At 44.8% G+C, this 72089-nt stretch overlaps 1 long non-coding RNA gene across 1 annotated transcript; it reads left to right on the top strand.

The window, feature by feature from the left end:
* Positions 1-17995: 17995 nt before the first annotated feature.
* LOC146854967 (uncharacterized) lies at positions 17996-48876 on the top strand. Its single transcript, XR_014981259.1, has 4 exons — positions 17996-18263; positions 19185-19249; positions 21127-21251; positions 48083-48876. It is a non-coding gene; the product is annotated as an uncharacterized LOC146854967 (long non-coding RNA).
* Positions 48877-72089: the final 23213 nt, after the last annotated feature.

Here is a 72089-nt window from a genome sequence, read left to right on the forward strand (position 1 = left end):
ACTCCTTCACCTTTTGGCGCATCTGGGGCCAGTAAAAGTGACTAACTAGCCTTTGCCAAGTTTTGCTTTGCCCCAGATGTCCAGCTAGGGGAATGTGATGAGCCAAAGTTAGGAGGAACTCCCTGTACTTCTGTGGCACTACCATCCTGGTGGTTCCAGGAGTGGGGTCTCTTGCCTCAGCATACAGTAATCCCTCTTCCCAATAAGCTCTGTGGGTACAACTGACATCTCCCTTTGCTTCTGAAACAGCTTGCTGCCTCAGGCTTTCAAGAGTGGGACAGTCTTGCTCACCCTGGCACAGCTCTTCCCTAGAGGGTCCCCCTGGGCCCAAGAGTTCAACCTGGTAATGGTCAAGCTCCATGGGCTCAGTTCCCTCAGGGGTATCCAAGTCCTCTCCCTGTGGAGAGGGGTCCTGAGTGGTCTGCTGTACAGACGCTGGTTACCCAGTCTTCTTACCTTTTCTCTTGGTTGGTTGGGCCATTATTTCAGGCTCCAGACCTACTTGTTCGCCCTTCCTCTTGCTCTGTGCTCTGGTTTGCACACACACCAATTCAGGGATGCCCAGCATGGCTGCATGGGCCTTTAGCTCAACCTCAGCCCAGGCTGAGGTTTCCAGATCATTTCCTAGCAGACATGCAGCTGGCAACTTTGGAGAGACCACTGCCTGTTTCAGGCCAGTAACCCCCCCACCCCCCCCAAGCCTAATGTCACCATGGCCATGGGGTGACTAGTGGTGACACTGTCAGCATTGGTGACTGGGTAGGTTTTCCCAATCAAATATTGCTCAGGGGAAACCAGTGTGTCTCTCACAATAGTGACACTGGCACCTGTATCTCTCAGAGCTTCTACCCTAGTTCCATTCACCCAGGGGTATTGCAAATATTTCTTTAAGCTGGGTGGCCACACAGCTACAGTGGCAAACTCAACTTCCTCCAGTGAGACTAGACTTGCCTCAGTGTATCCCATGATTTGCTCAGGAAACACTTCTGATCCCAACTGTAAACTTGCTGCCCCAGGAGTAGCTGTACTGGGTGCCTTAGCGGCTTTGTTGTGGGGACAAGATTTATCTACAGTTAGGTGTCCTGACCTCTTATAGTTATTACACCAGGCCTTTAAGGGATCAAAGTTCTTCCCCCTATAGTGTTGAGGCACATAGCGAGTAGTTTGGGACCCACCCCCCTAAACAGGTTTTTGGGGCCCCTTGGAAGACTCAGACGTTATCTTGGGAATTCTCACCACCTTTACCCTGGGGAGGTTTTGCGACCACCTTCTTCTGGTCACCCCCAGTGGATGTCCTTGTCACCCTAGTCTTGACCCAGTGGTCTGCCTTCTTTCCCAATTGTTGGGGAGAAATTAGACATAGGTCTACCAAATGCTGATGCAACTTTTCATTTGTGCAATTACATAAGATTTGTTCCTTCATGAACAAATTGTACAATCCAGTAAAATCATGCACACCTTGTCCAGCTAACCAACCATCCAGTGTCTTTACTGAGAACTCTACGAAGTCAATCCAGGACTGGGTCTGGGTTTTGTGAGCCCCCTGAATCTAATTCTATACTCCTCAGTAGTGAATCCAAATCCCTCAATCAGAGTCTTCCTCATGAGGTCTTAGGACCCTGCATCTGGCCCAGAGAGGGTCAGAAGCCTGTCACTGCAGTTACCAGAGAACAGTTCCCACAGGAGTGCCCCCCGAAGCAGTTTCTTTACTCATCTTATTTCACATGCCCTCTCAAAGGCTGTGAACCATTTGGTGATGTCATCACCTTCCTCAAATTTAGGTACAGTCCCTTTGGGGATTTTAGGATCAGAGGTTTTAAACCTCCCTATCCTTGTTTTTATTATTGCTGCCACCGTTGATGGGTGCTAAACCCATATCTCTCCTTTCTTTCTCTAGAGCCAGGAGCCTGGACTCTAGAGCCAACCTTTTGGTCAGATTTGCTAAAAAGCTGTCCTCTTCACTGGTGGGTCCCCCAGTGAACTCTCTGGTACCTGGTTCACCTGTGTGATCTCTAGGTTCCCAGATGCTGATTCATGGATTCAAGGGTATGGGGGCCCTTTCCTCCCTAGGGATTACTGGAGGGGGGTTATTATCCTCTTCCTCCTCCTCCCTGTCCCATCTGACTAGTCACCATGTTCAGATGGGTGGTCCTTAGCATACTCAGCCAAGAGCTCCTGGAGCCCTAGTTTGGTTGGATGCAGGCCCATTGGTACATTTTTACATTTGCATTGGGACCTCAATTCCTTGAAAGACAAGTTTAAGTAAGGTGTGAGGTCGAGCTCCTCCACCAGGTCCTGCATGGTATTAATTTCACTAATAGCTGGGTTTCTTTGAGTCATTCTAACCTGACAGTTCTATAGTGACTTTTATTTTTCTAAAATTCTAATGGGACTTAAGCAAGGCCCTGACAAGACTTTTAGAATTTTGGAAAAGACCAATCAGAATTTTAAAGGCAATTTTAAGAGTTTTGTTGTGTGATCAGATGGTAACCAAGTAGTCCAACAAATGCAAGTTTGTATCCCACCGCTGATCCACCAATGTAGGAAAGTGGCTCTGTATATACTGTTCCTATTTTTGTACAGAGTCCACAGCCCCCACTCCAGCACAGGCTAGGCATGGCACACAGCGATGTGTGCCATGTCGACTCTCTGTTTTGTTCTATACCCAGAAACTCAGCCTGCAAGGGCAGTGTGGTTGTGTCAGGGCACAGGGCCTCTAAGGGTGGCACAATAAGTGCTGCAGCCCTTAGGGGCCTTCCCTGGTCACAAGGCCCTGGGTACCTAGGGTACCATTTACCAGGGGCTGACATGTGGCCAGGGTTTGCCAATTGGGTTTTAGGTTTCAGCATAGTTTTAAGGGAAGGAACATAGGCCTTGGGCACCTGATTGGCAGGACCCAGGGCACACTCAGTCAAAGTACATTCAGCAATTCAGCAAAAAGTGGGGACATACCATGCAAGAAAGATGGCACTTTCTCACACCTGACAACTGCTTCAAACTCATAAACGTATTTGTTTGCCATTCCTCTAACAAATGAAGAAGCTTATTGACATCCCACAAACAATTGTACATAGGTAGGCTTTCCTGTTTTCAGTTTCTATTTTTGGTAAATTCTGGTGGTGTTTTTTCAGTGTTTTCCAGTGATTTCAATAACTCAAAAAAACAGTGCTATTCAGTGGTTACTAATTTTCGCGCCATAAAAAACAACTGAAACTGTGTTTTACCGGTGTTTATGGGACGCTTTGCTTTTATTATTGTTTGCTTTCTTAATTGGTGCATGGAATATAGACAGTCTATGTACAGTGTATATGAGGTTTTACAAGTCGAATTTATTGTAGTACACCATACAATGTTTCTTCAGTGAATCTTTGGTCATTCGCGCTCTCTCTTTCCTACCCATGTACACTTTTATTTGGGAAAAGGCCCTCTCGACATTGGCACTTGAGACTGGCAACGCCAAAACAGACAGTACCCAATTTGCCAACTCTGGCCACTGACGTAGCTTTCCATGCCAATACTGGTGCACCTCAAGGTTGACATTGTCTGGGCCAGGTTCTGAAACATATGAGTTGAACTGGGTGCATATGCTCTCAGAGGTGTTAAAGCGGTCAAAAATGAAGCTGTACTTCTCAAAGTCTGGCGAAAATTCCCCTTTACGGAAGGGATCTAACACTTGCGCAGAGTACCAAAGTGCGCAGCACAATCCGTTTGCAGTGTTTGTGGCCCTTGTTTTCCCCATCGATTGCCTGACACGTGCGCCTAATACGGAGACACTGCATGAATCCGGGACCTGTCAGGGCTTTGTGTGCCTGTCCCCGGCCTGCGAGAGAGTGGCTCTGGCGCGCAGGTGAGTGGGTCTGCTTGGATTGCGTTGGCACTAACTGGCAGATGCAGGCTGGGCAGTGTGAGGCCGCACTCTGACTGCAGAGGGCACCCCTCGCGATCAGCTCCAGGGAGAAGGGGCTACAGCTGAAACACACCACTACCCCTGCAGAGCCCATCTGAGCACACGCGCCGACCCCGACGCCCCCTTACCTGTGCCGACGCGAGCATCCTTGGCACTCGTTAACAAATTACGGTCTCCGAGTTCAGTAGATTAACGTGAGGCGGACGCAGCGGGATTACTCGTGCACCCCAGGCGGGCAACTAGAGCCAAATTTCGGGGGGAAGGGAGTGAAAAAGATTTCGGGGGGGGGGGGCTAAGTCTTCCAGCCATAGGCAGAGTGGCTGTAAGAAGGGGTGAAAACACAACAAAAGCCTCATTAACGAGTAAATGGTCTTTTAAAGACCTGTGAAGTACTCGGGTCCGGCTGCAATTAGACGGACGCCAGCCCGCGAGGCTGCCTCAGCCGGGCTGACACACATGACGGGGGGGCTGAAGCCCGGTGAGCCCAATGGGTGTTGCGCGCCTGGTGCACCCCCACGGTTTGGTGCATGAGGGGTCTGATGGGTACCTCAGGTGGCATTCACGGGTGGGGTGTGAGCCGCTAGAAGCGCCATGTTTTGGCTCATCTGTCACTTCCAGCGGCTTGTCTGGGAAGTGCTTTAAACTCCAAAAAGAGCAGAAGAAAGTGAAACTCCCAAATACACATTGCAGCGCCCTCGGTGAGGGGCGAGAGGCAGATAGTCTTAAGCGTGTTTTCAGCCTAACCGAGCCTTATTTTTCATGTGAAGGTCTGTTTGTCACCGGTGTCTAGCTACAGACCTGCTTGTTTCGCCCAGACGGGTGCACGGTTGCCGTGTGAATTTGTCCAAGGCGTGCAGTGTGCCACTTAAGCTCGTGAGTCATACATAGCTCTCGTGCTTGAGGGAATGTACTCAGCCCGGCTGATGTGCCCAGTACAGACGAGCCATCTTGTGGAAGAAGGATGTTCTGTACTGGGGCTCACCACTGGTGTTCTGTGGTGGTGCATGCGATGTGCACTACACGCGTGTGCTCAAAGCTGTGGGTTCACACATTACAGGATCCATGTCTGCAAAAACAGACTGAAATAATACATATTCAAAAGCATTTGCCAAAATGTCCTATGCACGAATTGCCGTAAAAAAAAAACTTCTGTCCTATTTTCAGTTCACCATTCCAGTCGCTGATGCTAAGAAGATGCTCTGCACAGGCCTGAATTCAGCCACACCCACGGCCCGTGCATTGTAGGCTGGGTTAATGCACAAACGCTTCTCCGGTGCTGTATATGGATCTGGGGTGCACGCACTTGATAGGAAGGATCGGTGCATTTAGACCGGTCCGCAGGGGTATTCTATAGCTGTGAGTATGTGCTCATGTGTAGTTGTTTGCCGGCCCTCCTTGTGTACATAACATGCAACATCCCAACACTACAAGTCTTAAAACAACTACACGTTTCATGTGTTGGTATTTTACAAAGATGTCACCAGTGAAGCAGTGCCGGTAACGCGCCCCCAGAATAACACCTCTGCGCGCCAGTTGTTTTAAATGAGGCGTGCGCTGGGGGGGATGGTGGGGAGCTTATGCGCTCGAAGCAATATACGCCTATTGTGTAATTAAAACACACTTTGTAATAATGTTCGGTTCGTTATGTGCCGGCGATTCCAGCAGAGGCATTTATTAAACTGCTGCTCCATCAAGTGGCCAAGTGGTGCAATAGCAAGGAAAATCAGTGACACTCGGTTTAAACCGAGTCAGCTGATTTTCACCCGGTAGGAGAGAGTCGGTTTTAACCGAATTCCGGACAGCCTATACATAGGTCACGGCGGTCTGCGCAACTTAACTCCTTTCATAACCCTACAAATTAGAGGTTCCCATTCTATGGAGCAACCTCCTACTAAATCATGACCTGCAGCAATTGCAGACCTATAACAATTAATAGTTCTGTAACTCAAGCATTTCTGAAACAGAGAAGATAACAAATTTGACAACTCTATGGCAGATGCCTCCACAGGATCCAGAATCCTTTCCATGCACCAACAAACCCATTTCTTCCATGCTCCAACATACCTCTTCCTAGTTCCTGGTGCCCAAGACTCCCGGAGCAATTCCTGAGCTGGCTCTGAAAGTCCTCTAAACTGCACTCCTCTCCTGAAATATTCCAAACAAGAAGGCTCAATGCCCCTTCTAAAACCAAAGGATGAGAACCCCCTTCTGCTCCTAGACGCATGTCCTCTGACTCCGGAATTAAGAATGGCTCCTCTATCGCCATTTCCAACAGGCCTGGAAACCAAGCCTGTCCTGCCCAAAAAGGCGTCACAAGAACCAGCTGACAACTCTGTCTCCTCACCATCAATAACACCCTCGGTATCATCGCAAATGGTGGAAAAGCATATCCCCGAACTTCCGTCCAATCCTGCTGAAACGCACCCACCTCTTCCGCCAATGGATTCGGTCTCCAACTGTAATATCGTTCTAACTGGAACGTCTACCTCGCCGCAAACCAATCCACCTCCAGTGGACCCCAAACTTGAAATATCCTCTGAACATTTTGAATTTATTTATTTATTTACAGAATTTTATGTGGCGTGAACTTGACCTGAATCGGGTATCAGAGCGCTTTACATACCACCAGTTGCATTACATGAGGACACATTCATTTTTATTAGGCACAGGGAGATTAAGTGACTTGCCCAAAATCACAGGATGTTCAGCGTCATTGCTGAGACTCAAACCCACTTCCTCAGGTTCGAGGTCAGCCGCCCTAGCCGTGAGGCCAACTCCTCTCCCCATTCAGTTTCCAATTGCTGAAGTCCCTGAAATACCTCAAAGTCCAGTCTGTCATAACATTGTCCTGTCCTGGAAAGTATTCTGCTTGCAACCCTATCTTCTGCTCTAGACAAAAAGACCAAATCTTCTTCGCTGAGTCAGATTCCTCGACCTGTTTCCACCCAATCTGTTTGTGTAATGAACCGCCGAAACATTGTCCATTTTCAATACAACATTCCAAAACTCTTCAAAGCATAAAGCCCTGCTCTCCTCTCTAAACCATTTATGTGTTCCGATTTCTCTTCCAAGGACCATTTTCCACCTGTCTCTTGATCCTGCAAACATGCACCCTATCCAAACATGCTTGTGTCTGTCTCTGATACAAAATCCGGAAAAATTCCAGAAATTGGCCTGCCATTCCAGGCCTAAAGGTTCTCCAACCACCAAACCAGCTCCTTCCGTGCTTCTTCTGAAAGAAAAACTTGATTTCCATGCCAAAAACATTTCCTCAACGCCTCTGCTTTCACTCTTTGCAAAGCCCTGTAATAAAGCGGCCCAGGAAAAACCACTTGAATCGAACTTGAAAACAAGCCATCACCTTTGCTAAACCCCTTAGAGTTACTCTTTCTTTCATCAACAGCCCTCTCATTTCTGACCTTATCTTGACCACTTTCTTTTCTGGTAAACTTAAAGTCTTCTCTACTGTGTTCAGCACAAAACCCAAAACACTCTAATCTTCGACTGGGTTTCAAAACCGACTTCTCTTTGTTGATCAAGAAACCCAACTCTCCCAAAAGATCCACTGTCAAACTTAACGGTTTCTCCAACTCCTCTTGACTCTGAGACGTTATCAAAAAATTGTCTAACTACATTGTCATACGTATTCCTCTCTTCCTGAGAAACTTGGCCACTGGTCTCTACACCTTTGTAAAGCACCTTTTTCCAATACCTTCTCTATTGCTCCCTTCTGAAACATCTCCAAAACCTCTTTTCCTATTACCTCTTGCAATTCTTGTTGAAAAACCAACTGACTTGGGGGCATATTATCAAGCACGGCGTTAAAATTATCGCCGCTTTAGCGGCAGAAAACTGCCGCTAAATCGGCGATAATGGGCTTGATAATATGCCGCAGAGAATTCAAATAGAAGCCCATGTTGACACCAGAACATGGGCTTCTATGGGAATTCTTAAGGGCATATTATCAAGCCCATTATCGCCGCTTTAGCGGTAGTTTTCTGCCGCTAAAGCGGCGATAATTTTAACGCCGTTTCTTGATAATATGCCCCTAAATTCCTTCAACTGCTTTGGCTCCTCCATGAACTCTATAACATAACCTTTTACTGTTTGAATAACCCATCTGTACTTGGTTAAATTCTCTCAGTTCCTCACAAACCACTTCAGCCTTCCCCCTACCCCGCTTGGGATAGAACCAAAAAACAGTCCTCGTACTCACCTTGTGTGTGCTGAGCTCTTCCCCTTGCGTTGGGCATCCTGCCTGCCCTTCCTCTTTGTGGGTAAAACCCAGTTACTGACTGAAATCCCCTGAATGCAGCTCATCGCTGTGAATGGGAATGTGCCCTCGAGTATGATTGGCCAGGGAAACGGGCTCTCACCCCGGCCAGGTCAAAAACATCTCTTCTAAAAACTCTCCTCAAGTATGACTGAGCCTTTGTCTAGACTGGTGAAAGTAGAAACATACTTTCCTACACCTTTTACCAGTCCTTCCCCGAACAAATACCCCTTAGGGTCCTCTGCTCCTTTTTCGCAAAGTCCCCCAGCTTTAGACTTAACCTCATTAGGATAGCTTTGCTTCTTTCCACAGATAAAGATGCATTTGTGTTTCCTAAGAAGCAAATCGCCCTCTGCGAACATCCTCTCAGTAAATCATTATCCACCTGAACACCTTTAATTTTGGCCTTCTCTGCCATGTCCATAATTCTGGCCAATGGACCCAGCACATCCAGCAAACGATCTTGGCACTGTTTTAGTGCCCTCTCAAAACCTTTTCTGGGGTCACGCCCCATCTCAAACAAAAAACTAATTAGATCTGCATCACACGTGCTTAACCATCCACTACTGGACGTGAGCACTCCGCCCTCATGACTGCTCTGGCCTCCTTATCCAATGGCCTTATCCATAGTTTCAAAAAGTAAGCCACATGAGGCATTGGCCATCAATCTGAGCTCCTAGGGTGCCTCATCATTTCAGGACTGTACATGTCCTCCCCTTGTGGATTATTTATGATCCCTTTTTCCTTCCTCTCCTTTTCAACTTTATCTGTGTCTATATCCCAACCATAGTTGTAATAATAATCCAAAACGAATTCATCTGCCTCATTCTCAAATTCTTGTTCTGAAATTTCTTCTGGATTTTTTTCACCAACTTTTTGTGCTGCTAAGGGCACCTTCTTTTGTGCCGCGATGGACACCTTTCTCATTTGTGGCGCTAGGCTCACCTACATTTTTTGCCAAAAATCTGACTCCCACTTCAATATTCTTAGCCTTTCTTGGTCTCTTCCCATGACCCTCTTCTTCTTCCATAGACCTATACTCCTCCTCAGAACCTTCTACTGCTCTTCTTTTCCTTCTCATAACGCTTTGTAAAACCTCCTTCATAGAGCTCCTCATCTCTTCTTGCACTATCTTCCTCAGATTGGCATCGCCCAAACCTGAGCACTGTGTACCCTCATTTACCTCCATATTATCTTCTTCAATTTACCAATCACAAAACACCTTATTATATATAATTATTTTTTAAACATAAACTATTAACTAAATTCTCTTTGACTCTTTTTTTAAATTCCAAATACCTATACCTAATAAACTAAACTAACTCCTTCCTATTCTTATGGTTAAATTAAATCAAATTCCTTTGCTTCAACCAAAAAAATCCTTCTTTATTTTACTTTTTCTGTCAAATAACCTCTTTTTCACAATGGCGTCATCTACCGCAACACTGTTTGACAGAAAAAACAGCTGATGACAGTTGGCGAGTAAACGATCGAGCGCACTGCACTTTAACGGCCTGGCGCACCTTCAGGCCTTCAGAGTACTGTATGTTCGCTTCCCAAACAAAAATGGCCCCCGTACATCGTCACACACGCATGTGGGACGACGTAAGACTCTCTACAGGCACCTACAGGGTAAGAACTGTACCTAGAATGCCCGTGGGAAGCAAAAACTCTAATTGTATAACAACTACTAAACAGAATTTCATAAATAAAATACTATTTTTAAAGCATCATTAAATCTAAAATACAAAGTTATATCAATGCTATGATTACTTACCTGTAATCCCCATTACTCTTAGTCCTACTCGTCCTCGACCCAGTCATCACTAATTAGGTATTCCACATGACAGGAAACAAAACAGGAAACGCTTTTAGGCTCCACCCACCCTCCCGTCAGGGGCTATAAGAACCTAGCCAACCAAAAGCACATCCTGACATACCAAGCAACAAAGGCCTGACCAGGGAGGGCAGGCGGAAGTATGACTGGGTCGAGGACGAGTAGGACTAAGAGTAATGGGGATTACCGGTAAGTAATCATAGCATTACCTCTAGGTCCCTCGTCCTCGACCCAGTCATCACTAATGAGGCATACCAAAGCACCCCCAGAAGCAGGCCTTTGGCAAACCACACAGAGAACAGAGACCGAACACAAAGAGGCGTGCAGCAAAAGAAAAACGTTATTGAAACACACAGAATCAGGGAGGTGGAACAACCCCCACAGCACGCAACACACCACGACCAAAATTGGTCCGGTCAGACCGAGCACAATTCAGTCGATAGTGCCGCACAAAAGTAGAATCAGACGCCCACGTCCCAGCCCGACAGATTTCATCAAGGGAAACCCCATCAAAAGCAGCCCAGGAAGCAGAAACACCCCTAGTGGAACGGCCCTGAACACCAGAAGGGCAAGGCAAACCAGAGCCAGGGAAATAACAGACTTGATCCAGCGACCCAGAGTAAGACGAGACGCAGCCTTACCCCGACCAGCCGAACCAAAAGTTACAAAGAGGGAGTCCGAAGAGCGGAACCCCTCAGACCGGGCAACATAAATGGACAAAGCATGCCGTACATCCAGAGAGTGAAGCAACAGCTCAGCAGGCGAGGAAGGAGAAGGACAGAAAGAAGGAAGAATCAACTCCTGAGTGCAATGAAAACGAGAACGAACCTTGGGAACAAACCCAGGATCCAAACAGGGGATCACCGCGTCATCCAAGAAATGTAAAAAGGGAGGAGAACGCAAGGCAGTGAGCTCACCCAACCGCCGAGCAGAAGTCACAGCAACCAAAAACGCCACCTTAAAAGAGAGGAACTTAAGGTCCACCGACTCCAAGGGCTCAAAAGGAGCAGACTGCAGAGCACCCAAGACCAAAGAAAGATCCCAAGGAGGAACCAGAGAGCGTGAAGAAGGAGAGGACAGAGAGAAACTCCGGAACAAACGGGAAACCAACAAACCATCCGAAGAAGGAAGAGAATCGGGATCCCGGAAAGCCCGAAGAGCAGCCCACTGCCCCCTCAGAGTAGACAAGGCATACTTCTTCCGAAACCCAACCAAGAAAAACTGCAGAATGGTAGCGATAGGACAAGAGACAGGAGAGATACCAAGCTCCGAACACCAGGAGGAGAAAGAAGCCCAATGCTTAGAGTAGGAGGACAAGGTGGAACCCCTAAGGGACCCCTGCATCGCAATGATGAGGTGATCAGGCAAACCATGGGTTCCAAATGACAACCTTTCAACCTCCAGACCGCCAAGGTGAGAGGGACCAGGAGGGAGGGGGAGGGGGACCTCAGGGGAGACGGATAGCGGGAAGAATCCAAGGAGGGCCTACCGCCAGGCGCAACAACAATGGGAACCAGGACCTCCGCGGCCAGTGAGGCAAGACCGCTACCACCCGGGCACCCACCCGCTGGACCTTCAGCAAGAAGGCAGGAATCAGGGGGAAGGGGGGGGGGGGGGGGAAGGCGTACAGCAACCAAGGGGGCCACTGAAGAGACAACGCCTCCACCCCCAAGCACCCAACTCCGGGGTCCGAGAACAAAACAGGGGGAGTTGAGCATCTGCCCTGGAGGCAAACAAGTCCAGCAGGGGAGTCCCGAACCTCCGACAGACCACCCGGAACACCCTGGGGGAGAGACACAGGGAAAGAGAAGACGGAAATCTGCGACTCAAGGCGTCCGCCACCACATTGTCCACCCCCCGGATATGCTGAGTAGAGAGGGCCAGAATATGACACTCCGCCCAACCCGCAATTGCACAGGCCACCAAATTCAATGAAGGATTGCGAGTACTTCCCTGGTGGTTGATGTAAGCCACAGTCACGGAGTTGTCCGACCTCACCAGGACATTGCACCCCAGCAGATGGGCCCGGAAGAAACGAAGAGCCCTGGTCACAGCAGACAGTTCCCTCCAATTGGACGAGCGGCGGGACTCCACCCGGAGCCAACGAGCCTGAACAGACCACTGCCCCAGCGTGGGCCCCCAACCAGACGCACTGGCATCTGTCGTCAACACCAAAGGAGGCAGTAGGTGAATCCACATCCCCTTGGAGAGATTGTCGGAATCCAGCCACCACTGGAGAGCGGACACCACCCCCAGAGACACTGGCACAGAAAGAGCATAGTCCCGAACTGGAAACGGCACCCAACTCTGAATATGCCACAGCCGAGGTCGAAGATGAACCCTGGCCCAGGGCACCGTGAAGACAGTAGCAGCCATATAACCCTGAACCTCGAGCCACTGAAGAAGGGGAGCCGCAGCCTGGGACAACAATCTCCGCAAGAGGCACTGAAGGCGCCGAATCCGTGAATCCGGCAGGAACACCTTGCCCAGGACGGAATCGAAGATGGCCCCTATGAAAGTCCGTTGAGTAGCAGGAAGGAGCTGCCACTTTGGAAAGTTCACCAGAAACCCATGTTGTTCTAGCGTAAGGATGGTCAAGGACAGGTGCTGAGACATGACCGCCGGGGAAGGGGCCTGGAGCAGCCAATCGTCCAGGTAGGGGAACACCGACACCCCCCAGAGGTGAAGAAGGGCCACCAATGGAGCAACCACCTTGGTGAACAGTTGGAGAGCGGACCGGAGACCAAACGGAAGGACACAGAACTGCCAATGATGACCCTCCAGGCAGAAACGCAGGAACATCTGATCCTCCCGAGCCACCGACACATGAAGGCAGGCGTCCTGGAGATCCAGAGTAGCAAACACCCAGCCGGCCTGACTCAGAGGAGCCACTCGCTGCAAAGATTCCATCTTGAATGGGATCTTCCTCACAAAAAGGTTCAGACTCCAGAGATTGATGTCAATCCCAAACCCTCCTGTGACTTTCGGAACCAGGAAAACAATCGAATAGGTCCCTAGACCCCACTCCAACCGGGGAACGGGGACAATCGCCTTCTTCAAAAACAGAGCCCGAACACCGTCCACCAAGGACTGACGACGGGACCGGCACAAGGGAGTTGGAGTCCGCACCACACCCGAGGGAGGAGGACGGGACCGGAACTCGATCCGATACCCCCGGTCCAGGACATCCAGCACCCACTGATCGGAGGTCGACAGACGCCAAGTTGGAACAAACAACCTCAACCTCCCACCAACCGCGGGCGCCACTCCAGCGGGACCCACGAACGGAGAGGCATAGTCAGGAACGCTGTGGCCCAGGTCCAGCATCACGGGGAGGTTTCTTCTGGAACTTCCGAGGGAAACCGCGACCAGCACCCCTAGAACCTTTAAAGGAGGACTGCTGAAACCTGGAAGGCTGGCGAAAAGTCTTGGCCTGAGAAAAGGAAAAATCCTTACGGGAAGGCTGCCTCCAGAAGGAAAAAGAATGTTTCCGCTCCTTGAACACCGTATGCAGCCTATCTTCAAGTGCGTCCCCAAAGAGACGAGGGCCAGTAAAGGGCAAACGCAAAGCCATGGACCTCTGGGCGGCATCAGTATTCCAACCCTTCAACAACAGATTCCTACGAGCAGCGATAGAAGAACCACAGGACAGCGCAGAAGCACGCACAGAATCGAAAGCAATATCCGAAAGGAATTCAGCTTGACGCCCCATTGATTCCAGCAAACCTGGACAGCAGCCACCCTCCTGCATAGTTGAAAACAAAGTATTAAAGTCAGTCAAGAGAGATTGAGCGACATAAGCACCATAGATACCAGAACGGATGGCAAGGTGAGAACCAGCATAGGATTTGCGCAAAGCAGAGTCAATCTTCTTATCCACTCCATCACGAAGAATGTTATCATCAGCCATGGATGGACGACCAACCAAACTAGCGACAATGGAGTCCACATGCACAGACTCAGGAAAAGACTCCTTCATGTCCTGCAAGTGGTAAAGCTTTGACATGAAGCGTGGCAACATAATATGATCCGGGTCCTTCCACTCATTCAAGAGGACATCCATCACAAAGGGATGAATAGGAAGCGAAGTAGCAACAGGCTTCCGAAATTGCGGCAGAACAGCATCCGAGGAAGTACTGGTCACAGCGTCATCCGGAAACCCCATGTTCTCATGTACATGAGAAAGCAAGTCCGGCAACAGTTCCCTGGATATATATTTGCCCTTCAGATCCACCGCACCCAAGGAAGCGTCACCAGAGGATTCAAAAGAGGAAATGTCAGAATAGAGGGCCACACCCCCACCAGAACGACACCCAGCAGATTTCTTGGAGGACTTCAGGTCAGACAAAGTCTTACAAATCAGACGCTTCTATCTGTCCTCAACCAACTTGGGGCGCTTCCCCGCAGGGGCAGTATCCCCACTGTCCGGAAGAGAAGAGGAAGAGGACACAGGAGACACATGTCTGCGCTTTCTATGATGCTTCCCCATGAAGAATCAGCAGTGAGCAAAGGATCAGCAAAAATAACCAGCAAGTCCAACACGGAGCAGAGTAGCAGAGAAATGACAACCCACCTCCTTTTGAAAGAAAAAGAACGGTGAAAAACCCCGCCCCCAATCACCCAGCAGATCCCGAAAGCGAGGCAAAAGAGGGCGTGGCCAGGACAGTCCACAGAAAACAAGGCAGCGCGCGGCCGCCGAAGGCAGCGCACAGAAGCAACCGGAGCCCACCCGGGCGCTGCGACTACCGCCAGAAGAAAGAAGGAGCACTCGGTCCCCAACCCGAGTGCTGCAAGGCTGAAATGAATCGAGCGCCCGGACCCAACCCCGGGCGTTCCAGAAACCGGAAAGCGAGGACATGAGCCACGGAGTGCCCGGACCCCAAGCCGGGCGCTCCAAGCCCCGCCTTCCTGAAGTACCGATCGCTCCCACGAGAGCGCACACGGGGCGCCCGGACCCCAAACCGGGCGCTCCCGAAGGACAAAAACCGGCCAAAGTACCAGCGGAGCACTCGGAGTAACCCGAGTGCTCCCAAGAACAGCAGGGAGCGCCCGGACCCCAAACCGGGCGCTCCTGAACAAAAAAAAACGCCAAAGACAATCGGAGCATTCGGAGTAACCCGAGTACTCCCAAGAACAGCAGGGAGCGCCCGGTCCTCAACCCGGGCGCTCCAACCACCTCAGGCAGCACCACAAGGAAGAGCCCGGAGCAGCCAAACAGCGAGCCATACCATCCTGCCGCACAGAGCAAGAGGCAAAGCACAGAACACGGAGGACTCACGCACGTCAGGAGCAGCAGGAACCCAGGAAGCCAGCACAGCCCAGCAGGACCAGCAACCGGGACTCTGAAGAGTCCAGGAAGCCCAGCAGCCCGACTCAAGGAAGTCCCATGAAGGTCCAGCAGCGCCCCCAAAGCCCAGCAGAGGAGGACACCACAGGACAACACCATCACGAAGCAGGTAAGTGCCCAGCACCTACCCCAACGTCCCCGTCAGGTCCACTGAAAGGAAACAAAACAGGATGTGCTTTTGGTTGGCTAGGTTCTTATAGCCCCTGACGGGAGGGTGGGTGGAGCCTAAAAGCGTTTCCTGTTTTGTTTCCTGTCATGTGGAATACCTCATTAGTGATGACTGGGTCGAAGACGAGGGACGTAAAGGTAATGAAGTGATACTTATCTGTCAAGGAGCAGCAAATAAAAGAGAAAGATGTCTGCTGTGACAGAGGTTTATGTGTTATGTGTTATTTGGACATTCTACGTTCTGGAATGTTATGTGTTGATGATGTATTACTTTGAAGTGCTGCAGGGAGCTGGCAATAAAATAATGCTAGCCTCCGGTCTTGTCATGAAATGTGCGTGGCATATGAGTTGCTTTGTGAAATGTAGGAATGGTACAGAAGAGAAGTTAGATGGTTTTGAAATAAGATTGGTTAGATGATCAGCTTCTGAATGAGAGAATTGCTCTCAGGGTGATAGAGTGTAAGGAGAAGATTGGTACTAATCAATTGAGTGAACATTCTGATGGTGCAGTGTCTAATTTCAATCAACTGGGTGAGCAATCCAGATGTATAGAGTCAAATGTCAATGAGGACCCAACTTCTTTGGAAGAACCTTGCTGTAGCAAATATATAAGCGAGATTAGACGCCCAGGTTATTTATAAGAGTACACCACTTGAACTTGTGATTCTTCAAGAATTGTAATCTTTTTTGGTAAAAGTAGTTCTCTGCATGAGTACATATGTTATTAATATTTTTTATGATTATAATCTATTGTTGCATGCCCTATTTAAATATTTAATTGCAAGAAACGGAGATGTGCTATGATGATGCTTAATGTTAAGAATGTGTTCCGTCATAGAATGTTAATATCATTCATGTGTTGGGTAGTACAGAATGCTAATGATGACAGTTGTAACCGCCTGTCATCCCACACAGTTGTGCTGGCCTCTGTATTAAGAATACTTACAATAAAGAAGATTAAACAAGTATTTATGTGTACAGAATGACATAACAGTTTACTCACTTGTGAATGCAACAGATGGACTAGTCAACATTTAGTTTCCAATCTTTAAAATCTGCAAAGAGGGAATGAAAAAAACAAAGTGGCCACCGTCTTCCTTTTCCCTTGAGATTTAGTCAAACAATACCTCCAAACGCCATGGAGTCATATATGGGCTGCTATGTGGTTGGTCCTGTGATCAGTGCTTAATTTGTTTGCTAAATACCGTGATGCCCTCAGGCAGGGCTTTAAGTGGGATAAAATAACTTGGCGTCTCTCAAAGGGGCATGGTCAATGTAATTAAGGATGTGGCTTAAAATCTGTTCTTAGCATAGTGTCCTGTCTGACAGGTATTTTGCTGCTTATATCATTGTATCCACATATATAATACAAGTAACATTGTACCTATAACAAGCCAGGACTATTGACTTTGTCAATGGTTGTTAGTTGCACGAGCAACAACTATGGCTTCGATGTGGATAATATGAAAATCCTACAGTTCTGAAAGGATGAGACTGTGAAACAAATGTAACGAGTCTTTTTGAAGTTACCTCAAAAGCAATAAAGGGTGGTACTGCTGCCGGGTTAAGATTTTTTCATCCTGAGGGCGAGGGCAAAAATGGAGAGCCAGATAGGAACCCGTCTCAACACTTGCTTATTAGCGCAGGACCGGCTGGACCCGGCCCACTTAAAGCCCTGGACTAGGGAGAACCCCACGCGTTATACGTTTTGCTTCTGTTCTGTAAGATAGTTCAAAACAGAAACTGATGTTATAGGTATTAATACCGAAGCAATTGCAGCCTGTTGAGCTAATAGAACACGTACGAGTCTACAGAATTAAATGAGAAAATGTGCAAACATTTAAGGGTTTGGTCAAAAAGACACCTTTAAATGAATACACGCTTTGTACCGGACTGTCCTTTAAACTGCACTATAAAAAGAAGAGGAAAGTCAACAGTAATTATGAGCTACGTGACATTGTTACTAACGAGCGTGTGAAGAAGCTGGTGAAACGGGTCGGAGACAGCGTTTGAGCTTTTAATGTGAAATGTGGGTTAAATATGAAGCGAAAACAACCCATAATCTGACAAACATATATAAATAAACGGCCGTCTATTGGGGGGGGGGGGGGGGAGGAGACTAAGAAAAGTTTCTCACTGAATCCAAAATGGACGGCACTCGTCGTACAGTACGAGGGGAACGGCCAGTTAATCTGCCATAGACGAATTGCTTTGCAGTTACCCAGGTCTGAAAGTCTGCCTGTGTAGAGCCGCGCGCTCTGCTTCGCCTTCTTTTTTTTTTTTTTTTGCTGCGTCACCATTCTACTGCCGCCATCTTGGGAGCCGGAAAAGTTCAAGTTCAAGAGCGGCTTTTCCACACAGAGAGAGGAGGAGGGGTGGAGCAATTAAGGAAGTTCAGATATTTTACGTTTCACCCGTCGTTCCGCACCTTCACTCTTCTGTAATCTCGCCAGCCACCGTCGAAATTCGATTTTAGTAAACTAGTTCAATTGAGTATGAGCGCGCGCTCGCTTTTAAGAACTACTTTAAAAATAAACCCCCTTTTGTTATACTCAGTTCCATAGTGTTTCCTTCCCCTTCTGTGCGCGCTCAAGACCGGACCGGCGGTAACTTTTTTCAACTATCAAATTACGGCTTTAAAAGTAAAATAAGTGAGGAAGGAGCAACGCCACCGCATTTCGGAAGAGAAACCCAGTTAATCCCCGAAATGGAAATTAGCATCAAATGTTAGGTTTGTTGAATGTATAAGCCGTTTTATATGTTGACGCGAAGGCGAGTGTTAGCCCTTACATCCGTTCGGGGTCCATTTTTAAATTGAAACAAAAAGCCGGCTGTAGAATACGAAAACGTTTCAACCTTGACCGTTACCCCCTTCATGTGTATGAATGCGAGATTTAAGAGTTACTTCGCAGGAAGCTTTGATTTATGACAGGCAAACCTGAAACCTTTTATTTTTCTTGAGCGGACTAAGCCTACATGCTAAATGAAATGCGCTTGAAACCCACCGTCCGTTGGCAGTCGAGGCTTTTTGCCAGTGCCGGCTATAGAAGATAACTGTAAAGCTCGGACCAAGCTTTCCCTAAACTCGGGGTACAACATGGCGAACGTGGAAACCTGCTACTATAAGGAACAACGTGACTCCCAAGGCTTCAACAGGGCAGTGTTCTGAGAAGTTGCTACATGCTGCCCTGGCCTAGATTTATGTAATGTCCCCTTGAAGTGTCGGGCAGGAATTTTACATTTTGTGTAGATTCTCCTGGTCTCATTAAACCTCCAAGTGAAAGAATCCATTTGGGTGGGTGTCGGGCAAGGGTGGTTAAACGTGTTCATTTATATGTGATGGCTCGATTATAGCGTTTGATGCCAATTGTGAGAGCATCATAAATATACACACTTCCCGCAGGCATGCTTTTATATTCGCATGGATGTTCATTCACATAGAATCGATTAAAAAAAATAAATAAATCGGAGAAGCCAGAAACGATGGGTTCCCTCACTGTGCCAATTAACACCAGTGCAATGTTTGCATAATCGTCGGAGAATGCCCTCTCTCTTTTCCGAAATACAGCTACAATGTGAAAGTTTTAATCCCACATTATCATCTGATATATTTTCAAAACGGCTAAACACAGCTATTGTTTTATTTTTTTAGATGTACATTGTAGCGTACGAAAACATATCTATTCCAGGGAACTTTTGGAGAGTTTCAATCTAAAGGTATGTCTATCTTTTGAAGTAGTTCAAACGTTTGAGCTATTCCAATGATCTGTGACCCATGAGAAGCTGATATTTTAACGTCGCATGTAGCGGGATTGATGATGTACTATTTCGGTTTAATATAGTGTCACCGTTGCATTGGGTTAATTTAAAATGTAAAGTGAACGCATCTAAGTGGGTATCAAATGATTCCATGGTCGGATTGGCGAATAGGGCAACCTGGCAGTGCCCGAAAAGCTGATCTGAAAGATTAGTCGGTGTGTGGGCCCGTTTTTTATGTTGGTTGTTTGTGGGCGCGTTTTATGGTTTAATGGGCTGGTCTTTACTTTTGATTTTCCTGATGTAACCACAAGCTTTGCCTGCAGCAAGCACAAATGCAAGCAGTCTCCCGTATTTTGCAAAACACTTAGACATGGTGCCATTACAAGTTCAAAACTGCTCTGATTTGTAAATGTGGGACACTTTTCTTTAACTATCTTCTGGGGAAACGACTTTCATTTTGGTGCCCGGGCTTATTGTCTCTCAGTACGACCCTGAATGATTATCATTCAAATATAGAGTGCAGTGTCCGCAGCCAGGTATCGGATACGTTTCAGCCTACAAAATGCTTCAAAAATGGGCACGCTTTGGATCACAACTTGCGGGGCTTGGGCATTACGTTTAGCGAAGAAGCAGCAAAGAACATGGACCTGTTACTAAAGGGGGGAGGGCATCTTTTCTTGTCCAGGCAATGTCTGTGCAACACTAACACATAAAACCCTGAATCACAGCACTTCCCACCGTTAACTGGAGGTCACTGAGGGACTTGAGGTGCGAGCTTCTGCAGCAAATACAACTAACATTGGAATTGAGGTACTTGTGGCATTTATTGACAAACGTGTTAGGCACCCTTTATCGAACAGTCTGAAAAACGGGTGCCCGTCTTTTGATCTTATGGTATCACCAGGACCCATGTGGCGAAAGTCAATGTAATGCTGTTTTATTCATATATATATATATATATATATATATATATATATATTTTACATAAATCGAGGTATGGCTACCTATGAAGCTGATTGTTTACTTCATGTTATGATCTGGATAAAAACATATACGCGGATGGTATTATGGCTAGTAACATTTCTTGCTGGAGTACTGTTGTAACGTTCCATAAAATTATTTCTTGTAATCCTCTTTAGTGTAGTTGGTTAAATTGAACAATTCTTAAAGTATCGAGTGATCAGAATTCATCAACACTATTTATTTATTGAAATGGTTTGTGTAGCACGAGCAGGACCCTAGTGCACCTGATCGATTTATACAATGGAGCACAAGCAATACAGAAACCTAACCTGAGTAATTAAAATAATGTTCAAAGATTGGTTTCCAAATCTTCTTGGTTGCTTTAGAGATAAATGAAAAAACCCACAAATGTACCATTTTTGGCGCTTGAGGATGAGGTTGTTGTATATCAAAAAGATATGCCATTTCAACGAGAAAATAACAGTAAGAGCAACACTCAAGTATATCGATGGACTATGTTATACCTTATGTAGCGACGTTTTAATTAAAAAAAAATGTAAACTTTTTTTATTCTATAAAATATAACATCTTTTTATATTTTTATGGCTTCTGTAATTCTTTGTTGTTTGTCATCCAGAACGCAGCTAACTAGGTAAACATTCAATATATTTCGTTTAATTGACTGCATTTGTAATTCACGGTATATTTATATACAGATTTTATTATGTGTCTTTTCTTTGTGATAGCATACAAATAGCTATTCCTGTAGCCTATTGTCGTACCATCTGCAGAAAATTTAATAGAAACGCTATTTTATTTGTGTATTTCTTCACATTGTGAATGAATCATTTTTGTTGTCTTTTTCTTTACAGTGTTGTACACATTTAAATTTGCATGCCATGTAAATTAAAAATCCCCAGACGAACATTGTTGCAGTTCTATGTTCAGCACTAATCTGTGCTCCCGTTAGAAGTTTTTCTTGACCAGTTGCAAAACGGTTTGTATTCACACTTTATGTATCTTTGTCCTTTTACCCCCCGACCCCAGGTGACACATCTACGCAGTCTATAAACCAATGGGGCCTTATTCATACAAAGCATCACCAAAGTCTACTTTCCAGACACTTTTCTATATTGGGTTCTTGTGGGACAGGAGCGTATATTTTCACACTGTGCATTTTGTTTAGTAGCCGCGTGTCCAAAAATATTTTCCATTTTAAATTTATAATACACCTGTAATGCCATAATATTTGTATCACGATTTGTAAATGGTTAACTATGAACTTTCATGTTATAAAACAAACACAAAACTCCTGTATTGTGCATTATTTCTACTCGGTTTGTTTTTAACTTAATTCACATAACACAGCTAAATATATAAAATAGAAAATGCTTCCAGTATTTGAAAGCAGTTCATTTGAAAAACAGCAGACGATTCTTCTAAAGAAAACTGCTTTCAGAAATTTTCTATGAGGATTCTGATTTCGTATTTGGAGAGCATTGAGCCGAGCCAAGGCAAGCTTAAAATACCGCACTGCTTACAATTATCGGAGACTCTTAAGGAATTCCTAACTGTATACGGAACGAGTTTACTGAAGACGAATAATATGTATTTTACATCTTTGAGCATTCCTAAAACATGGAGTATGCATTGGAAGGGAAGTTTTCCGACTGTGGAAACGCAGGCATGCAGGTAACGAGAGTCTCAAGAAATACAGAACACGGATTGTTATGTTTAAAAGGGTGCGTGCTTCGTTTCCTGATGTCATAAAACGCACACGAGTTAGTCATTGTATTATAAGCTATTTATTTCGAATACGTAGGTGTATGCCGACTATATTTTTATGTTTGATTATGTAATTTACACAGTGTATGTGTATATTCACGATATATGTGGGTGGCTATTGTTTTACAGTGTTTTCACAATCATTAACACAGAAAAGTGACGTATTTCCCTGGAATAACAGATTTTAAACCATGATAGAATACAATATTTAGAGCCATGTAATATAACCAATAACGTTTTTGAGTTTACAAGAGTAATATTATTGAATGAGTTGCTGTCCTATATTTTTATATTTATTTGTATGAGCGTCGATATACTTCACAATCCCCACTGAAAATCATCTTGGATATTTTAAACGGCCATTTTGAAGACATTTTAAAGTGTGTGTGTGTGTGTGTGTGTGTGTGTGTGTATATATATATATATATATATATATATATAGTATGTTAGATCCACTTAGCGACAAAACACTTAAAAATTGAGCCCTGACTATTAGAATAACTTTTTGAAAAAAAGTGACGTTTTATGGAACGAAATAAATCGGCGATAGTATTCGTGTTTTGCATGCTCTGTGTGTTGTATGTGTTCGTAATGACCTTAACAATTGTGGTTTGTTTAACGGGAGATCTTTTAGCATGCATACGTGAACACATCGATACATATTGGTCACCAGAACATGTCTACTTGTGGTTCAGTTACATTGTTTGTACCCATCGTACTAATCACATTTCACGAGTCCATTTTATCGCAGCAAGTCTTTGCAGCTCATGTTGCAATGCAGTCGTGTTGATGCATTATTCATTCATTTGCTCAAATGATAGCTACTTTATGGTACAGCAAATGTTGGAGCCGGTTCTAAAACGTTGCAGTACAATGATGACCATGATCTTTATCATTGTTATTATGACAGACACTTTCTTTTTACATCTTCGGAATGGGTATGGTAGCAGAAAAATTGTAGACGTTTCCATTTCGGCTTTTTTTTTCTTTTTGCCACTTGAGGGTGCTATTGACACGACAGTGTGCCTTTCTTTTAAGTTCAGTATTGCATAGCTATTTTGCTGTTCGATTTCAACCCGGTTTTATCGACTTTTTCTCTGTCTAATCTCTAAAATATTGTCTCAGCGCCCAGACATCGTTCTTTTAAAAAAGATGGGGTTTGTTGTTCAATTCTTAACAAACGGGATGAAGAGAAACACCGGTCCGGCGTTAATCGGTCAAGAAAAAAACAAGGCGATTTTCTCCTACCATTGGGGACCCATTTCCTCTCCTGTTTCTGGCAAGTTATTTAGATTTTATTCGATCAAATTCGCTCGGTGTTTTTAGTTCGGTTGAACAACTACCCTCCCTGTCTACAAAAGAATGTGATCGTTTTTTAGATTAATATTTCTTTAATACTGTCAATTACAAGAACATCTCGTGCTACAAAAAATGAAAGGCCCTTAGGAAGCTCAGATATGCCCAGAGCAAAAACATAGTGCGCAGCATTATGCTTGTGCCAAAGTTTTTCTTTCCGCTAATTGGATTAACATTAGACTGTAAACAAAATGTAAATCCTCGTGAAAATGTTTACACATACTCCACGAGACAGGCACTGACTTATGTATACATTCTGTTCTCTGTCGGTTTCAGTGCAGCCATAAAGTGGAGTGATAAGCGAATTCTCAGTATTGAACTATACAGTATGCTGAAAAAATAAAAATAGTATAACCAAGGAAAGTTAAACGAACCCGTCTTTTGCTCCTTTTAGTCCGAGGCCCCCCAAACTATAAACCCTTTCATGGTTACCGCCAGCCAGTCTTCCTTTATCCTAACGTTCATCGTCCAGCGTATTTGCATACAAATTACGCACGTACTGTATAGAAAAAAAGATCACTTTTTACCAATCAAAAAGTGTACATGAAATGAATGACTCGCCAAGTATCTTGGTATGGAGAGGTTAAGTAAGGTTTATAATGAAATGGGACATCAGAAAGGCATTCTCATGAATGAGAACTGAACTGGGGAAAGGAAAGGGACAATTTATTTACTCAATAGTGCTTTGTCAATCAAATGAAACAAAGCCAAACTACCTCTTTCGTTAAATCGTTAGAAATTCCAAGAAGCACCACATTAGGCCTTTTTATGTACTTACTAGTCCCACTTAGTATTGTTTTCTAATGGCTTCAGTTTGTCAAGTGGGTTGATATGCATCGATTCACAATATTCCATATATGGATTCAGAATGGTCATCACCAACCAAATTTGTGGAATTTTTCTCTTTGAAACTAACCGGGCGGTCACTTTAAAATCCGTCATATGTCATGTTATAGTCCCAGAGCTGTGTTATAATCAAAAAGAGAGAGAAGAACTAGAGAGGCTAGTCTGTTTCCCCAGTTTGTGTGTTGGTAATCAATGAGAACTAGCTCTGGTTTAAATTGTTTGTATGTCTGCGGGTGGAAAAAAAACCATTAGGTTTTTTATGAAGGCACTCACCCACCAACCTAGTTGGTGGCATGCTTCATCTTTGGGCCCCACCCGAGGTACCTCGTGTACCTCAGGTGTGCTTCGACGCCAGATTACTGCGGAGCGGGTTTTTTGGTTCGTGAGGGTGCTGGGAGTGTGCTCTGAGTGAGGTTTAAAATACTGTCCTGGGTGTCCCAAAGACTGTTTTAATGGTGTGCCCCAGGCAGTCGATTAAAAACAAAGGCTGTGGGACGTGCACGGTAGACTTATGGCCTCCGACGTCCTGTGCGGTCAACTAGTTTCAGCCAGGCCTTTTCTTCTACTGGCTTTCGTCAGGACCTTATATGTGTGGGGTGTTACAGGGGTAGTTATGAGTTTGTCAGTGCCCTGTGTGTAAAGAACACGCTACGGTGCTTATATGTGCAAGAGGTGTTTCCTCTCGGATTGTACCTGTAGGGAGTAAAAAAAGGGGGAGGGACAGACATAAGATTTAAGTAAAGGCTCCTAGTAGTGGGCTAAAAGCTTTTAGTGAGACGGCGCTAGGTGCCTAGAGGTGACCACGGACAAGGCGGTAGTGTTGGTGGCGGGTAGTGAAAAAGTGGCCGGTCTCACAATATGTGTTATTGTGTGTGAAATTAGGCCTATATACTGTAACCAATGTTGGTAAAAACAGTAAAGTGGAGTTGCTTACACCTGATTGTAGCGAACAACTCAGCATGGAGCTCAGCCGGGGGCCAGGACCATGTGCACTCTAAAATGGGGGAAGAAAAGGAAAACCGCTGTTGGGGGAGGGGGGTAGGATGCACCCAACAAGGTAACGGTAAAAGGATGCACACACAGACACGGCCGAGGGCAGCATGAAAGGTAGCTGTACCGTTAGCTTGGTCGAGTAAAGGTACTTACTGCGCGATGTCGCTGGACCATCAATGAACCTGTTGTCCGGGCAGAGGCTCCGTGAGAAATGAGCTTCAATGTAGAAAGCGCTTAAATACCTGTGGAAAGCGCCAGGTGTTCCTTGCTAGCTGTGTCAGGTGTTCTGGCCTGGGCACGAGTGATGTGGCATATTCTGCTTCCTGTTGTCTCGGAGGTGCCTGTAGTAGAGGAAATGGAAGAAAGACTTGCATGCAGGTGTATGTAGCGCTCGCTCTATTAATTTCCATGGTGCAATTGGATGTCTAAGTTGCTAACATGCGTGTGCAAATGTGCAGTTATTTAGGGGAGTGCTAACCCAATCGCGCTCCATCTGTGCACTGTAATGGGAGGGCACCCTCTCTATTTAAATGGAAGTGGCAACCAGGCGGGGCTAAGTAGGTAATGTACGTTAATGTGCAGAGATGTTATTGCATATTGGTCCTGCAAAAAATAATAATAAGGGTGATGAACCGGTTCAGTGACTAAATATCGAGGGACATAATATAGAATGCCCAAAATATCGACGCCAAAATATAGAAGGACAGAATATCGACTCCCTATCTACAAACAGGTAAGTACTAAAATATAGAATGTTAAAATATAGTTAGCTAAAATATCGAATTTTTTAAGTGTATTAAAAATAATATAAAAGTAATTAAATATTAAAAACAATTAAATAAAACCTACATAATATATTATAAAAAAGCTTAAAATGTAAACATAATAAAAGTAATGTAATAAAAGTAGAGCTTTTGTTGGATAGTGAGAGCGTAAAAATTACTATTCCCATTCCAGTGAGTGCAACAGTAGGGAAAGCGTTGGATAGCGTAGGGGTAAAAATTACTATTCCCACTCCAGAGAGTGCATCAGTAGGGAAAGCGTTGGATAGCGTAGGGGTAAAAATTACTATTCCCACTCCAGTGAGTGCAACAGTAGGGAAAACGTTGGATAGCGTAGGGGTAAAAATTGCTATTCCCACTCCAAAGAGTGCAACAGTAGGGAAAGCATTGGATAGCGGGAGAGTTAAAATTACTATTCCCACTCCAGAGAGTGCAACAGTAGGGAAATCGTTGGATAGCGGGAAGGAAAAAATTACTATTCTCACTCCAGTGACTCCAACAGTAGGGAAAGAATTGGATAGCGTAGGGGTAAAAATTACTATTCCCACTCCAGAGAGTGCAACAGTACAGAAAGCATTGGATAGCAGGAAGAGAAAAATTACTATTCCCACTCCAATGAGTGCAACAGTAGGGAAAGTGTTGGATAGCGTAGGGGTAAAAATTACTATTCCCACTCCAGTGAGTGCAACAGTAGGGAAAACGTTGGATAGCGTAGGGGTAAAAATTACTATTCCCACTCCAAAGAGTGCAACAGTAGGGAAAGCGTTGGATAGCGGGAGGATAACATTTACTATTCACACTCCAGAGAGTGCAACAGTAGAGAAAGCGTTGGATAGCGGGAAGGGAAAAATTACTATTCCCACTCCAGTTAGTGCAACAGTAGGGAAAGCGTTGGATAGCAGGAGGGTAAAAATTACTATTCCCACTCCAGTGAGTGCAACAGTAGGGAAAGAGTTGGATAGCGGGAGGGTAAAAAATACTATTCCCACTCCTGGGAGTGCAAAAGTAGGGAAAGTAATGATTTAATTTAAAAACAAGATTACATTAATTATCAATACCAATAAAAAGTTAATTAACCCGTTCGACGCGCTTGACGGAACGGTTCCGTCATGCACATCGGTTGGGCTGTGCTTATGACGGAACCGTTCCGTCATGGCCCCACCCGCGCACGGAATCTTCAGCGTGGCGCGGAAATCCGCGCCGCGCTGAAGGGGTTAAAAACAATTACCAATTAATAAAAATTAATTACCATTGAGAAATTAATTAGCAATTAATAAAAATTAATTACCAATTAATAAGTAATTATCAATACACATAAATAAAAAAATTAATATTTACTTTATTACAATTAATTTACTTCCCACCCAATTCCCCTATAAACCCACAAGCCACTCCCAATAATAAGAAATACAATTAACATTCTCAATTAATAAAAATAATTTTGCAAATAAAAAAACTTAATTAGCAATTCATAAAAATTATTTACCCATTAATACAAATCAATTACCAATTAATAATTATCAATACACATAAATAAAAAAATAATTATTTACTTTATTACAATTAAATTACTTCCCACCCAATTCCCCTACAAACCCACAACCTGCTCCTAATAATAAAAAATACAATTAACATAATTACCAATTAATCAATTAATATAAATTAATTACCAATTAATAATTATCAATTATCAAACATATAAATATAATTAATATTTAATTAACCATAATTAAATTACTTCCCACCCTATTCCCCTATAAACCCACAACCCGCTACGGAATTAAATTAAGCAAAAATTAAATTACATAACATTCATTAGTTCAAATAAATTAAACATACATTACAAAAAGAATACATAATTTTAACACATATACTACTATACATAACACAATTCTTTTTCGATATTATAGATATCTATATATTTAAATTCGATATTATGGAATTCTATATTTTTAAATTCTATATTATGGAAATCGATATTTCGTACCCCAATTTCGATATTCTGACCTATCTATATTTTGATAATTCGATATTCTGTCCACTGTATATTGTGACTTCGATATTCTGGGCAGTCGATATTTCTGAATCGATATTTAGGGTGTTCACCTGATGAACCCTCTGTGGTGTATGTAGGGAAAGACCTGTGAGTGAGAAGGTCACCACCTGGATGTTTGAGCCAGCATGACGCCCAGAGGACGTTCGGTGTTGGGACATGGTCATCCCGTGCCCTAGGCGGGCCCTGTTGATGAGGTGGCACTCAGGAGAGTGGAAATGATCTGTCAGGTGTGGGGGGCCTCATCTGCTGAGGCTGTTCCACGGAATATTATCATTCAGTCCCTCCGTGTGGGTGGACAATCTGTAGATCCAGCGTTGTTCTTTGGACAGTAGCTGCTTCTCGTCTGTAGGGTGGACAGGGTTCTGTTCAATGACCGTCCATCTGAGGTCATTGGTGGTATGTCCAAACCTAAGGAAGTGGTCTGTGAGTTTGCTGATAGTCTTCTTGCACCGAATCGTACTTCTGTGTTCAGTCTTCTTGCACCGAATCGTACTTCTGTGTTCAGTGATTCTGGTGCGTATTTTTCTCGTGGTCATACCCACGTAACGGAGCTGGCATGGGCATTCAATCAAGTACACTAGATTGGTTGAATTGCAGTTCGTGTGCTTACGTTGGTGCCATGTTTTTCCGGTTTCCAGGTCGAGGGTTTTGGTATGTGTCGTGAGGTGGCAGATACTGCAGTCGCCACAGGGGTAGTGACCTATAACTTTAGGGAGGTTCCACACTTGGTGCAGTGTGGGGTTGGTGATGGTTTCCGTGGTTCTCGGCCGTGTAGAGATGAGTTGATTCCGTAGGCTGTTTGCTTTTTTATAGGCAAAAAGGGGCAGGTCCCAGTCTTGTTTGCCCGTGTTGATGATTCTCCAATTTTTCTTAATGATTTTGGCCACCATATTGGAGATAGGGTTTTACGTGGTGACACAGGTCAATGGTGTTATTGTTTCTTGACGGGTTGGTGTTTCCAGGAGGGCGTCTCTATTCTGGTTCTTTGCCCGTTTTTTGGTCCTGTTGATGATCCTTGTTGGATAACCCTGTTGTTGTAATCTGTGGGAGAGGTCTGTGGCCTGTGTGTTGTAGTCTTCCTTATTGCTGCAATTGCGCCTTATGCGTAGAAATTGGCCATAGGGCAGGTTCCCAGAGCTACATTCCATTTTTGAAACAGTATTACCAAGGCTCTCCCAATTCGAGAGAGCAAACGAGTATGGCGGGGAGTCGGGAGCCATCCTGTGGTTGTGGCATTCTCCCACGGGCTGAGGGTTGGCTGTGGGCTATAATTGGCCACTTTAGATGCTCCCCTGAAAGTAGTAATGTGCTTCCGGGGGCCCGCGGGTTTGGACTACGCCCCTTAAAGGAAGCTGTGATGTGGTGGGCAGGTTTCTTTATTCCTGTTTACTGCGCCGCTAAGGCCAACATGCTTTAGCTTCTTCCCGAGGGCGATGGTCATCTGTTCACGCCCTACCCTTGCCGAGATCTTTTTCTCGCGTGACCAGATTGTTTCCATCTATCGTGGCGGACCCAGAGGACTGAAGGTAAGGGGGGTGTGGGGGGGTCAGGAAGAGCGTCAAGACTCGTTTTGGGGCCTAATTTGAGGGACCATGAGATCAAGCACAGACCCTTACAGGGGACGCGTTAGTCTACTAATCCACCAGACCTGGTTTTCTAGGCAATTTTGGCTGAGCTTTTCAAGACCCTGTTGGCGCAATTAAAGTGCTACCAGAATAGAATGTGCACATAATGAGTTTGGAGGCAATGCGTGGAGGGATTATGACAGAGTTTAGGAGAATTAAGGCAACTAGACCCACGCTGGCTTGTGACCAGGTTGATGTGAACATCTGGCTGTGCTTTATGAAGCTGCAGATGTTTGAGACTGAGCCTAGTCTGCTCTTTTGGTGGCCTGGGCTCTAAGTGGTAGTCCAGGGGGCAGGACAAAGAAGGGATCATGTTGGGACTTCAATAAAGGATCTTGCTCCAGTGCCCCAGGGACGTGCAAGTTCAAACGCTGTTCCTTCTGCGGCCTGCCATCACACCCAAGTCCAAGTGCTTTAAAAAGACAAAGGGTATATGTCCCAAAAAGCGGGAATAAACATCCAGTATTGGTCAAGGCCCCTCCTTTGTTAACTGGCAAACCATGGTGGCATGGTTGAATGTTTACAGCAATACAGTGGCACCACATTCGTCAAAGGTTTTCAGAAAGGTTCCAGGATACCTGCCTGAGTTTCTGTGGGGGTAACATACTGCTAAAATCAGCAGTCATTAAGGGCTAATCCTAGCATTGCCAGGAATAAGATTTTGAAGGAGAAGAAGGGAGGGTTGCAGGTCCTTTTCATTCCATCCTACTTGAGAATTGTGTTGGCCCCCTTTAGGGGTGGTATTGAAGAAAGACCCAGGGGAGTACCGGTTGATACAGCACTTATCAGTGCATAGGGTAAATCTGTAAATTAAGCTATTAACGGAGCAGTATGCTCAGTCAAGTGCGCCTCACTGGATCAAACAATTTCAATGCTTCAGGAGTTGGGGCCTAGGGCATTGTTGACAAAGGCCTATATCGAAACTGCTTTTAGGCTGCTACCAGTGCACCCGGATTACTTTCATTTACTGGTTTTCCAGTTTGAGAGCGCCCTCTATTTTGAAAAGTGCATGATCATAGGTTGTTCGGTCTTCTATTCTTACTTCAAGAGGTTTAGCACTTGGAGTAGGTATTCAGGTAGAGATTGGGGCACCAGTGGGCACTGTTACTTGGATGACTTCCTGTTTTCGGGTTCCCCTGGCACAGCAGCCTGGGAAGGCGTTGGAATCTTTCCAGGAATTGATGGCAATGTTTGGAGTACCCCTAGCACAGGCTAATGTCTGTGGGCTGGCTATAACAATTGAATTCCTGGGTATAGAATTGTATTCCGAGGCAGGCAGGTCTAGGCTTCCCCAGAGGAAAGTCAAGGCGTTCACAAAGGCAATGGAGGAATGTCTGGCTGCTAAGAAAGTGACATTGCATCAGTTGCAGGTTGTGGTGGGGGCAGTTGAATTTCGCTCTCTGCATCATACCCATTGGCCACCTATTTTCCAGGTCAATCGCACAGGCCATGTATGGCCTGAAGTTGAGGCACTATCATACTAGGTTGTCAAGTGAGGTCTGGTAGGTTATGAGAATCTCGGAGACATTTTTGAGGGATTTCAATGAAGCAGTGGCAAGGCCAGGGTCAGTTAAGACCAATGGGGAGTTAGGTTTGTTTAAAGAATCTGCAGGCAGTGTGGGGTTTGGCGCCATTTTGGGGGCATCTTGGTGTGCCCAACGGTGGCCAGGAGAGTAGGTGGAGTCTGGATTAGTGGCAAACATTGGTTTCTTAGAGCTCTTTCCCATCTTGGTGGCCCACACCATGTGACCAGAGCAGTTCCGCAATCACTCAGCGGTATTCTGATCAGACCACATGACTGGTGAAATACATTAATCAGCAAGCAGCCAAGTGTAAGATGATCTTGAGGCTGTTGAAAAAAAATCATAATGCTATGTCTGAGGCTGAATGTCAATGTTTATTCAATAAAAAAACATTGCAGCATCTCATCATCCTGTACATTCATATTATCAAAGTGCGCTGAGTGCTGAAGTAGGACAGGCCGACGTGAAGGTGAGAGGGTAGGCAGGAGACAGAACAATCAATCATTTAATCGCTAATCCAAATTCCATAGATTCTAATGTGAATGTCCTTGATAGTTACGCTTAAGACCAGATCAACGGCTATGCCGACGTGGAGCCACTGGGTTCAAGAGGAGCTAGTAATCGCCTGCTTTCCAACAATATATGCCCAGCTGGTACAGACCCGAAGTCTAGCTCCTCAGTGGGAGCAGTGTTAATTCCCCCCCCTTCCATGTGTCGGATCATTCCACATCCAAACTCTGCCCTGTGTTCACCCAGTGTGTCTAGCATGCTGCAGCAGATTTTGAGATCTCTTTCCGCATGTTCGTCAGTGTGTACTCTCCGGAGTCTTCATTCCTCGCTGTCACCCACTCTAAAATATTAGTCCTCCACTTAGAGTTGGCGAGGTAGGACTGGTCTAATGTATAGCTATGCTGCATATCGCAAGCAGGAGACCCAGTTGGGCAAATCTTTATCTCAATTTTCTCCCCTTCTTGGGAAAAGGTAACCGCCCCAGCAGGCAGTGGCGTATTGAGAGTTCCACAGCCACCCCCGTTACTTTGCCTACCTCTCTGTGCACTTTACTCCAATATGTGTGTAGTTGCATACAGATCAATGCAACATGGCAAAAATCTGTCGGACTTACCCCACATCTAGTGCCGCTCACCAATCTTTTTGGGTATGCCTTATGTAGAGGACATGGTGGCCGATATGCTTAATAAAGGAAATAAAACTGCACCAGCATAAAGTGGGCATTACTAGCCGCTTCACGCACATATGCTTGATCTCTACTCCACTCTCTGTCCGTAAGAGGAGACTCTTATTCTCGATCCCAGGCTGCTCGCTTCAGGGCGACGTTGGTCCGTCTATCGGATTTTAGGGACTACGTTTGACTGAGATATAATACCCTTAAAGTAGCTGGGGTCCAATATTACCTATAGGCCTTGGGGACTGCTCTGGTTCACATGAGTAAGTAGTCTAGATCTCAAGGGCTGTATGTGATATGCTTGCATATTGCAAAAATTGTCTGTTATCTACCACATAGTGCATCTCTACATCCTCCATGATCATAAAGCAGTTGATCAGAAACAAATCACCCGCATTCCGAGAGCCCCCTCGCTATCCAACCTGCAACGTCCATGGAATCACAGACTTGTAAGAAGGGGGGCAACCACCAAAGTGGGAGAAGCGGAGTGTAGGGCACCCGCTTTATAACTTTTGTGACAGCCGTTTCCCATGCTTGTGCCACTTGAGTAATAATAAATGGTGTTGCCGGTGGGAGCTTATTACCGCTCCTCAGTAGTTAAAAGTTTAATATGTCCCAGTTGACCCAGAAAGCAATCCCTTTTCCCAATTCGGGCGTCGTTGCACCACATTACTGTGTATTGTAAGAGGCCCACTAAATAATACAGCTGTAGATCGGGGAGTCCAAAACCATTTCTACCGAGGTCCAATTTCAGGATCTCCAGACGAACCCTACTCCTCCTGCCTGCCCAAATCAGGTTTACCAGTAACCTATCTATCTGTCGGAAGATCTCAGATGGTAGTACACTGAATGAATTTTGCATCATATTGAGGCAGTGGGATAAGAGCGCCATTGTGCTCAAAGGTACTCGGCCACTCACTGGTAGGTGCAATGTAGTCCAGACCCGGATAGATGTTATGAGGCTGTCCAGTACTCTGTATTCAGCGCATATTGGAGACGTTGGTCATTAGTGATCTGCAGACCGAGATACCGAAAACTTTGAGTCTCCCATGGCACGCCCACTGCCTGGAGGTCAGCTTCATCCTTGTCTGCCAGGGCTAACAAGGTAGAGCACCGTCTTGTATCAGATGATACAGAGCCCCAACACTGTGCCAAAGTGCGCCATGAGCTGCATAAGCAGAAGTACGGAGTGCTCTGGGTCCTTCAAATACATCAACCTGTCTTCTGCATACATGGACACAAAGTGAGTGTCCCTCACTTGAATGCCCCAATGCCGCAGTTGATTCCTGAGATATATTGCCAGTAGATCCATTGCCAGCACCAACAGGAACGTCGACAATGGGCAGCCCTGCTGCGTAGCCATTTCGACGCAAAAGGCTTCAGACACCTCTGTTCCTAACTGCAGTTTTGCAGTGGGTGAATTGTACAATAGCTTTACTCATGACAGGAACTTAACTCCCAGTCTCATGCAGTGCAGGACATCCAAAATGTATGACCAGGACAGAGTTTCAAATGCCTTCTCTTTATCCAAGGCCACCAGAGCTGCTCCAAAGTTGGAAGCCCGGGTTTCATGCATCACATGTGACGGTCTACGTAAATTCATGTGGGTGCTCCTCCCCGGTATGAAGCCACCCTGATCCTTCTGCACTAAGTGCGTGATAACCCGACCCAACCTGAGTGACAAGAAACATGGCGAGCAGACTGATGTCCACGTTTAACATGCAGAGCGGTCTGTATGATCTTGGCTGTACAGGGTCCTTGCCTGGCTTTGGAAGCAGAATTATGACAGCTTCCTGCATGTGCGTTGGGAGTTTACCAAACTTGCGTGCTTCCAGAAGGGCCTCCAGACGTTCAGGGAGTAGGGTGGCAGAGTGAGCCTGATAATACTTAACCGGGAGCCAGTCTGGTCTTGGACATTTCCCACCTTTCCCCCTTGCTATGGCACAAAGAGCTTCACCAAGGTTATGGCTGCCTCAAGCCCCTCTGCCTGGGCCACTGTCAGCTGGAGAACAGTCACCTGATTCAGGAGCCCCTCCACCCCAGGAACCTCCACGGGTGCCAGAACAGTATATAGCTTAGCTAGATGATCACGTAGTCGGGTAATGGCCATCTGACCCATAACCATCGAACCATTTGGTCTGCGGAGGGCAAGAATTATTGGTGGTGGGCTTTCTCTCTTGAGTAACCAAGCCAACAGTCATCCCGATCTATTGCCTTCTCTATGAAGGCGTTTCCTGTAATATTTCCGGACATGGCAGTCCAGTCTGTCCCAGACAGTAGCCACCTTCCTATGTGCGTCTGCCATTGATGCCTCACCCAACTCCTGCCCCTGCATTTTACCTTGCAGCCCTGTTGTTCCTCCCTTACTCTCAACTCTTGTTCTAGTTTCCTCCTGATGCCATATGTCTTATCAAGCCTTACACCCCTGACAACCACTTTCAATGCCCCCCCCATTCCTGACTGCAAAATCTTGCAATGTTCCAATTTGTGCCAAAAAAACCCTGTAGCCCATCCTGTGTGTCAATAGCATATTCTGGATGAGCACCTTGAAGAATGTTGGGGACAAACATTGTGCAGGCGAAGTTTAGGCCACAACCGGATCTTTGTTGTGCTGATGCGGCTCAATACCTCAATCAATCAGTCAATCAATCAGGGAATTGTAAGCGCGCTACTCACCCCTGAGGGTCTCAAGGCGCTGAGAGGGGGTGGGGGGGGGGGGGGGGGGGGGTCTGCAGATATGTTTAGCCGAAGACCCAGGTTTTGAGGGTCTTCCTGAAGGTGTTCAGGGAGGGGGCGCGTCTGATGTCTACCGGTAGCTTGTTCCAGGTCTTGGCTGCAATGTGACAGAAGGATCTTCCACCTGCTCTGGCTCTGTGGATGCGCGGCGTTTCGGCCAATGCGAGGTTGGAAGATCAGAGGTTTCTTTTGGGTATGTGGAAGTTGATTCTGTCGTTGAGGTATTTGGGTCCGTTGTTGTGTAGGCGTGAGTGAGGATTTTGAAAGTGACTTTTCTCCACGGAGAGCCAGTGGAGACGTTGTAGGTATTGACTGATGTGTTCATGTCGGGGGATGCAGAGGACGAGTCTGGCGGCGGTGTCCTGTATTGTCTGGAGTTTGCGGAGTAGGTACTTGTTGATGCCAGCGTAGAATGTGTTTCCATAGTCCAGTCTGCTGGTGATGAGTGCGTGGGTGACTGTCTTCCTTGACTCAGGGAGGATCCACTTGAAGGTCTTGCGGAGGGTGTTGAAGCAGCTGGAGGTGATGGCGTCGACCTGTCGGTTCATGGTGAGTGATGAGTACGATGCCGAGGTTCTTGGTGTTCGCTGAGGGGGTAGGTGGGCTTCCGAGGGCGGTCGGCCACCAGGTGCTGTCCCATGCAGAATGGGTGGTACCGAGGACCAGGACTTCTGTCTTCTCGGCGTTGAGCTTCAGGCAGCTGTTGGTCATCCAGACTGCGACGTCTTGCATTCCTTTCTGGAAGTTGAGTTTGGCAGTGGTGGGGTCTTTGGTGAGGGAAAGGATGAGCTGGGTGTCGTTGGCACAGGATACGATGTTAAGGCCGTGATGTCGAACGATGGCTGCGAGGGGGGCCATGTAGATGTTGAAGAGGGTGGGGCTCGGGGATGAACCCTGTGGGATTCCGCAGATGATTTTCGTGGGGTCTGAGAGGAAGGGTGGAAGTCTGATCCTTTGGCTTCTTCCGGTGAGGAATGATTGGATCCAGTCCAGGGCTGTTCCTTGTATGCCTGCGTCGTGTAGTCTGGCGACTAGTGTGCAGTGGGAGACGGTGTCGAAGGCCCGTGATAGGTCGAGTAGGATAAGGGCTGCGGAGTGGCCTTGGTCCAGGAGGGTGCGGATGTCCTCTGTGTCGGCTAGTAGGGCGGTCTCTATGCGGTGGTTGCTTCGGAATCCGGATTGGGACGTGTCGAGGACGGTGTTCTATTCAATGAATTGTGTCAGTTTCCTGTTGACTGTTTTCTCTGCAACTTTGGCTGCGAAGGGGAGGAGCGAGATGGGCCGATAGTTCTTGAGGTCGGTGGGGTCAGCTGTGGGCTTCTTGAGCAGAGGTCCGACTTCTGCGTGCTTCCAGTCGTCTAGGAAGGTGCCTGTTTTGAAGGTGGTGTTGATGGTGCGTTGTAGTTTGGGTGCAATGGGAGTCGCGGCTCTGTGGTAGATGTGAGGGGGTCAGGGGTCGGTGGGGGCTCCCAAGTGGATGCGTTTGATGGTTGAGGCGGTGTCTTCGGCCATGATCGGTGTCCAGTTGGAGATGGTGGGCTGACTGGTGTTTCTGTGGGGAGGGGGGCCGTCGGTGGCACCTGGTGGATGGTCGATGAAGTTGTAGAGGTTTTTGATCTCGCAAAATAGGATTAGTACATGGGCCACACTTTTTGTGCGGTCGCAAACGGGTCTAAAACACATTTGCACTTGCAAAAAACATTAGTACATCTTGCCCTAGGTGATTTGCCCAGAATCACAGGATGTGGAGTGTCCCTACCGAGACTCAAACCCGGTTCCGCCTGCTTTGAGGATGACCGCTCTAGCCGTTAGGCCACATCTTCTCTCCTGAGAACTGCATTTGGAAAAATGGTGCCCCAAAGGCTTCTGTGTCCAGGGATTGTCATTGTACATTTGGGAGGCAATGACTTGGCCGTACTTGGGTGAAATTACTTATTTAAATTGGTGGCCTCTGAAATGTGTTGGCTTTCAAAGAAGTTCCCAAAGGCCATATTAGCATGGTCCTATATGGTCTCAAGGTCAAAGTAGAGAGGTGGTAAGTCGGTCAGGGCTCTCAACGAGTCTGCCAAATGGTTGAACAAGAAGGCAGGTAAGTTGTTGAACACCGCTCTGTTAGCATCCATACTTCACGGCTGCATCAGGAGGGAGCATTTTTTCCTTGCAGCATGGGGTGCATTCATCTAACTAAGATAATGCGATGTTTCTTCAGAACGTGGTGGTCTGGCTAGTGCAATATGCACAGTAAGATGGTGGGTGGCCAGAGAACTATCGGCCTATGAGGTCATGACTGATGGGGACACTTAAGGTCTTTCTAAGTCATCCTTTTATACCATAACAAGATTGGCGTCACTGGATCCTCCAAAGGGTGCTGGCAGCAAGTCAATAAAAGACTTAGCAGTGGTGTGGGGGAGGGGTTTGGGTGATCACTGACACGTGGTCCTTACCTGTCAACCACCCATGGAGGCACAGTTGACGTGAGCTAGCACAGGCCCTGGGGGGGGGGGGAGCAAGGACTGGAGGTTGGGTGCTCAAGATAGGTGTCCCAAGAGGAAAAAGCATTTCTCATGTTCCAAGTTAAAGCAAAAAGCTCCAATAGGAGCAAATGCCCTCGCACACCCCAGGAGGTGTCATGCTTCATTATTTGGGAAGCTCCTCGTCGGGCCGGCGCTGTGCTAAGTTGGACCCCAGAAGGATTTAGCAGAGTGCAACGCTTAGTCGCGTTGCAGGAGCAGAGCGGCGTCTTCTTTTAGACCTACCCCGGTTCTGCTTCTTTGCGTCTGAGATGCGACTAAGAGCTGCACTCTGCTACATCTTCCTGGGGTCTGAGTTAGCCCTAATGAGGGTTATTTTCACACCAGGTCAAGGTCCTATTGCACGTTGCGATCTGCTGTGTGATTGATTACTATATCACCTATTATTAACTATTAAAGCAAGTCACTGAGTTGTATAGGTTTATGTAATTAGGTTCTGAAGAATTACCATTTGATCCCTTGTGGCCAGACAGGCAAGAAACATGTTGACCTCATTATGCAAATCATTGACGCTCCTTGCTCATTAAGAACATTGTATCCCAATTGAGCACCACATTTTTTAATTAGGGAAGAGAGCTTTTTTATTAAAATGTTCTGATATTAAGCATCACTTTACTTATTTTAATCCACCTCTACGACACCACACCACACACCCAAACTTCACCTATTGGCATTTAAAAGATCCCTAGTGGGTGCCCGCCAGGCATTGCTGCTCTGGCCCGACGAGGAGCATGCCCAAATGATGAAGCATGACACTTCCCAGGTGTGTGCGGGCACTTGCTCATATTGGAGCTTTTCGTTAGCGGCTCGTAGTGGGAGTGTGGCGGGGCAGGGGAGGGGCAGGGCGGGGGGGTAGTAAACTCTGGCATAAGGCTGATCGGAGGTAAGTTCATAAATAAATAAATAAAACATTACATTGCGCATGCTGCAACGCCATTTTGCATTGCGGCGTGCACAATTTAATTTGTTTTATTTATTTATGTACTTACCTCCGGTCCGCTGCGACTGCGCCTGGTAACCTCAGCGCTTTAAACCTCCTGCTTTGCAGGGCGAAGAGACCTCCTATATGGAGGAGGAGCAGGTCTAGTACTTTTCTCACAAAGATGAATTTTGCGACACTATGGATGGGTGCATCCTCAAGGTACTTTCTTATCTATGGTGCCCTACGAGAGGACATTGCGGAGGCTGGTTGTGACCTGCACTTTACCCCTTGTTGAGAGGGAAGGTTTTGGTGCCCCCTTGGGTGCACAACCTCGTGAGCTGCCAACCCCTCAGTCAGGCAAGGAAAAAGCAAAGTGTATGCATGACTTGGATGCTGATGCCTTTGACAGGCTCAAGCGGGCCTTCCTGGCTGGGGATGTCCCTCCTACTGGTAACCCGCACTCTTGATCCTTTCGGGGAGCCATGACACAAACACAACCCCCACTACACAGATCCTGACCCGCCTACTCCCTGGCTGATTCTGATGTGTAATAGTGAACAGTCTAGGCCATGGTGCCCTTCCTCAGATGCATCTCCCCCAACTTCTAATGCCTCTACCATGCCGGACGGTGATATGCTGGGCGTAGACAATCTAATGCACCCTTGGTCCTCTGAGAGGTTACCGGCACCCAAGGTCTCTTCCTACGTGGTGACCGGGCTCAGATGGCCCCTAGACAAGAAGGAATGCTCTTGCCGATCCTTGAACGGCAAGGTTGTGCCAATTCCCAATCTTGGCACTAAAATGGTGAACTTACTTGCCCAATACAAGAGACCCCAAAAAGGGTATTTATTAATCCTGGCGGGCCTGTCAGGATAAATTCTTAGACGTAACAGGGCCCTCACAAAAATGTTGGATATGGCAGAGGAGGCAAAGGCTTCTGGCTCCCTTACTCCTTCAGACGTGCTCTCAGGCTGGGCCCTGTTGGCTATCATCCTACTAGGTAACACCAACTGTGCTATGTCTACAGAGCGTCGCCAGTCTTTTTTTTTTATTAAGGTTGACCCTAAGCAGGCGACCTCACGTTCACTGAAGCAGGGGTGGTGGCCAGGGGGGCCTGCCTGGGGAGACTTTCATCAAAGAACTTGGGAAGTTTGTGGCAACATTTAATTCCATAGATAAGGAACAAGCCGCAATCAAGAGTAATTTCAACCCTAGGGTTTTCATTGGGGTCGGTCGTAGTAGGGACAGTAGAGCCCTCCTACCTCCTTCAGTGGCCAAGACAACAGACGGGCACTTTTCCCTCTCCGGTGGCGTTTGGAGAGATGCTCGGCAGAGGATTACCTCTGACACCTGGGTGCTGCAGACCATTCAGGGCTTTCAAATAGAGTTTAATTGCGTTCTCACTCAGCCTTGCCATCTACGTCCCCTTGTTTTGTCCCCACAAGACACCGCTCTCGTAGATTCGGAGGCCACACAATTGATAGAGAAGAAGGTCATCATTCCGACCCTCTTTTTGATCAACCTTTTTCTGTTGGAGAAGTACGATGGAGATCAGCGCCCTGATATCAATCTCCAAGAGTTCAGCGCTCTATCACCATTCCAATATGGAGGGAATCCATTTTCTGTGTGATCTGTCAAGTCCATCTGTCCGAAGTGTTCGAATTTACAGACCTCACGTTTGGCCTGTCTGCGGCCCCTTAGTGCTTCACCAAGGTTTCCAATCCAGTGATGAAGCAGCTTTGGGCCCAGGGAGTCCGGCTTCTACGTAGACATCCTCTTGATAGGTCAGTGTCCTCAGCAACTGCAACTGGCGGTGTCTCATCTTGAGTCTGTGGGTTTTCTCATCAATACGGATAGGTCCCATCTCATCTTGACACAGTCTCACCTTCCTGGGGTTTGTCATAAACTTTGTGGAGTCCTCTCTCAGTCTCCTCCAGGAAGTTGACAAAGATCAGGTAGCTGCCTCACAAGACCGTAGCGAGATCCACGACGTCACTGCCCACGTGGGCCACCTCTCCTCTTCTATCCTGGTGATATTTCCAGGAGCCCTGCACTATCATGCCTTACAGCACCTGAAAGCCTTCTATGTCAGACGGGACCTATCCTATGCAGAATCGGTGCCACTCACCCCGGAGGCCAAGGAAGAGATGCAGTGGTGACTATCCCATATGGACTCTTGGAACAGGTGGGCCATTTTCGGCTCCAGCCTGGATCTGATCATTGAGTTGGATGCCAGCATGACAGGCCGAGTCACTCGCTGTGGGGAACTGTCAACAGGAGGAAGTTGGTCTTCTTAAGAAAGAACTCTTCACATTAACTGTTTGGAGTAACTGGCGGACTCCTCCGTGGTACATTTCTGGACTAAGGACCATTTCCAATGTAGTGTCCTCCTGAGGATAAACAATGTGTCCGCAGTTCGTTATATCAACCTTATTGGGGGCATGAAGTCAAAAGCGTTATCGGATCTAACCAGGGACTTCTGGAAGTACTGCCTTGCTGCAAGGACTCAATGACAGCCAAACATCATCTGGGCTCGTCCAATACAGTGGTGGATTGGAACGCCAAATATCTGCAGGATGCAAGAATGTAGAAGCTCGATACCAGGATCTTCCAGGCTTTGACCAGCAGAGGGAGTCCTTTCACGGTGAACCTATTCACATCTCGCCTGGATCATCAACTGGATCGGTTCTTCAGCTGATAGCCAGATCAGCTGGCGGTAGCAACTGATACATTCCTTCAAAATTAGCCGCTTAACCGTGGCTCGAATTCCACCGCCGTGAGGCGGTTTTAATCAGTGGGTGGGGCCCCGTCGGCCAATAGACATGTGCAGCACTACAGAGGTAGTGCTTGCGACGGCCGTTGGCCGAAGCGAGCACTTAAGGGGTAGAGTCTGGAGAAGGGGTATGCATTTCCCCTGTTCTCCGTGATTGCTCGACTGTCGGCTCAGGTGTAGAGGCAACAGGTGGACCTGGTTCTGGTACCGCCCTTTAGGAAATCTCAAGCATGGTATCCATTTCTCCTGGGACTTTCTAGAGTTTCTCTAATCCTTTTACCCTTGTATCCTGATCTCCTGTGAGATCTGTCAGGGAATCCCCACAATCTAGTGATGAAACAGACTCTCCACCTTATTGTGTGACAGATTACCGGAGACCATGGCAAGTCCTAGGCCTTTCGGAACAAGCTCAGGCTCTCCTTGCAAAGGCATAGGCGCTGTCCACATTATGTCATTAGAAATTATCCTGGTCCAAATGGTTTGGTTTGTGTATGCAACGGGTCATGGATCCCATGGGCTCCGACGTTGTTCCGGTGTTAAATATCATGTCTGACATGGCAGCGAAAGACATGGCTCACAGGTCACTAAACTTCTTTCGGCCAGTAATTTCAGCCGGCCATGATCCCATTGAGTGTCTCACTGTGGGGGAATACCCTCTGGTGTGGAAATTGTTAATAAGCGTTCTATTCGTGGTTCCTCCGGAAGCCAGGTATTTGTCTCTATGAGATGTTAATAGATTGCTTAACCTTTTCCCATCATGGCAAAGTAATAAGTATCTCTCAAGTAAAGAGATCTTTGGTAAGTTGGCATGCTTTTACGTTTAGTCTCCTGTTGCAGAGTTTCAGATGTTTGGGCTCTGGAGATTACAGGTAAAGTTTTCACCCCAGAGAGGGGGGGTCAGTTTTCGCATCTCTAAGCGAACAAAGACACACACCAGTACAATTTCTTGCCCCTCATTTCCAGACACTCCCAAACTTTGTGTTGTAAGATGCATTAAGGCCTATTAGGCAAAGACAGAAGAATTGAGACCCCCAGGGGAAAGAGAGCGCATTATTTCTCTCAGGAAACCTTTCAAGGCAGTTTCTTGTCCAACTATAGCCAGTTCAGTCAGATGGGTAATGCAGGAAGCAGGCATTGATGCCCACCTCTTTGGTGCACATTCTGCCAGAGGTGCCAAGGCTTCTAGAAACATTGGACTGGGCGTCCGTTTGGATGATATTATTAATGCAACAGACTTATGTTCGGATTCCACCTTTAAGAACTTTTTTTAAACTGGTAATCAACATGGCTACATTGGTGGTGAGTAAGCTTTGAACTAGCATAATCCTTGCTTCCGGTCCTGACACAGAATACAAACTTTCCTAGCTATCGTAAAGATAAGTTTTCAATTATGTTAAGTACACAGAGGCCAAGATCATTCCCACCCACTGATCTGAGACCAGTATAGGTTTTTTACGGTGAGTCTGATGTGTGATGTTTTCATTCCCAGTGAGTAATGAATTCCTGGTTACACTGTGGTAATTGTTCAGGATTGTTCAATACATTATGATTGGGTCTTAAAAGATTGTGTGATGTAAGTATTGGACTTATTAGTGTGTAGGATGCTTGGTGGTTTTCCTATTCATACACTCTGCCTCTGCAGATACTGAAGAAAAGGAGACTTTGATGACATGATGATTGCCACACAAAGAAAGAGGGAGACTGTGAATTGATACAGGACTATTTAATATGAACTGCCTTTTGCTTGGTTGTTGTGATTCATGTTTTTTATTTCTAATTTCCCTAATGTTCATGGAAAAGGTAGTTTATTGATATGTTAATGTTCCTTGTGGCTGCTGTGTTAATAAAGCGAAGAAGAAACAGCATAATCCTTGCCTCCGTGTCTTTATAGAATTGAATACTTTCCTTTACAATAGATAGAAAATGTTGTATTCCTCACCATAAGACTTCACTGGGCGATAACTCTAACAGTGCCTCCATTTATGAGTTAGAAGAGTCTAAAGACAGATTGAATGCAAACTCACGATCCCTGGATAGTTCATAGGCTGACTCTGAACTGTTAACAAAACTAGTGGGCATCTCAGGAATTGGCACAGCACAAACCCTCCTTTTACCACCAACTGGAGTTTACTGTCAAACGTCTACTCAACCATTTGCATTTGAAGAAATCACTCGCCCACATATCCTGTGCTAAAAGCTATGGGAACTGTCAGCGCCATGCTAACGCAAATGTCGAAACACACCAGTTAATCAATGTCAACTGTTCTCTGAACATGGTTTTCTGTTAGAAAGTTTAAAAACTGATCTCCAATCACTAAAGAATAATTCCAAGCTGATAGTGAAAATGTAACTAATGTTAAATAGATTTGAGTTTACCATTTCCAATCTGTCTTGAAGGGATGACATTATTGACTTACTTCAACTGCTTCTTGAGAAAATGAATAATCAACAAGTCGATCCCGAAACTTCCATAACACAGCAGTCCATTTTTACAAACATGAAAGCTACTACAGATACAAACAATATAAGAACTAAAGAACACCAATGTATATTTCAACTTTCCTGCTCACTGATATTGAGGGAACATGGTTAGCTCGAAGTTTCAGTACTCCCCACGTTAGAACGGCAAGGTTTTCAGCTGCAAACAATAACATAACAACGAGCTAGCTAACTTCATAAATAAACCAACAGAAGAAATCAAGCCATGTATCAATAAGCAATGATTGAAAAAGTAAATTAAACAAAATAAAAAAAACATTACAACAGATAAAGAAATAGTGCAGGACTCAAACAACAAATAATTCGGCAGACCAGATCGATGAGAGATATGGGAAAATAAAGGAACTGTCTGTTTTGTATAGCTGCAACGCAATTAATTAATGAGAGCATTGCCAAACACTCAAACACCATCACAACCGAAGAAAACAATCCATTTTTAAAATCTAGCACATATACTAATCTGTCCGACCCATTGCTCACTTACAAATAGTCACATTGTTTTAAAAACCCCAGCAAATTCTGTTGAAGTGAACACTGCAAAATTGATCCTACAATAATAGACTCCTCTTATGTTGCACAAAGTATAGTATACAGTTTTGCAGTTTTAGCAAAAACAAAATGTTGTATTTATCTTCTTTTCTCCTCCATTCTTCCCTTTCCCTAATTTCTCTTTTCACCCCATCTCTTCTGTCACTTTGGAACATTGCCCCTAGAGTTGATTTAGAATGTTGGCATCTCACCTGTCAGACACCTTTCAGGTGAGACCGAGGACACACTCCAGATTTTTAATACTACAGTTTGAAGACTTACCTAATCCTAAGAGGGTAGGATGCTGCGCTGTGGGCAGTCATGTGTCTACCGCAGTGATATTATCCCTCGCTCCCCCCCCCCCTCATCGTGCTGAGCCGTCAGACTGATTTGGTCCTGCAATTTCTTCCTTGTGGAGCGTCAGGCACCTTTCTGTGGACTCCAGCTCTTCTTTGGAGGTGGACAGTGGCGTCCTTGTGGTTCCTTTGCAAAAGCTAATTCTGCATTTAAGCAAGGATTGCTCTGTGTGCTGAGCATACGTGTGGGCCTGCTGCTATATGTTAGCAGTTTTAAGGACACATCTTGTACACCTCTTCAATTCAAGATAGAAAGGTTGTGTGGCACACTGAGTGGATTTGTGGCTCCCTTTTCTTGTGCAGTGCATAGTTCTGTGCACCGTGTGTATCCTGATTTGCTCTTTACTTACAGAATTTTGTATACTAGCTGTATTCTAGTGGGACTGGTGCAGTTCTACATGCATATTGTACCTCACTTTACCGTTACTTACCTTGCTAAACATACTTTGAATTGTTATTGGTCACTTTTCCTCTGGTAGTCTTTAATCACTCCTTAACACATCTGCTTGTTCTTTTTGTTCAACAGTGGAGAGCCAGATTTATCATGGAAGCGTTGAATACAAATGTTTATCTCTTATCTGATTGTAATTGGAGGACACAAATTTTCCTCATATCACAAATAACATTGCTACATAATTTGGGCATACATGGCAGGAAAATATTCAAGAATATACAATAATCTAATACCAATGATTAAGATGGAAAAGAAGAATAAGAGGAGGAGGATGTATACCAGACTATTTCAAGCATATTTCAGAGTCATTTCAAGGGAAAAATTAATGTAGTTCTGGAAAGACTTACACATTTCTGCAGAGTACAAAGTAAAGAGCAAAATTAGCAAGTTGCATAGTTTTACTCAGTTACATGTGATTTTGGACTTTTGATAGATCCTCGAATTGGAGACCAATTGGTTAGATGTACAAATAACCCAAAAATCCAGTAAAAGTTACTAGCCAGTAACCCTTACCTTAATGAAGCCATCAACATTGCAAAATTATCAAGCACTGCGAAATGTATCAGCAAAATGAAGCTATCCAATGATAGTTAATAAACGTGAGATAAAGGTGCAAAGATTATAATCACTAACTGAAAGAGTTAAATGTTTTAGGTGTGGGAGCAACGACCATCTGGCCAATACCCTGAAATGCCCTTCAACAGGAGAAAACTGAGGAAAATGCAACAAAAGGGGTTGTTTTGCTAAAGTTTGTAGAGAACCTGACAATAAGAACATGCATGTTATAAGCTCAGGAGAGAAAATAAGAAAGGAAGAAAAAATCAGAAGGGCGTTCAAGTAAAATCCTTTAACGATTACAGCCACGTGAACAATCTTACATGGGATACATATTATCTCAGATCATGTTATTGTCAGTGTACTTGCCAACTCTTGCGCTTCCTACACTTTAATTGATCACAACACATTTAACAGAATACTGGGAGAGCTTGACATTTAGAACCGCCTGATTGTTTATTTATTTATGCAATTTATTAAGCGCACAAATACCAGTGGGTGTCTCGGCGCTGCATTTACTCGGCGTTTACAGTTCATATTGTGATTACTTCTGCTGTTGCATTCTCCCGGCTGGTGATGCTGGGTACTGCCGTTGCGTCTCGTGTTCCATCACGATCTCCCCCATGCTACATGTCTTTCACAGACAGCCCCTGGTAGGATAGGGCTCCGTCCCAGTTTTGGATCTCTATACAGTTTGTGTGGGCCCCTAAGGCTCTGGTTCTCTCTCTTTACCCTTTCTTTTTTCCCCTTTGAGCTACTCAGATGTTCCCAGGATGGGTTGTTTAACTTCTTTCACACTCTGTGTGCGCCTGCTATACATGTTTTCTTATGAGCATATCATAAAATATTCCAATGTTATCTTTAAATGTTGTCTCTTTAAACACTAAGGGGCTGAACCACCCTGTCAATAGAACCAAAGTTTTAGACTGTTGTAAAGATTTGTATGAGGATACAGTGCTACTCCAGGAAACCAAAACTGGCTATAAAGCAGGCCTCCTAATGAGGGAAGGCTGGGTCTCCGATGTCCCTTGTTCTGAACCTTGTAGGAAGAAGAATGGGGTTCTTACCCTAATTTTGAAGAAATCGAAACTAACTGCAGTAGCCTCTGAACATGACGCCGATGGCATATGGCTACTTACTAGATTAATTAATGACTTTCAAGATGTTTATATCGTGAACGTATATACCCCAAATGTAGAAAACCACTATTCTGGCATACTCTTAGCCAAAAACTAGGGGATTTTCCAAGAGGTTCAAAATTTATTGTTGGGGATTTTTATCTCCCGATGGATCCCATTTAAGATCACTACACGGCCTTTAATTTCAGAACATCTAAGGCTCACAAACAAATGCTCAGTCTCTGCACTTCACTCCGTCTTTTCGTTGTCTGTAGACTTCACCATCCTAAAGGTAATGATTTTACCTTTTTCTCCCCTCCTTATTCGAGCTTTTTACGCATAGATTATCTTTTGGTGGATGATTCGCTTCTTAAAGAAACTTCCAATGTCAAAATCCATCCCATCCTTATCTCAGACCATGCTGCAATTTCCATGACTGTTAGATCAGTGTCTGTTACAAACAATGCCAAAATCTGGTGCCTGAGTACAGAAGTTCTTGATAACCAACAGGATATTGAAGATCTTCAGCTTGCAATAGCTCACTTTTTGAAGAAAATGAGCATTTGGTTCAGTCCCCTGTAATTTATATGGGATGCTTTTAAATGTGTTATTAGGGGCACATTATATAACAGATGGCTGCCAAAATCAGTGAAATTAAGAAATCACTTCACAGACTGGAATCCGAAATTAAGACCAAAGAAGAGTCATTCAGACGCTTGAATGATAAATCCTTACTAGATGAAATTAAAAACTTGAAATACTCTTATAACACAATTGTCAGTAAAATTATGATGGAGCAGGTAAAACAAAATTTTGTATACCTCTTCTATTTGCATGAAATTAATTACATAATCATTCTAAGCATTAACTCGTTCTAATTAGTTTGAAGTGAGACAACTAACCAACCCTTACACCTTGATAAACACAAGATACACGTGGGACTAAAATGCTAATTGCATGGCAGAACAACTAAATTAATTAACTGGTACGCAAACTAACTTTAGATTGTGGTGAAATAGAGAATTGCATGATTCATGTTGCTTTTGTGATGGTTTGTGCTTTCAGAAATGCAGAATGGTGAGTATTATTGCTTTAAATGTTGCCATAAGATAGGAAAATACTAATATACATTGGGATTAGTGTGGGTTTAAACATTAGAATCTCCATTTCTATATTTTAATTACGGTTATGTCTGTTTTTGCTTAAGTTGGCATTCGGGCCTGCTAGGCCGCGGTACCTAAGATGGAGTCCCTACAAAGCCGCCGTCATGTGAGCGCGATGACTACTGCGCAGAATCGGATGGCTCTTGAGATCTCCTAGTGACATCAGCTCCTGTACCTGCATGTCTCTTGTCAAGGATAGAAGCATGGAGGGTTGCCAAGTGATGAACGGTGTGAACTACCAAGGGGACAATGACTTGTTAGTACTTCGGGACTTTCGCCTGTGAACCGAAGGATACAGGAAACATTTTATGCCTTGCTATGCCAAGTCTCACGGAAACCCGTGGGACATGTGAAAAATGTAAGAAATTGCAAATTGAATTGGACTGACCAATCCGAACAGTTCCTACCCCTTAAATTGTTGCATATTGATCTGAAATAAGCGGGAAAAGAGTATAAAAACCCTCGTCCGCCCTAGGGGGGTGGTTTACTGGGCTGATCTTCCGTGGCGTTGGGTCTATGTGGAGCTGATGAAGATTTCCATGGTTTACCTTGGGTTTCTTTGATTTTTCGAGAAGTTATTCCATCTGATGATTTGATCATTGCTGTGGGTTGAACGGTTTCGGGAGATTGTAGCAGAGACTTTGAACATTACCTCTGTGTGATCGGAGGGTCACTAACGTTTGATATTTGGTAAATATAATGCATTTTGAAATTTATGCTTATATTCCAAAGATTTGATTTCTTCTGGAAATAAACAAATTATGTTATGATTTGTAGTGCCTAAATGCTAATGCAGAGCTAATTAATATTAGATAAACAAATTTGGGTTGATAAGAAATGAGTTTGTGATTCTTTTAATTAAGTACTGAAAATTAATCAAATGTTTCCTAGGCTTTAATTGTTTTTTAGCTGGTTCTAAATCACTGTCAACCAGTCCAACTAATTGGCCCGTCGACCAAGTAGTGGAGTGCCTTGATGTTAAGGTCAGGATTCCATAGGTGCAGATGTATATAATGTATATAATGTAAAGAAATTCAATCATGATAGGTAATAAGGTACCCATATGTCTAGCGCTTTAGCTCCCGTGTACAGATTCGTGTGAGACAAGTGCGTTTTGGTGTTATGGGCCCCACCAATGAATGAGTGTATGGATGAGTTAGTATGGTGATGAGACTGTGACATACGGAGAATATGTAAATTTGCCCTTTCCGCTGGAGCAAGTACATATCTCAGTGTTCATGCCCAAAAATTGAAGCAACTCTTGTTTTGTAACAAAGCCGGTAAAATACTCGCTGCCACTCTTAAATTTAATAACCAGAGCAACCAAATTTCTCACATCATGGCTTGTGATGGCTCACAGAATTTCAAAACTGAAGAGATACTCTGTCTTTAAGGAATTGTATAGTAAACTGTTTACCACTGTCAGGCTATGCGAAAAATCCAAATGTTCAGAATTTCTGAATATTCTTCCCATGACCTCAGTCTCTGATTCAGATAGGGCATGGTTGAATCAACCATTTGACACAGAGGAAATGATAAAAGCTGTAAAATCTGTGCAGATGGGAAAAGCACCAGGGCGGAAGGCTTTCCCATCGCCTTTTATAAGGTCTTTTTTCCCCTCAATCATCTCCCACCTTTAAAAATAAGTTAGACCATTTTGTTTTCCAGGGCAATGTGTCAGGTTCAGCATCTGAGTCAACAATAGTGGTTATTCCTAAAGAGGGAAAGGATCATTCTGATCCTAAAAACATGCTTCCATCTCCTAGATCAAAGCACGGTATCAGCGCCTGATCGTGGAGCCTAATCGTCTTCCCACAGGGCCTAGAGTTGAACACTCTAGTTAAGGGTCTGTAACGTGCAGCAAGACCAATTTCCATAGCATGGTGTGACACCTGTTTGGGTGTGTAAAATTTACGCTGTGCATAGCACTTGAAGTGCCGGTTGGGGACATGCACCCAGCCCCTGCCTAGGTGTTGTACGGGCAAGTAGATGTCCTGGGGAGACCCCCTCTTGCTGCACTTGTGGCCCACTGTGACTGCGCCTCATAACCCCGGCGCTATAAACCTCCTGCTTTGCAGGGTGAAGAGACCTCCTATATGGAGGAAGAGCAGGTCTAGTACTTTCCTCACAACGATGAATTTTGCGACACTATGGGTCGGTGCATCCTCAAGGTACTGTCTTATCTATGGTGCCCTACAAGAGGACATTGTGGAGGCTGGCAGTGACTAGGCCTGGGCGGTAAATTCCGTTCTGCTCGCGGAATTTGGGTAATTTCGCGTTCCACGGAGAACACGGAATTGCCCAAAATTCTGCGTTAAGTGGCTACGTGGAATTTTTTGCTTGTTCGTATTCTCAAAATGCATGTTCGTGCGATATTTCCCCCCGAGCACGCAAACAGCGTTCGCAAACAGGAAAAAAGCATTGCGAACAAGCAATTCCGCGTGTTTGCGCAATTTGTGTGTGCCCGCAGAGATCTTTTACCGTTTCGTGGAGCTTTGTGTAGGGCGACTACGCAAATTCCACCCACCCCTAGTAGTGACCCGCACTTTACCCCTTGTTGAGAGGGAAGGTTTTGGTACCCCCTTAGGCGCACAACCGTGTGAGCTGCCAACCCCTCAGTCAGGCAAGGAAAAAGCAAAGGGTATGCATGACTTAGATGCTGACGCCTTTGACAGGCTTAAGCGGGTCTTCCTCCCAATAACCCCCACTCTTGATCCTTTCGGGGAGCCATGACACATACACAACCCCCACTACACAGATCCTGACCCGCCTACTCCCCGGCAAATTGTGAAATGGAAGTGAACAGTCTAGGCCATGGCACCCTTACTCAAATGGTTCTCTCCCAACTGCCAATGCCTCTACCATGCCAAACGGTGATATGCTGGGCGCAGACAATCTAATGCACCCTCGGTCCTCTGAGTGGGAACCAGCACCCAAGGTATCTTCCTATGTGGCGAACCGGCTCAGACGGCCCCTGGAGTAGAAGAAATGCTCTTGCCGTTCCTTGAATGGCAAAGTTGTGCCAATTCCAAAGCTTTGCTCCAAAATGGTAACCTTGCTCGCCGAATACAAAAGACCCCAAAAAGGGTATCGATCTATCCAGGCGGGCCTCTCAGGATAAATTCCTAGATGTAACAGGGCCCTCACGAAAATGTTGGATATGGCAGAGGAGCCTAAGGCTTCAGGCTCCCTTACTCCCTCAGATATGCTCTCGGGCTGTTCCCAGTGGGCTATCATCCTACTAGGTAATGACACCTGTGCTCTGTCTACAGAGGGTCACCGGCCTTTTTTGATTAAGGTTGACCCTAAGCTGGGGACCTGGCGTACACTGAAGCCGAGGCAGTGGCCAAGGGGCCTGCTTGGGGAGACATTCATCAAAGAACTTTGGAAATTTGTGGCCACATTTAATTTCCTAGATAAGGCACAAGCCTCAATCAAGCGTAATTTCAACCCTAGGGTTTTCATTTGGGTCGGTCGTGGTAGGGACAACACAGCTCTCCTTCAATGGCCAAGGCAACAGACGGGCGCAGTGGCAGGATCGCAACCAATTTGGTGGCTTCTTCCCCTCCAAGGGTGGAGCCCTCCTGCGTGGGTCCAGAGGTGCGTACAGAGGACGGTCCGCCCAGGGACATTCTAACGTTAATCCAACTTTTCCCTCGGGTGGCGGTTGGAGAGAGCCTTTTCCAATTTCCAAACAATTGGCAGAGAATTACCTCTGATACTTGGGTGCTGCAAACCATTCAGGGCTTTCAAATAGAGTTTAATTGCTTCCTCGCTCAGTCTTCCCATCTATGTCCCCTAGCTTTTTCCTAACAAGACACCGCTGTCGTAGATTTGGAGGCCACACAGTTGCTAGAGAAGCAGGCCATCATTCCAACTCAACTCCATCCCCGAGGTTTTTGGAGCAACCTTTTTCTGGTGGAGAAGTGCGATGGAGATCAGCACCCGGTTATCAATCTCCAATAGTTTAGCGCCATTTCAATATGGAGGGAATCCATCTTCTGTGTGATTTGTCACATCCGTCTGTTCAAAGTTTTTGAATTTACAGACCTCGCGTTTGGCCTGTCTTCGGCCAATTAGTGCTTCACCAAGTTCTCAAACCAGTGATGAATTGCCTGCGGGCCCAGGGAGCCCGGCTCATTGTCTACCTAGACGACATCCTCTTGATAGGTCAATGCCCTCAGCGTCTCTCTCAGTGACTGCAACTGGTGCTGTCCCATCTCAAGTCCTTGTGTTTTGTCATCAATACGGAGAAGTTGCAGCTCGTCTCGACATAGTCTCTCACCTTCTTGGGGTTTGTCATAAACTTTTTGGAGTCTTCGCTCAGCCTCCCATCCAGGAAGTTGACAAAGATCAGGCAGTTGCCTCACAAGGCGGTAGCATGATCCAAGACGTCGCTGCGCCAGTTAGCACAGATAGTGGGCCCGTCTCCTCCTCCATCCAGGTGATATTTCCAGGTGCCCTGCACTATCGTGCCTTACAGCACCTGAAAGCCTTCTATGTCAGACGCGGCCTATCCTATGGAGAATCGGTGCCACTCACCCCGGAGGCCAAGGAAGAGATGCATGTTGGCTATCCCACATGGACTCTTGGAACAGGAGGGCCATTTTCTGCTCCACCCTGGATCCGACCATTGAGTCGGATGCCAGCATGACGGGCAGGGCACCCACTGTGGGGAACTGTCAACAGGAGTAAGTTGGTCTTCTCAAGAAGGAACACTTCACATTACCTGGCGGACTCCTCCGTGGTACGTTGCTGGACTAAGGACCATATCCAATGTAGTGTCCTCCTGCGGATAAACAATGTGTCCACAGTTCGTTATATCAACCTTATTGGGGGCATGAAGTTGAAAGCGTTATCGGATCTAACCAGGGACGTCTGGAAGTACTGCCTTGCTCGCAAGGTCTCAATGACAGCCGAACATCATCTGGGCTCGTCCAATACAGTAGTGGATTGGAACTCCGGATATCTGCAGGATGCAAGAATGTGGAAGCTCAATCTCAGTATCTTCCAAACTTTGACCCACAGAGGGAGTCCTTTCACGGTGGACCTATCCACATTTCCCCTGGATCATCAACTGTATTCGTTCTTCACCTGAAAGCCAGATCAGCTGGCGGTAGCAACTGATACATTAGATCAAAATTAGAGTCTGGAGAAGAGGTTGCATTTCCCCCATTCTCCGTGATCACTCAACGGTCGGCTCAGGTCTGGAGTCAACAGGTGGACCTGGTTCTGGTACCGCCATTTTGGAAATCTCAAGCATAGAGACCTAATGGAGACATCACAGAACAATGAATCACAAACTATTACCAAAGTTAGAGATCTTTACCCTCATGGTCCCCGAAGTTCATCTCTTGGTGGGGGCAGCTCGAAACCCTCAAGATGATGGTCACTCCAATAGTCAATTTTGTATCTTTTATGCTCCTGCTAAAACTCTCAAGCTCTTTTTTCAAGGAAATGGATACAATTTCTTCAAAGTTCCTCTGGAGTGATAAAAGAGCGAGGATCTCCTACAAATCTCTTCGTAAAACTCCACCTCTCTGAGGATGCCAGCTCCCAGATTGGAAACTTTACCAATCAGCATTCTTGGCTTCCCAGGGAGTTTATTGGCTAACTCCAGATACGCCACGTCCCCCATTATGGTTGGAAATTGAACGCAATATATATTTGCCATTTAGTCCAATGTTCTATTGTTACAATGTCAAAACTTCCTATGTCTCACTCCCGGCAAATCTTTATAGACTCTGTCAATGCTTTGAAATTGGTGCACAAAAGACTCCTCTTCATAATCCTAGATAAGCTTCTTTGTGGCATAACCCTAAAATTAAAACAGAGCTAGACAGTCCGGTAGTACAAACATGGGCTTCCAGCGGCATTTCATTGATTAGACATCTATATGACATCAATGATGACCCGCTTCCCTTCTCAACCTTGGCGGCTCGGTTTGGCCTCTCCAACATGGACTTTTATAGGTTCCTTAAAATAAAGGTGAAACTTTCTAAACTCACTCTCACCAAAAACACATCCCTACTATTAACCCTGGCAAGTTGGCAGCACTCAGCTTGCCTCTAGAATCTCTAAATTCTTATCAGACCCGCCCGCATCCCAACCATCCATTCTCTACACCAAATGGGCTCATCACTTCCACCTTGATGTCTTCAGGCACATTTCTGATGAGCAATGACAAAATATTGGTACTCTTGCTTTGCATAATAAAATTGCCCCCTCTCTCCTACAATTCAAACTCTTTACAATGCACTTACTCCATTAGACCACTGCCAGACTTTATTAACTGCTCTTACAAGATTCTGATAAATGTTGGAACTGCAACCAGCATTCTGGCACACACCAACACATGTTCTCTGATTGTCCACTTTTGGTCCCATATTGGCGTGCAATACAGGACAGACTTTCAGAGATATTTCACTTCCCCATAACTTTATGCTTTCCTGTGATAGCCTTAGGTCCCTGGGCCTCGGAAAACCCTTTAGGACTCTATGCTAACGATATGGCTCTTTTTGATCTCCTCCTTACTATTGCAGTGAAAGTTATTCTTTTCGAGTGGAAATTATTCAATCATCTTTCTCACCACACTTGGTGGGCGTGGGTCTCATACCTCAGAGGGGCACACTGTGCGTCCCCATTCACAATACAGCGCTGTTTGGTGCTCTCTAGATAGCTTCATTAAGGAAAACATTCAAGGTGTATAACTTTCCCACACTACTGACCTAGGGTCTACCCAAACCCACTCACTTGCTCTTGAATAGCTCCCCACCTCCCTCACACTCCCCTCTTCCCCTTAATGGATTATAATTCCTTCCAACGATTATTTTTCTGATATACGCGATACTTCAGGTGTGTCTTGTTCTCAATAACGAACATCCTATAATGTGGGAACACTTCGTTATGCATAACCCTTATTTTATCTACTCCCACCTATGTTTTCGTATTATGGTGGACCCTACTTTTAAGTCCTTTTTCCCTATATTCTTTAATGTATGTGAGAAGGATTCTTTGTAACGTTTATATGGAATGGGTTACATCTACTTGGAATATTTATATTACATCAAACATTATACTTGTATCACATGTCATATTGCTATATGTTTATACACGCAATAAAATACTTTAAAAAAAAAAAAAAAAGAAACTCCTGACATAAACCCAGGGGGCACATAAAAGATCCCATTCTTCTTGAAGGGATGTTAAAAATGTGCATTACCTTTAAGGCATTTGTCAAGATTTATGTCACCAAACAGGGTCCTAATGTTGGTCATTGATAGTTACTACCATGGCTTGCCATTCCCAGAAGAATCTATACACTCTCTTTGTGGGTTTGTGGTAGCCATAAGAGAGAGTGGGAAAAACCTCATAAATCCTGACATTCTACCCTCAGTGAGAGAACAAATCCCACAGACATGGCCTACAAAAACTAGGGATTTACTAGAAGACTAACATTCATTTGGGATTGTAGGAAACAAATTCTCTCTAGATGGTGATCTTGTTTTGAGATCAACAAAGATTGTTTCTCCTGCTGGCTTGAGAGACCATATTATAAACATTGCATACGAAGGGCACTTGTGGGAAGTCTTACAAAAAAAGAAGTCAGATGAGGATATTGGTTTCCCGACATGAATTCCATGAAAGAAAATATAATAAAGGATTGCTATGCCTGCATCATTAGCGACAAAACTAAGTACACCCGCAAATCACCTTTGTGCACTGTTGAAATTCCTTCTAAACAATGGGACAAACTAGCACTTGATTTTGTAACTCCTATCAATTTACCTGAAATCCACAACAGATGTTTTTTTGTCGTAATATATTATAATTCCCACTGGGTTACAATCAAGTTTGTAAATAATGTCAATTCGCCAATTTTGAGTTTGGCGGTGATAATACTCCGGAGAGAACAATCAGAGAGCTAGGGAGGCAGGGGTGCGTCCATATCCCCTGTAGTATATATAAGTTTTATCAAAACTGGACGAACCCAATGGTGTTGGTACGATCACTGACAAGCCGTGCTTGGGAACCCACTAGGTGAGTAAAAGGCCCCTCACACACCAACCTAGTTGGTGTCATGCTTCATCATAGGGGCCCCAACCGGGTGGCCGAGCGCCTCCCGGTTGTGCTGCAACGCCTGACTACAGCGGAGCTGCTGTAGTCAGGCGTTGCAGCACAACCGGGAGGCGCTCGGCCACCCGGTTGGGGCCCCTATGATGAAGCATGACACCAACTAGGTTGGTGTGTGAGGGGCCTTTTACTCACCTAGTGGGTTCCCAAGCACTGCTTGTCAGTGATCGTACCAACACCATTGGGTTCGTCCAGTTTTGATAAAACTTGGTGATAATACTCCGTCACAGTGACAATGGAGTACCCTCCACACTAAACTGAAGTTCCACCCGTCTCATTTACAAACAGGCCGACCTTCATTATGTCGACGGTGGAAAGTACAGAGGTTTGGCCATGTGTCCACACACCTGATTTAGAGTAGACGAACACATGGCCAGTTTTCACTGTCAATCACTGCTAGAAAGGGCAGTAAAAACTGTAAAATACCCTCTCTCGTCATGGAAGAAAATTCCCATGGCGAGAGGGGTGTATTTTTTATTTTCCAAACAAAATCCCAGTTTGGGGGTTTTTTTTCTAAAAAAAAAAAACATTGCAAGTTTGTCATGATGGGGCCGTCCATCAAATTTGCAATACATTGAAATGAACTGCTGGTATGGCTGTGGAAATATGGATTTTTATGGTCAGTTATGTCCCCTATCTTGGACCCCAACGGTTTCATGTATAAATCACAAGTATATGTATGTTCCCTCCAGTTCCAGTTATGAAGACGCAAACACATGTGCGTCCACCGTCAACATGTCCTCTTTCAGATCCGCCGTGAATGGGCCGGATATTCTATTCCTAAGTATGAAAGGCCACCGGCTTTATATGGTTCATTTATCCCATTTCACAGTCCAGGCGAATAGGCCCTGATTCTGCCATTAAGCCTTTTCCTTGCCTTCTGCCTCTGAAAGCTCCAGTCTGAGCTCGCATCTGTACCCATGAACTTTGTCCTACTCCCTGCGCGGCTAACGGTGCCTGACTCGACCTGTCTGCTTGCCAAAAACTGTATTTCACCTTCAAGATTATCTGCTCTGCTCCGCTCTTCACCCAATGCATTCCTGTCTAGGAGTTTAAGTAAACATTCTTCCAGCTACCGAGCAAAAGGCCCGGCTTCTCTGTCTTTATGCAAGTAATTCATAGCCCTGTTACCATGGAATATTCCTACCCCCTCGCATCTAGTGTAGACACTTAGACGCTTGTACACGCACTAACAGTCAGTACAGTCAGTATAGAATAAGATTCTATCCTAAGAGACCTCTCTTTTTGGATAACATAGTTCTTTAAACATAGGATGTTAGATATGATTTGGGATTAGGTTGACATAACCCCAGACTTCTGTCTCCACATGTAGAGCTAAATGTCAAGTCCCCTTCACCCCCTAGTTGCACGTCAATCACACGTCATGCTGCTGCGCGCGCATCTCTGCCAAGTATTTCTGCTGACATTGCGAAATTCTTCCGTGGAACCACCCATTTATGACATCATATCCAATGACGTTCTTAAGTTACGCCCAGTTACACCCATTTTTAGTTACGCATGTATGTTCTTATCTTTGTATCAACTGTTACGCCTCCTGCATCTGTTTCACTGTAATGCCTATTGTATAAAAATGATTACTTGTCAATAAAGTTGGTCCTTCACTTCCTGAACCTTCGTGGTGATGGAATATGGAGTCCATCAATTCGAATTGATTTTGGAATAAAGCCCGTTCCGAACCTCTAATACCACGGATTCTGCCTCTTATTTTACTGAGCTATTATTATAGATTTTCCGCATCAAATTAAGTTCCGGTAATTAAATTATTTACCACATCCTGCCAATGCTAGAGATGTCCGCAGGTGAACATCTTAGAATTTGGCTGGAGGGGACTCCATCAGGACAATGCTCCTCAATAACTGATAACAGCTCTAACACTGTGAGCACATAAGACTATCAACAGAAAACTCACACTATATGTCTACTACATTGACTATTGTATTACTTTGATGAAGTAAAGCATTATCACTTGTGGGTTAAACTGTACAGCTGGGGAATCCATCATTCACTTCCCCATTTTATAACTGCACTAACTAAGGAAAGGTTAAAAATCAAAATATCTCATCAAAAAACTTTTTCACCGGAAAAATGCCAATACAGAACGGCTAAAAGCAGGGATGAATACTGGCTCTTCTTCTGTTTTCCTTATACATCTGTTGCTCAAATGTGAATTTGCCTTGAAAAAACAAAGACAAGATGTGTTTGGCAAAACAGGAACAGTTGGTTTAATTCAACACTTTGTCTCGAAAAACAATCGATTTGAGCACCATTATATAAACTTCTTGGAGCATCATAAAACAATTCATAAATCCTTTTTAGGAAGAGGAATATAGGCCTAGTCATGGAGTCATAAATTACTTTTACCTGATAACAAATACAGGTGTGTCTCATCCTTGCGTGGACTCAATGAGGGCCAGTGGGTAACGAGCTCGGATGTCTAGCATGGGGAGCACATGATCACTGTGTGTGCTGTGTCCTGATTGGTTGATTGTTCCTAACTTCATGTGGCATCTAACCTCCAGCCATGTGCACTTTATTGGGTCCAGTATCCCTGGACCATTGTGGTGTCGCTGCCTATCTGGGTTTTCCTGTTTGTGCTTTTGTTCTGCTGGTGATGTGTCACCCCACCTGTGATCTTTCAATCAGTTGCCTCAGGCCTAGGTCACAGGGCCTGCCTGACCACATATGTCTGACTCAGGGTTTATGGAGAGGTCATAGCTAGTGATTTCGACAACAGTGATTCGATTTCGTTTTTATGCACACATGTATCATTGCGTACATCAACATCAAAAGTTGCACATCTTTGTACTTGCCGGATAGCTCTACTTAGCAGAAGATCTCCAACCAAAGTTGGAGAAGCAAGGAATCATACACTTAGCTTGTGTGGATGACCTGATAATCTTTTTAGTGACACCAACTGGTCTCTTACACCAGCTATCAAGATTACACAAATACAATCTAGCAAATGGTCTTACAGTGAATCATTCAAAAACTAAGGTAATGACTTTTGGAAAATGATGTAAGCAGTGAACATGGGGAATTGGTAATGAAGCAATCACTTCCCAACCAGGCCTTCCTTGATCACCTCAGCGACCTCAGTAAGGTGTGTGGCCCCCATCCACAGTTCTGCAATGCCAGAGAAGATGCCAAAAGTACAATCCTGAGAAGCACACCATCCAACACTCCCACACTCTTCTGTACACTTAACAGGTAACACTGAGCCAGAGCTCAAAAGACAGTGAGACTGTTTTGAATACACACTGATAGTCCTGCCATTAGGAAGATAACCTTTTGCCAGTGTGAACTCTTTGGCTCAAGAACTATTCCAACTGATCTACAAATTGCCAACGTGGAAATTGCTTTGTGAAGATGCCTAATCTTTGCTTTATCCATATATTCCTGAGAAGTCACCATAGATAGTAGGGGAGGAGGTCCTGAGAAGTCACCATAGATAGTAGGGGAGGAGGACACCCTTGAGTGGGAGAGGGCACCATGGAGTGGGGAGTGCTTGACAAAGTGCCTATGGGTGAGTTCAAACACCCTGTAGATGTACCTCCATCTAATTATATAGACTTTCATTTTGCTTTTATAGTGAAAGTTCTTTCTTTTACTAAAGACAAGTATTAGGCAGGACAATGAGTAATTGTATGTTGTTTGACTGAGTTCTGAGTTTTTCCCCCACACTAGAAGTCTTTGACTGCTTGCCCTCACTATCCTGAGAGTCAAGTATGAAAGGGGTGTATTTTTGCCCAGTTTGCAGAGCCATAGTAGGATGAGTCACATGACACCGGTAGGAAATGACCGCAGCCACCACAGATGTGGCCCGGTAACCTCTATGTGCCCTGGCACCTACCGAACAAACTCAGAATGACCAATGGTCCTTTCTGAATCTCGAACCCCGATATGCATTGTAAGGCTGTCACAAGCCACCAGCTCCATGTGCAAACAGAGTTAAAAGATCTAGCACAAAATGAAATAGCAGCAATAACAAATGTAATAGAAAATTGCACTGGAATATAACACATCTTCCCTCTTCAATAAAAAAACAAAATTAGTACATAACAAAATCTCTTGAATGATTGGATGGTTTGGACCCCCTTCTACATTTAAAACAGACGTCTCTTCCTCATTACCCTTACAAGGGGCTGAATTATGCAACCCATCATGCACACCGGCATCAGGGAGCATTGTAGATAAATCATGCATACTCTTGTTCGAGTCTACAGATTCACTACATTTAGATTTCTTCATTTGCTGTGCAACCTCTGCAGGTCCTTTCATATTGATGGCATCTTCTACTTCACCTGGGATACGAAACCCAACCTTTCCAGGCCCCCATAAACCACACCAATATAAATATCCTTTTTCATAGTCCCCTGTACAGAACCAGGTTTTCTTTTATTTATTTTGGCCAACTGACATTTATTCAACCAATTACCACTGTCAACAAAACATTTTGAAGCATTTACAAACATTGCTTGTCCGTTAAAATGTACTATCTCTTACTCCTTAAATGGGTTTTGTTGACCAGAGCCTAATCGCCAACCTTACACCACCTGTCTTAACACCAAGCCTATTATTAAAGTACCTTCTAGGCTTAGCGTGGTTCCTCCCCACCTTCTCCCTGATGTATGCCAAACTGTAATGGCGTCTTTGCACCCCAGTTATTTCAGGCAACTGCTTGTGCCTATTGGTATTTCTCTTTCTCAACATGTGAAATGGACTGACACCTGTACATAAATCAGCAGTATTATAACTCCACACGTTCTGACTCAATATGAAAACCCCAAATATTCCACCAGTGATAGCTGTCTCATTACCTTTTATCAGAATCCTGTTTACTCTTTTGTAAGAAATAGAATTTTTTGTTAAAGAGGGTGAGAGCCCACTTCAAGGAATAATCACAGTCCTTGTCAGGGTGACCACAAAGGTCAGTACATAAACCTATGCTTAGCCCTCTAGTAGCTTGCCACAGAAGCAATAAGGCTTAAGCTAGAGATAATGTGTAAAGTATATATTCAGTACTCAAACACTAATAAAGAGAAAACGCAACACAAGAAAAAAATACTAATGCAATTTAGAAAAATAGAGTACATTTTAATAAATAAAATTACACCAAAATGACAAAAGTTCAATCACTAGAACCAGAATTTTTACTTTTTAAAGTTTAAGGTTCAAAATAGCTGCAAAAGGTGTGAGGCTCCAACTGTGGGTTTCTGCTCATGCCAGACCTGGTCAAAGTCACAAGTTCAGGCTGACTGCGATTTGGCGTTGGACTGATACAGGACCAGTTTTGTCCCCCTGGAAGTTTTGCCTTCTGACTTTGATTTGAGGACTGCGCAACATGGTGCTGCGTCACACTGGGTCCAGTGAGACTGTCAGTTGGGAGCTCTGGGACTGGGGGCTGTGTGTCGTTCAAAGCCGATTCGGTGAAGCCTTCAGAAAATAGCTGCATGGAGCAGCTCTGCAGGCTCTATGTTGCACTGCATTGGATCCAGTGACACCTTCACATAGGGAGGGAAAAGTGTACTCTGACTCCAGCCAAGGGCCCAGCGCATTGAGGACAGCGCTTGTGGATCAGGACTCACTCCCACAGAGGTCAGCAGAGGGGACCAGATTGGGTCCAGTTGGGTCTGGTCAGTTCGGACGCAGAAAGGGACTCTGGAAGTTTGTTGTGTCACTATAGCCCACGAAAAAAAAAAGTAATCCAACTGGACCTTGGAGTCATATCGGAGTTCCTGGGCTCAAGGTACAAAGGGGTAGTCTTCCTTCAGGTTCTTCAGAGAGCAGTCCTTCCTTTGATTGTTCTAAGATCCATGAGTGTTTTGATTTCAGCTTCTGAGCATGCCACTGTCATACCCAGTGCCAGCCTGTGGGTGGGGACACCCCTTTGTCTAACCCTGAAACTGGTTCTGGTCAGTTCTTTTCTCCTAGGTTTGGGCCCTGCTTGTCTAGTGAAACAAAGAGCTGGTAGGCCTAGGTGTGAGATGCACCTGCCACTGACAGGGTAGGTGTCTTCTGAAGTCAGGAAGAGCTGGGTGCAGCGCCCATGCTACGTTTTGAAGTGCAATCATGGCAGGGGTACAGCTCCTCTCCAGCCTTCCTATCAAGATGACCCATTCCCCTCTACACCCCAGGGCCCTTTGTCCACAGTCTGGCTCCAATACACATTTCTCAGTGGGGGAGCTATCACCAGCCCCAGAGCAACTAGACACACACAGAAAGGCCTATTGAGTATATTAGGCAGGGAAATGCCAACTTTCTAAAAGTGACATGTACAAAATAATAATTTTAAATCCAACTTTACCATTAAATAGGATTTTAAATTATCATTAAAATGAGTTGAAGAAATAGAGGGAGAAAAAAAGGTTCTGACTTCCCCGTGGCACCGCGCTCGCCCACACGATTCGCTTGGAATGCTGGGAGGCCACGCGAACAGGAGAGCTATGGAGCGGAGAGCTGCAGCAATTGAAGTTGCGGTTGCCGGGACCGAAACCATCCCAACAGCACAAGACAGCTGCGGCTGGTCTTTTTGAGCACCATGCTCCCCTGGTCACTTTGCAACTCCTGGACCACACTGGTTCACGAGTTGACGAGCTGGCGCCACAGTTGTCAGTCTGCTGGCCTGCCCACTGACAATGAGCCAGGTTCATGAGTGGGTATGGTTGTACAACAAGGCGGAGGGGACGGCAGGGATAAGCCTCAGTGGTGTCACAGTGATGCAGTGACTTAGTGACACAGTGATGCCCGGTTGGACTGTACTACGCCGCAGTACTTCTCAAAATACTCCTTGGAGAACTTTTTCCTGCTTTAATTGTTGCGCATCATTACCAACTTTGGCTATGTGGGTGGAGGCGGGGGCTCCGACAAGGCCAGGGAGAGGTAAGTGTACAGGACCTTCCAATTGTTAGGGTCTGCCCTCTTCTTTATCTGTTAGCTTATTCATCTGCCTTGACATTGTCATTGATTGCTATTGATTTCCTCTTCCTGCATCACTGCATCTCTGCCATTAGCGCATTACCTGCACCTTGATTGACAGGAGAAGGGCTAAGTTGCCAGTGGGATTGCGTTTTCCTTGTCTGTTTTTCACTACTGCAAGGCCTATCTCTCACATAGGTTAACATTGGGATTGCCTTAAAACATATTTTAAGTTTAATTTCTAATTGGCAAATGATGGAGATTTGGAGTTTGGTATCTCTGGACTCACAATATCAACTTTTGGTAAAGTCAGATTTTAAGTTGTAATTCTGAAAATACCACTTTTAGAAAGTTGTCATTTTCTTACTTTAACCATTCTTTGCCTCTGTCTGTCTCTGAATACACGCCTAGGTTCAGTGAGAGCTGGCCTTTGTGCATTCCCTATCGACAGTCACACAAAGGGAGCTGTGGTGTGACATTTGCATCCTGATGGTCCATCACCAGGCTGATGGGCCGTCCTGAGGTAGATTTGGAGGGAGGAGCCGACACTGGCGCCTTTCCCAACACAAAGATCTGCATACACCCCTGTAGTGAATCTATAGCCAGGGCAGGAACAGTGCTCAAAAAATCCACTCGCCCATTCGCTATGGCGAGCCAGATTTAATTAGGACGAGCCATTTTTAGGGAATACTTTACCGTTCTGGCTAGCTGACAACAGGTGTTTTGCTTGCTCACTAAGTGACTGAGCACTAAAGATGCCTTTAAATCTTGTCACATTTGATCGGCTTTCAGAGACAGAGGTCAAAAGTCAGTTTGTCTTCCTAAATTTACTTTTTATTCTGTGACCGAAGTTAAAGGATTTTGTAAAGTGGACTGTGTGACAATCACACTGTGCAAAGCATGTAAAATGGAAGGTTGCAAGATTCCAGGCTTTATTTGTAATACAACACTGAAATAGCTAATAAGTGAACTGTTCCAACATTTCAAATCTATTTCACTAGTTTTAAAGACACATTATTGTAATTATAGCTGTTAGGTAACCAGGTGAACAAATGGGCGCTCTACTGTAAATTAAGGTCACAGTATCAAACTGATAATTAATCTATATCGGTGCTCTTAGGGGAAGAAGAGTTGGTTACCTGACAACCCTACCTGAACCTGCAAACGCAGATAACAATTTAAAAAAAATACCCTCCCCGAGCACATCAATCACAAAGTCTTCATTTCAAATCAAGTTTCCTTCAATCGGTACAGCACTCTTGTCCGTGCGTCCAGAACATTCAATGTAGTGAATTCATCCAACATAAATCATATCATTGGCAGCCAACACGTGTTTCGTCATGCTATATCAAGCATCTTTGACTTCTTCAGGGCTGCAAACCCAAATGAAACAATTTGTAAGATATGTATATTATATCTTATACATTAATAAAACAATTCTTTTTTTGACATTGTAATTCTGTGGTGCAAAAAAGATTTTTATAGGATCAAACCTAATCAGGACACTTTACCTGGTGATGTGCACATTTTAAATATTTTTTCTGAAACCCAATTTCCAAACACTGTTTATGCGCTATATAGTTTTATCAGTAAAACTACTTGTTAGTGGGAAGGTTTCATGACAATTTCAATGGGAAATAGCAGTGCACTACCACATCATGCTTTAGTAATATATTTATAAAAAGTGAGGTATTAAACATGAACAGTGAAACATTCCTCCTCCTGCCCAGATGACAATACTATTATTGAACTAAGAGGCAAGCGAAGGGCCATGTGTACCCTATATGTGGGCTTGATTCTTATTATCCAGTCTAGGAAATAACGAGGTTTTTTTGTACAGAAGACATAGTGAACTTGCAATATTTGAAGGTGCTCTCCTATTAGATAATGAGAAAAAGGCGGCTTCATGAGACAAAAGGTTTGCTTAGGATCACACAATTTGAGACCAGTTCACGGGTCAAGTACATTACGGTTAGGTCAAGTAGATTATTCAAGTTACTAGACCTGCAGGTCTCGCAACATTTTTATGATTTTTCGAGCCCTGAGGAAGGGCAAGTACCTTGTGATCTTCAAAGGCCTCTTTGAAGTCTCTCCCACTTCAAAGGAACATTTGGGTATGTGTACTCGACTCCTGACACCACCACTAAATCTGAACTCTGCTGGAAACAAGGACATTCTGTCAGGAAGAAGAGCTTCTGTGTTGTAGGAGGGACTGCCACTCTGCTCACTGTTTTTCGGTGTGGGCCTGCTGCCTGATGATTGCTGTGCTATAGGAGGGACTGCCACGTTGACACCTGCTTTTCTATGCTGGCCTGCTGTGTCTTGCCTGGTAATGAAAAGGACTGACCCTACTCTCCACATCCTTGAACCAAAGTTTCTATTTTTGAAGTCTCAGGGCCATGAAACACTTCCTTCAACTCTGCTTCACCTGCAGGACTCTGCTGTTGTGTATTTCCTGCATTGCCCATTGCAGTTTTCCCTATGTTAGCCTAATTGTGCGTGTTGTAGGCCACTTTTATTTTGCACACATTACTACATACCATGCTTGTTTGTGTGCTATATTTTATTTCCACAAAGAACCTGCATGCATTTTCATATTTTATTCTCTTCCTGGCATTTAGTCTAAACACACTAGACAAGGCCAAACCAATACCCCTTGCTATTCTTTCTGGCCAGACACTAGCACTTAGACATACCAAAAAAGGGCAGCTGCTGTTTGTGAACACATTCATCTTGTCATATAACAGAAGACAAGGGTTCTGAATGGACACACACTTAGCGAAAGTCTTGAAGCTAGAGTGCTGCATCAGCTGAGATGTAGAAAATCCACCTATGTATGCTAAGGGAACAGGGTCTGCCACCAATCCCAGAGACTATAATATATAATCATTTAGCTTCAGTAGAAAGGGGCGGGGTTAGGCTAATCTGTCTTATAATATGACAGGGCTTTTGATGGTCTATGGTTTGTTACGCATGCTTATGATATTTGTGATATGCATTTGTTTTGTAATTGTGGTGCAAATACTGCATCTTAAAGCACAATAGGCTAAATAAATATAAACTTGCTTTGTGCCCCTTGTTTATGTTATTGTGTACAAGTACAAGTGAGAGATTGAAAGGGTGTGTCCTGTTACGACTATCCCTGAGAGGGTCGAGAGTGTTGTGCTCTGGTGTGCCAACTCACGTGTTGCTCTGGAAAAATTAGGAGAGCAAGTAAGGCACTATAGCTAGTTGGACGCTTGCTCAAAGATACTGAGGTGGTATGGTGACTCAGTCCTACATGCTGATATTCTATGGTCCCAAGCATAGTTCTGTTCCTGAGCAGAATCCCTGCAACATGGCGCCACCAACATCTTGGGCAGGTACTTATTTGCGGGAACCCTGAGTAATGCTTGTGCTTGTCCACATTACCCTCACACCTTTTACTGGAGATGTCCGTGGTGTTGGGAATTAATCCTCCACAGTATTTAGGGATCACCTAGTTCTGTTGTAGGGATTCTGCAAAATCACAGAACTATGCTTGGGACCATAGAATCGTATTAGGCAGGGAATGAGCTATCCTACCACCTTAGTATTCATAAGCCCGGAACTGATTAGCTATACTGTCTCACTTGCCCTCCTATTCACTCACAGAGGTGAGTCGACACCCCAGAACACAACACTTCTGACTCTCTCAGGAATCGCGTAACAAGACACACCCTTTGGTCACACCCTTTGGTCAGCAGAGTAAATAATTCATACATCATAAAAGGAGCTGTCATGATATTAGACAAGGTGGACTAACCCCCAAAATTCTTAGAAGCAAAGTGTTTTCATATCAGAAGATCTCTGGGTGTTTGCAGCAGACCCCGAACCTTAGCATACACAGATGAAGGTTCTGACCATAACAGAATAACAAGAGGCTTTGTTGTTTGACCTTGTCTACTGTGTTCAGACTAAATCAAAGGAAAGAACAAAACGCAAAAACAACACCAGGTTCTGTGTGAAAGTACAGCGTGGCACGAAGCAAGATACGTTTGTATAGTAACATGTGCAAAGCAGAGAGCAGCCTACTCTGTGCTCAGCCTAACATAAGGGAAAACGACAATGGGCCTACACGGGATATACGACACCCTCCTCTTGGTCAGGATGATAGCACCAAGATGACAAGAGAATTAAGGTAATAAGCAGAACCAAAGTGTTCCAATCACTGTGCAGTCAATTTGCAATCAAGTGAGGACGTAGACAAAAAAATATGTAGCTGAAAAATGAATAAACAAAAATATTGTTAAAGCATTGCAGTCAACTAAAGTGTGTCATGGGGACCCAAAATGAGGGATGCCAACTGATAAATCTGCGATCCTAATACGAGATCCGAACCTTTCGAGGTACAGATATTAGCCATCCAGTTGAGCAAGGCAAAGGAACAAACATGCTCTTCAGTACCGGTTGTTGATAAGAGCATCCTGGTGCAACCAGTGTTGATTTCGATAAAACTGAGATCCAGAAGACACTGTGCCATTGCACAGGGCCCGTGCCTGCCAATGGCAAGGTTATGGACGAATCGCATGCCCAAGGAAAAGTCCTGGTAATGGGCCACTAAGGTACTTATCACCATTTCGAAATCAATGGCAGCTTGCATTGGCAGAGCCAGGCAGACATCCAGAGCCCATTTAAAAGGGCACCGGTGCAATAAAATACAAGTTGTACACAGGTGAAGTAAGCATAGTGGAAGGTTAAATAAAACACGCATCCAGAGCGTCAAGCGCCACCATTCAAAAGAATTGTAGCATGCTTTCACAGTACAGCTGCAGTGATGCCTGACCAGGAAAGACCACAAAAGAAACATCCATTGTGGAACAGCAGGAACAGCACTATAATGCCCAAAATCAAGACGAGCAGCAGCGGGAACCCAACAAACACGCTGGAAAAAATGGACTATAAACGCTGGTATTACTCAAAAAATAGTTTGAAATGAAGTCACGAGGCCAGAGCCAACAAGTTAAAGAAAATGTGTGCCGAGCCCATGGTATCAGACGCATTAAATATTTGCTGTATCAGTTCACCGAAATGTAGGGGGAGATTTGTGTTTAACAATGACTGTATTTCATCAGAAGTTCTCGTCACCTGCAATTCGAATGTTTCATGATCTGAAGTGAGAGCAATTTCTTGTTGAAACAATAACACTTTGAGTCCGCTTAGTTTATCGAAATCTGTCTTCAAAGTTGGAATGGAAGGCCATAACAAACTATCAACACTCCTGTGCGGAGGGGAAACAGGACGCTATTGCAGCAAGTGACTAACTGGGAAATGGATGCTACATACATGATTTCTGCCCCTAGACTGCAACAGTCCTGATTATTAAGGACAAGATAGCTTCCATTAAAAAGCAATGTAAGAGTGGGAATGATAGCAAGAACTGGAGTACCTTTTAAACAACAAGCCAAATTAGGGGGCAGACACATTAGGTATAAATGTGAGATGACAAGGTATTAATGCTGTTGTCTACTACAGCAAGTACTTTATCCAAATTAACTTGATCGATTTGGTGTAAATGTACTGCAGCTTCCATTTGTGACAATTTCCAGAATTCATTATAAGTGGCATAAACAATTCATTTAGAAGTGGGGATTTTGGACCCAAAAGGAATTCGGACAAATTAATTTCTTCAGACAGGAGGGAAAGATGTTGTTTTACGGCATACAATGTGGAATGATCTAACTATTTTTGACATAATTTACCCACGGAGTAAGTGGTAACAGTGTTAGGGTGAGTGGATTGTGAATATCGAGGATCAGTCTCATTTGATTTGAACCCAGATGTGGAGTTTAAAAAAGAAACATGACAAACATTAGTGTCTATGTCACTTGGAGCCATAACTGAAGAATTAAATGTACAGTTTTGTATCATACTATTCAGTTGGCCTTCGGTATAATTTCTAGATGATCAAGGTTTGGAACGTACATCTTGGTGCCAAAGAGCATTTTGTACGGGATCTGCTCACCCAGAGATCTTTAAGGGAGGTTATTAAATGCTCATTGAACCCCATAAAGATGACTTAACCAACCACGACTCATACCTAATACGTTTTCATGATTTGGTCTTTGAAAGTCAATTTAGAGTTGAAGATTACTCTCAGGTTTTTGGCCTTGTGTTTAGGGGCTGTGGGTTCCCCCAGAGACACTGGCCAGGCTGATATCCAAATTGAGGGAGTTCTTCCAACCAGTAAGATCTCCGTTTTGTTAGCGTGCAGTTTTAAGCAGTTGTTAGTCATCCAGACTGCAACGTCAGATAAGCAGGCCCTAAATGTTAGGAATCATCATGCATGTCTCATTTGTCATCACCCTTTTGATTTGCATATTAATCATGTTCCTGTCCTTTACTAATCATGTAGACATGGATAGGGCTTATCTCTTTATGTTGTGTAATGTATTTACCAAGGTCTGAGTCCTGTTCCTATTTTTCGTGCATTGCCAATGCTTGTTAGTTGTATTGCCAATGCTTGTTGGTTTGCTCGTATAGCATTTAGCAATTACCGAGGAAAATGTTCCAGAACAATCATGTACAGGACGCAAGAGCCAACGCCCTCATAGCAGGTATAAATACCTGCACCCAAGGCATCATGATTGCTTGGCTTTTTCGTTTCTCTGCTGGGAAGAACAGGCGCCCCACGCTCTTCTTTCCTGATTCCTAGAAGGCCTTCCTGATTCCTAGAAAGCTGGTCCGGACATCTGAGCCCACCTTGAAGAGCGCACACAACAGATACATCAAGGACACAAAGCTAAGTACTGAATTAGCTTTCCTTTCACTGTGTGGGAGTTGGAAGTACTGCGTGTGCTTTTAAAGAAGACTTTCCTTTCTAACTTTTCCTTTAACTGCGCGCGTGCTGGAAATCACTGCTTGTGCTTTTAAGAAGACTTTCCTTGGACATATATTCTTTTGAATATGTAGAGACTCACGCTCTGCATTAGTGCTTTGACATTTTGTTTTATAGACAGCAGCGCTTACATTTATAAAGGAAGCCTTTCATTTGGAACATTGTTTTGAGCTATTTGAGGCTGAACTATTTGAGAAACAAGCTCCGTGTGTGTGCATTAACACATTTGGGGGCATATGCATCAACATTGGCATTTGCGATTCCTTATTAGCGAAAAATAAGGATTCGCTAATAAGGAATAGCAAAAGGCTATGCATGTAGGAATCGCTATTCAAATAGCGATTCCTTAACTTTCCTTAATTGCTACTAGCAAATTGCGAGTAGCAATTAAGGAATGCCATCCCAATCATTCCTATGGGCCTCCAGGCCCATAGGAATGAATTGGAGATTGCATGAGCAAATAGCGAGTACCAGTAGGTTCTCGCAAATTGCTCATGCAATTTCAAGGGTGCAAGGGTGTGAAAATGACACCCTATTGCACCCCTGAAATTGATATGTGCACATATGTTGCACACACACATGCTCTAAGGGCATGTGTGTGCGCAACATGAAACTTGGAAAAATGCACAAAAGTGCATTTTTCAAACTTTTAGCAAATTACCATGCAGTTCATCTTCATGGTAATTTGCTCCCCCTATTAGCGAATTCGCTAATTTTTTAACTTTCATGCATTGCATTTAAGGAATCCCAAATTGAGATTCGTTAAATTAAGGAATCTCAATTTGGGATTTCTTAAATGCTATCGCTATTTAAGGAATCGCTATTTAAGGATTCCTTAAATAGCGATTTTTGCTTTTGGGTTGATGCATTGGGATTGGGTATTTTTAACTAAATACCGGGAGCTATTAGCGAATCGGTATTTTACCGACTGGATTTTGGCTTGATGCATGAGGCTGTTTGTTGTTTTAAGGGGCTTTATTAGAGTCAAGAATTCCATTCAAGGATACATTTGATCTGGACTGTAAAAAAGGCTTAATTTGTGAAAACACCTTGAGACATTTGATTGTTAACATTGTGAAACTCTGTTGCATATGTCAAGCTGAGATGTGGAGTATTCATTTAGGACAAACTAATATGAAAGCAAGGTACTAATTTATTTATTAGGCAACTTAGTCATATTATAGAAAAGAGGCAAATCTGGTTAATGTATTTGTGTCCTGTTTTCTTTTTCTTTGGTAGACATTTCTTTATTAGGTTGTACATACAAATAGACAATTAACCCCAGTGTGACATCTGTGCATCAACAGCATCACTATAGAGGTAAATCTAGATCTTGAAAAAACAATAGATACATGCTTAAGACATAGGTTAATAAGTCCACGTTGCTAAAATACATTCTTTAATTACAGGTAGAAGTTAAGGCGCAACTCTTTCACTTAAGAACATGGGTCCTGGCTGGTCCAGGTGGCTGAAGGTTGCAGTGTCTTCTCTTCTCTTTGTCTTCCCAATCCCCTTTCCTCCTGGAACATCTGCCAGAGCTCCTGTTATAATTCAGAAGGGCTCAGAGGTGTTCCAAGAGGACTGGAGATCTAGCATCGCCCCTGCAAACGTTCCTGGAATTCATGTGAGTGGTTGGATCTCATCTAACACTAAACCTATCGGCAGTGATGGGAGTGGAATTCGACAGATTTACTATTAGTTAGGTATCGTCAGTATACGATATCAATTGAACTTTATGTTTTTTAATGATGTCGGCCATGGGTTTCATATAAGCTTTGAATAGAGTGGGGCTCAGGATAGAGCCCTGAGGGACCACTTTCATAGATTGAAACATGATTGGAAACGCAAGGTTTAAGTGTGACTTGAAAGGAGCTATCCTGTAGAAAGGAGTTGAACCATTTCAGAGCATTGCCTCCAGAATCCTGAAGGCTTTGCCTTAGTATGTCATGTGACACCGTGTCGAAGGCTGCACTCAGGTCAAGTAGTAGCCAGGCCGAAGTCTGGCCCATGTCGGCATTCAGTCTCAGTGTTTCTTCAGATAGAAGGAGGGCAGATTCGGGGGAATATGTAGCCCTAAATCCCAATTGAGTAGGGTCTAACAACTCATTACATTCTAGGAAGCCATT

This window comes from Triturus cristatus, chromosome 4_1 (assembly GCF_964204655.1).
Source record: "Triturus cristatus chromosome 4_1, aTriCri1.1, whole genome shotgun sequence".
NCBI lineage: Eukaryota > Metazoa > Chordata > Amphibia > Caudata > Salamandridae > Triturus > Triturus cristatus.